Raw genomic sequence first — 71,771 nt, 5'->3', positions numbered from 1 at the left:
GCCAGGCTTCGATTATTAATGAAAAGGATCCCTAGAAGGAGAATAGGACAGCTTGTTACCAGCCTTGAATTGACTTTTTTTTCTTAATTAAATATTTGTATGTATATTTTGTTTCAAGCTGGGGCCTTTAGTAGCTTTTGAAATGAATGGTGTTGTCACTGCAGTATTTGGAGGAGCAGGTGAGCCCCCCCGAAAAAAAAGTAAAACCAACCACTAAATATTCACCTAAAAGTGAAAGTATCCTGTAAATACATTCTTACCGGCCACCCGAAAGTGAAAGGGATCTGGATAGGACCAGGCGGCACTCCGCTGAACGAGTTGAAGGAGTCCAGCACCGGCGTCCGGGTGCTGCCAAAGATGCAGTCCCCCGGCGAGACCACCGCCTGGTAGTTCTTCAGGCACACACTGAAGTAAGTCCTGCAGCTGGGCTTGCACGGCAGCCCGTTGGCCAACAGACCCTTGTGGTTCTTAAAGTCGTGGAGTTGCAGCTCAAAAGCACCCGAGGCAAACACCTACAAAAGACAAAAAATATGTATTTTATGGTAATTGCTCAAAAAAAAAAATGGATGTTGTGCCTTTTTTTTTTTTTCTTGGTTCTGCTTCATACCTGTGTCATGGTGCTGAAGGCAAGGCTGAAGGTGAACCAAGCTGCCATCCTTCTGCAGCCCAAGTGACACCCACAAAGCAATCCCAATCTCCAAAGAAGCAATTCAATAAAAGTAGAAGAAAAAAAGGGGGTGTTATAATCCTTCCAAATGCCCACTCTTAGCTCCTCTCCTCCAGAAAACGTTATCCAAATGTGACGGGACCAATATCCAAGAAGCGCGGTGGCGACCCCCCTCCTCCTCCTCCCGTCGCCTCTCCTCACATCGCACCGTACTCCATTAAACGTGCACGTCAGCGGCGTGTGCGCGCCCCCCCCCCACTCGTACGTGCGTGCGTGTTTCGATGGGGTGCAAAAAGTTGTGCGTCCACACAGCCCGCCGCGCGTTCACTCTCGTCCGCCTTCAATGGGAGCGCACGGCGCGCGCCCTCCCTCATTTATAGACTTGCGCGCGGCGGCTCATTACGTAAACTGCCAATCGCGGACGACGCGCGACACGCCCACTCGCCCACCGCACACTCCTCCTCCTCCTCCTCCTCCTCCTCGTCGTCGTCCTCCTCCTCTCTCCCCTCGCAACCCGACAACAAAATATCCAGATTTAATACGTGCACGCGCACGCACGCACGCACTCAGTCGTACACACCGCGCCATTATGAGCAAGCATGCAGCAACATCTGTTAACTTATTTTTGGCGCACACTTGCGCGTTATGGGCAAAGACAATGAATGGATGATGACAGGAGAAACTCTGCCTTATTGGATGCTTAATTAGTCCAAGTATTGAGTCACGTGTCACGTCTCTCTTTTCATATTAATTTAGTCCTAAATGTTAATTGTGTGCGTGTGTGTGTGTGTGTGTGTGTGTGTGTGTGTATATATATATATATATATATATATATATATATATATATATGCATTTACACCTCTAACAAATAGAAATTAAATGTTTTTGTTCCGCTCATATTTTTGTATTCTTGTTAATGTATGACGAGTAATAACTGTGATTAATACATTTGAAGCCCAAACCAAAATCTGAATTAATTAATTAATTTATTAGCACTCTGCTTTTGGGCTTCAAACGAGTTTCTACCAGCCTTTAAGACTAGTTTGCATTCATAATAATAAATAAGGGACCATCTCGTTAACAGTTCTTCCTTCCACCCATTCATAATCATATCTTTTTTTTTTCTTTTTTCCTCCCCTCTGATGGATGTCGCGTGGGCACCTTGACACGCATCCAAGCTTGACACACTTTAGCGTCAACGTGCCTCCCCTATACCCACCCCTCTTCTCCTCTCCTGTCCTCTGCCCTCGAGTCCTCTCCACTCCCCATTGTTGAGGCGCGTGTCCCTCCTCTCGCCTTCATGCGGGAGCGCAGTGTGCGGGCACATCACTATTCAGCTGTATGCAAATGAACGCACACACACACACATACGCACTGGCTTGTAGATGTCCTTTTCAACCATGAAATGTGTACCCCCATATTCATTATTATGGATGACATAGTCATATATTGGCACTATGATTCATAGAGCTGTCATTAAGAGACAGTTACAAGTAAAAAAAAAAATAAAATAAAAAAATAAAAATAAATATATATATATATATATATAAAATGTAAAAAAAAATCTATCCATTTTATTTTATTTTATTATTTGCCTTTATTTCTTTACAAGGTCATGGTATCGGCGTAAAAGCAACATACACATTGGCGTGTCGTCTGTTGTGACCCGAGTGAAAATGGAGAGCGCTTATTGTGTTTATACGAGGAGCAGCAGCGGCGGCAAACTTGCATGCTATTGACACACCTGTTGCGTCCCCAGCGAGTCTCCGCAATACAATGGCTTATGCGTGCACGCACCTCAGGCTCTCCCCTTTCTAAATATATCTATTGACACAAAACGCCATCAGCTGCAAATTCTCTTGCGTGTTGTCTTTAAAAACAAATTAATCATTGCCACCCGGCGAGGTGCCATATTGTCGTCGAGCAAGCTGTGATTTCTCGGCCATAATGGACCCTGATGGCAAATAGCGGCAACCTTATCTATCTATTTTATTTATTTAATTTTTTTACAACAGTAACTCCCGTCCACCTGCTGTAAAAGAGCTGTGAAAGGTGTGACGGGATCGTCGACCTTCAGTAGCTGATAAGACTCTTTACTTTAAGGGAAAGTGAGTGGCGTGTGAGCCATATGTTGTCTTTTGCTCATCATTTGACTGTTATCATGTGCGATGGCGACCAAACATGATGCACTGCACTCATCACGTTAGGAAGAGATAGAATTTATACAAAATCTCCCACCTTGCTTCTCAGTTTTTCTTTCTTGCACTCGTGGCCCACGATGAGGCGTTCTAAATGGACGATCCCGAGGGAAGATACTTTTTTGGATGTAGTTATGCTTGCCGACTGCACGTGGCTTTATAAATAAAGTTGGATTGTGGCATTTGTACTGGATAACTGCTAGTGTGAATGAAAGTTCTTATATTTAAAAAAAAAAAAAAAAAATCAGGAAAATGAAAATTGTGATAATACTGCATAGAAAAACGCACATTTTTGAAGATTTTTTTTTCTCTAAATCACGGCTTTTCCCCCGCGACTAACAGGATTTCATATGTTGTATATTGTTTATAAAGGAATATTTATTTTATTTATTTAGTTATGTTTCTGATTTCCTTTCACCGTCTTCTTTAAACATGCTTCTAAAACTCAAATATTTATGGTGTCTAAAATTGAAGCAAAGCCGAGAGTGGGCCAAGGGGGAAGCCGAGCTGCTGTCATCGGATGCTCTCTGCATTCTTATTTATAACATGCCTCACTTAAACGCATCGTATTGTTACGTGAAACCGGAGCCTCGCTAGGACCAGCTGCCGCCGTGCGCCTCTCAGCCATGCTATTCTCACCCGCGCTGTGAGAGCGCGGGATGGGGACCGTGCCTAGATTAAGATGTCTTTGCTTTCTGATGGGCGAGAGCGGGGGGGGGGGGGGGGGGTTTGTGCGGAGGCCGAGCAGGTTTAGGGTTCACGCGCAGGTCTCGGGCGTTAAAGCTTTGATGTGTGGCTGTCGCGGCGTGTTTGCGGGTCAGTGTGGGATTGAGCGTTTTCCGGCGCTTTTGCTTTGATTCTAACAGCGAGATCTTCATCCTGACTCGCGTCATCGCCGTTGTGCCAACTTCGCCGCCATGGCAACCGGTGTGTAAACCAGCCCCATCGGCATTCCGGATTATTGTTGTCGGGAATGTATTGAATGTCGCCACAGCCTTGACACTGAAGCATCTCATTCGGATTGACTTATGGAAGACCGATGTAATAGAATACATGGCTCCCTTAAGTGGGCGACAGGCCGTTGGACAATCTGAGCGGTTTTCTTCCCTTCTAATTGAAGTCTGTAAAGACCAGATTTTTTGGGATGTCTGGTCTGTGAAGTTGTACATCTATCACAGCAGAACGCACGGAAAAGTCTCAAGGAATCTTGTGTAAAATTGAACACAAAGTCAGCCATTTTGATCTATTTTTGGCACATTCCAGAGTTTGTCATTTGTGAAACTCCCTACAGGATAATTTGCCCGAATGAACCCCAATCAAAAAGAGGTATCCGAGACCACTGATTCCCAAAAAGTGTTCCGTGCCACGGTAAAATGATTAAAGTCATTCACGACCAGCCGAGTAAAAAAAAAAAAAAAAAAAAAAAGAATTGATCTTTGACGTCTTTAGCCGTCAATGGCAGTGAATGAGTTAAATATAAATGGAATGGAACTCATTGACTACCATTGACGGCTAAAGACGTCAAAGATCCTTTTTTTTTTTTTTTACTTGGCTGGTAGTGACTGAGTTAACAAAACGTCATATTTATCTGATCTGGCTATGCTCGCTAACGGGCCACCTGCTGCTTTGACGACTTGTTTGCTCTCCTCTCTCTCGCGTTTGGGAGCAGGCCTCCGTATCATAAAAGCTGTAATGATGGCGATTTAAGCAGCAAGGTCAATATGCTGATGCACATTGGCGCTGACGTGAGCGTTCGGACCAAAATTAGGGCTGGGGATTTATGAGCTGCTCTTCGAAGGGCGAGCGCAAGTGAACAACTGAAGATGGTGTCCTTTCATACTAAATATTAGTATCAAGTTCTCTCATTCCAGTTTTGATATTTTGTTTTTTTCTGGCGTGTACAGTTCCCTCAAATCTCTTCCCACTAATGTTTCCCCCCCCCACACCCCTCATGTTCTGTTTTGGAACTTTGCCTTCTCCTCTTGCACTTTTGCGCTGTTTACTCCAAACACGTAACGCCACTGACCGGGTCTTCTGTCGGGCACACGGGCGATGCGAACATGCTCATCGAGCACTCTGCCAAGGCGGAGGTGACATCCTCGCAGTCGAAGATGTAATTTGCTGTTTACTTTATGCGCTAAAACATACTATGATTAGGCTTTCTTTTGTCCTGTGTTAGCATTTTGCTAACAGTCCACAGACGCCTATTGTGTTGCGTTAGTGTTAGTTACAGTTTTGCTGCACTCGAAAATATTCATACAGCTCATCAGATTGTGTTTTATAACAGAGAATAGTTTCATTATAATTTGCACATTGCTGCTGCTAGCATTAGCAAGTCTATTGCCTGTTGCCTTCTGTAGTGTGTGTGACTCGAGATGAAAAAGCAAACAGGCAACTTATTGCTGATTGGCTGTACAATGAAGCAATCAGATAGTTCTGTGGGCGAGACAATCTGCTTCTGCATGCAGGGCCACGAGCACAGCAGAGCGAGAGAGAAAAAGAGAGAGAGAGAGATGTGTGCTGAAGTGAGCCAAAATATACCAGCGTGTAATTTATCGATGCCAATAATCGGCGAAATGCCAAATATCGGCCCCGGCCCGGTTGAAAATTGGTCTATCACTATTTAGCATGTTAGACATAGTCCAGTTGTATTTATTTACCGTAGTTGTTATAAAATAAATAACCCAACTGTCGGTGGATCCTTACTGGCATGGTAGTACAATTTTAGGGTTTCTTTTGTGTTGGCGTTTTAGCCCACTAAGGCCCACAACATGCAAATCCCGTACTCTTGGCGCAAATGCTTTTTTTTTTTTTTTGCAAGAGAGAGTGAAGTAGTGGTCCCAAATCCTCTCTGGCACAATGAGATTAGTGTCAGTCGGTGGCGTTAATCCCGACCGTCTCCCAGCAGCGGCGCCATTAGCCGAGTATAAAACACCGCAGGGACGCCGGAGGGGCGAGGGCCACGACGACTTAGCCTAATAGTGGATTAATCACACAAGGAGGCGACGTCTTTTTCTGCATAATACGCCAAAGCCAAACAAATGCGCATACAATAGCATCAGACGCTAAACGCGTGGCTCGGTTAGTTAAGAAAATGCTGCTTTTAATCAGGTCCAATTTGACCTAAAAATGAGTTTGAACAGAAGCCCAGGGTGGTTTTGCTCCGTCGCTAATTTGCCTTGAACCCGCTTGCACTTTATTAATGCGAATCCTCAATTCTGTCCGTCATCATTCGGGCGGACCAAGCTTTGAGGAAACGCATATTTCACACCTCCGGTCGTTTAGTTCATGGACTTGAACCGTCCCCCTGCACATTGCGCCCCGTGGCTCGTCAGGCGGCTGCCAGAGCGATTCCCCTGGCTCGCTTGTCCTCTCACCATCCCCTCCCTTCCCTCCGACGTTGGTACAATCCCGACAAAAAAAAGTCTGGCGGTTTGTTTGCTTGGGAAAGGAGAATATCCTCTGAGGTCAAGTCAAACAGGATGTGTTCGAGTGAGGTCCGTCGCTCCGATTGGCTTTTTGCGCCAACGCTCTCGGCAGGGCCGGCGGACTCGCGCGTGCACGCGGACACGCGCACATCTGGGATGCTGTACGTCACCACTGCAAACTCGCCGAATCGCTTGACGGGCTACCCTGTTGGTGTTTGTCTTCGGCAACCAGTTTGTGATTGAAGCCGGCGGGCTTGTTTGCGTGTCGGGGGAAAATGTCCAGCACGAGAAGCAATAAACACAAACGAAGGGGGCGAAAGGGCGCCACTCTGCGCGGCTCTGAGAGGAATCGAATTTTTTTTCTTCACTAAGGATATACAAATGGCACGTTCAGTGGTTAAGTCAATTCTAAATAGGAAAATAAATAATTTGATGAATTTTATAAATTTAAACAAGAACAAAGGGGGTGGCAAAAATATACATTGATTTGTTGAAAAAATGGAAAATATTTAAATAGCTAAACTAATAAATTTGATTGATAGCTGTGTGAATTATTCAGTAAAAAAATATGTTAATAAAAAAAATCGAAATTAAATTAGCTGTAAAAGAAAAAAATGTTAAGCTTATTGTGGTCATCATTTATGCCCCCCCCCACTCCAGATTTCAATTGGGTAGAAATGTCTATAAATAAAAAAAAAAAAAGAAAATCTGAAAATGAAATCAGGCTTCAAGGAAATCATTTCAAAACCAAATCGCTTCACAGAGTTTACGGCTAGCGCGTCGATTTGCGCCTGACCTCTGGAGTGGAGCTCACCCGAGTGTTTCTGGAGAAACAACGTCGTCGTCGCCGCCGGGCTGGAGCCGAGAACACTGCGTCCCGTGACTGCAAAATAGTGGTCACGTGTCACGCAACCGGCGATGCGCTAACTTGCCGATCACATGCGCTGATTTGATTAGCTGCCACCGCTTGGCTTGTCCCATCGAAGAACCACCTTTGCGACAACATTGTCGCACGATTGTCGCTTTGTTGGGGAGTTTAGCGGCAAAGCGTCATGACTGCGTTATCGTTGAGCCGCTTTTGTTTCCTACGCTGGCGGCCCGCATTGACTTTGCTCTGCTTAATAAATGACGTCGCTCTTCAATGTTATGTGGGCTTGATGACCGTGAAGAGTGGGAGTCTCGTCGTTCCCCCTCCTCCCCAAATGTTCTCCTCATACACAAAGGACACAGTGCATTGGGTCATCCTAATAGAAGGCCAATGGCGGGCAAATTGAATCAATTAGGAAGTCAGGGTCAGCGGAAATGACCTTCGGGATCCCAAACCTCCACCACTTGTGATCTGTAACGTCACGGCCTGTTTATGTGCCAATTTAGGGTTCGACCTCTGCAGCGTGAGGCCATCGTGCTCACCATCGTGCTCACCAGTCGTCCACCGTGCCGACCTTCACACGCACAAGCCAATTTGTGAACGCCACCTTTTGTGTGTGTGTGTGGGGGGGGGGGGGGGGGGAAATGAACTGCAATCCTGTTTTTTTGGGGCTCCACGTCTTCAATGGCGTAACGACAACAAAAGCCACACGAGTGGTGATATTTGTGCGTTTATCTGCCGAGATGGTCCTGAGGTATTTTGGGATGGCTGCTGTTTTTTCCTCCATAAATTCCAGGTTCCGGCTGTTTTTCCTTCTCCTTGTTCCCAGCCTGTGAATGCACGGCCGCTTCCTCTCCCTGCTTCCTATTCTGAGCCTCTGATTGCGTGGAGGAGAAGGCGGGGGGGGGGGGGGAGGCGTGGGGCTGCTAAACAAGATAGCGTATGTGATTAGTGTGTGTGTGTGTGTGTGTGTGTGTGAGTGGGAATGTTGTCATTTGTATCTTTCCCCCTTTTTCCGAGCAAAGAAAGCTCATGTGTTGGAGCGTCTCTGGTGTCGGGCGTGGAGGATGTAACCATTAAGGAGATCAGAGTGTCAACTGTTCCCCAAGTGCTGCTTTCCCCCTTTCCAGCTGGTGATGGGAGGTGTGTGTGTTTGTTTGTCACACGTGCGTTGTGCGTGCGTATGTGTGTGTTAACTTCATCTCCTCTCTGCACCGGGCAGACAGATGGATCTCGGGGTCGTCCAAATTTTCTAAATGGACAAATTTGCACAACCTGATTCTGTGATGATTTAGCAGGACATTATTCAAAAGAAAAAATTAAAATTTGCCAAGAAGTTTGCAAAGCTTCTGACACCAGCGAAGGTTTGTCGACAATCTTGCATAAGGGAAGTGCGAATTTCCCCTTCATTTTTGGAGATTCTGAAAAGCTAGCTTTGTGCTAAGCTATGCTAGCTTGTCGCTCGTAGTGGTGTGACAGTACATGTGCTATATTCAGATGAATTTTTAATATTCTTCGAATCTGACTTTCTAAAATAGAAAATGGAATAAGGCAAAAAAACAAACAAAAAAATGCTCCTCTATTTCCATTTCGAACAGACTCCGGTCCATGATTCACATTTTGGGTGCGGTGTCAATATTGCGCAAGTTTACGACTCATCTATACGATGACGTTTGACGATGTTAAATGTCCCAAACACGCAAACGCCGCTATTGCTTTGAGTCTGAGCGCAGTGTTGATACAACATGAGTCAAATGCTTTTGTTTAGTTGTAAACCTGAAAGCCAGCTGCTGGGAGAAGTGCAATGTGAATATATACGTTTTGGCCCCATCAAACCAAACATTTTTTTTCTTTTTTTTTGTATATTTTGCCTTTAATCCAAAACAGAAATGTTTCCACTCATTCATGCTTGGACCTTGGCTCTTGATTGCCGCGTGTTTAACTTAAACACTTTGGACTTATCTGGCCGCTCGCCGTTTGGCTCCAAAAACCGGCAGGATTTCTGGTCCTCATCTGCGGCCGTTTCTTTTTCTTCTTCTTCCGTCGTCGCACATGACTATTATGAAATAAATCTTTCCTGCAAATACCTCAAACATGCTGGCCCCATGTTCACTTTGTTAACATGTGGGCCGAGCATGTCGAGTTTCACTTTGTCGGCCACAGTTAAGATCTAAATAGCGAGAAAAGGTCGCGATGTGAAGATGGACAATTTAAAGCCGGCGAAAGATGACTGCCAACTCTCGTGTTTTTGTGTTTGATGATCAACGCTACATTTGTTGAATTGTAGTGTTTGTGTGTGTGTGTCCTTTGGGCGTGTGGGTGACTGCTCAGTGTTGATGTCAAAACACACCGCACACTCGGTGAGCCCGCTTCTCTGTTTACGGCACAACAAGCCTCCTCAAGCACACAAAAAAAAAAAAAAAAAAAATGAAATCCTCTCGACTATTTTCAGCCTCATGACCGCCCTGCAAGTGTTGAGTCGGACCACCTATCTCGTCACACGTCGTCAACTTCAGATACATTTCTTCAGCAGGCCACCCGCTGGCCTGTCAAATAAAAATCCAAAAATCGTTTTAGTCACGACAGACGAGGACAGAGTCTGACTTTGGATTGGTTTTATTTGAAAGCCAATCGCCGATCCCCCAAAATGAAGGAAATTGGCCGATTTATCAAACCAATATCCCACTCTCACTTCCAGAACAGTACCCCATAATTATTGAATAATCAGAAATCTGAATTGTGTCTCGTCGTTCCCACTTTTATGATCACCGAGCAATGACTTATCTGCACTTGTCAATCGAAAGCCTCTGAGCTGCCCTCCCATGCGTCTCTCATCTGTTTTTTCTCACCGACCCCATGGAGGCTGTTCGGAACGATAGATTGAAAGTGTCGCATTTGCTGCGGATTATGAAAAATATCTCTCTCTCTCTGCGCGAGACTTGCGAGATATCCCCTCTATCCCGGCTCCCGATCTGTCTGGAATTCCGAGCCGACGGCTCTGAACGATGAGGGCTTGTCTTATCTGTGTTTCGAAGGGGATATATTTCAGAGTGCGGCAAACAACGCAGCCCGTGCGCGCGCGTTTGTGTGTGCGTGTGGGCCGGCAGAGCGACGGCGTCCCGGATAAATACGCGACCCACCGGGATGGAGTTTTCTTTTTTTTTTTTTTTCGTGGGGATAGGAGGAATTTGTCTTTTCCGGGCGTCGCACATCAATATGGCAGATGTTTCCTAGAGGGCGGACGATGAAGCCTTCTCAGACACAATCCCAAAGAACCTTAATTGCTGTTTGTTTTGTCTCCTCAACCTCAGCCACCCCTCTTCCCTACTCTACGCTTTGTCCTGCGTCAAACATCTGAGGCGCATTTTCAAGAACAAAAAGGAACTCGTATTTCGGCCGTCCGCCACCCCCCACCCCCTCCACCCGCCGCCGCCTGCCTCTCTGTAGCTTTTATCCATCCACCATTTGATCTGCACGCTCATCCACAATCCAAAATGAAACTGGTAACGACGACGGGCTATTCTCATCGCTTCCCCGCCTGGCCTGGCTATTGGCTGCTGATAGGATATCAAGCGCACCTAAGTGTTTCCCTTTCCTTCCCCTACGCTCTGTGTTTTCTTTTCTTGTTCTCACTGGCCTGGGCCTCTCTATCACGACCCCCGCACATGCTCCGTGTCACGTCCTGTCGATGGGACAGTGGCCCGGGCTACCCTGGAAGGCGGAATCTTGGAGAAACATTTCGAGGGGAGGGAATTATTATTTATTTATTTTTTTTTAATTATGGGATGCTGCGAGATTGTTTTGCAACCATTACGTACACATTACTATTGGATTGCTTTTCGCACCCATACACACCAAGATATTTTCAAAGAATCTGGGGTGTTTTTCCATATATATATTTTTTAAAGTAGTTACAATTATTTATTTATTTATTTATTTACATATTTATTTATTTATTTACATATTTATTTATTTATGTACATATTTATTTATTTATTTACATATTTATTTATTTATGTACATATTTATTTATTTATTTACATATTTATTTATTTATTTATTTACATATTTATTTATTTATTTATTTATTGCCAAATTCTTCAAAACTCTTGCAAGAGCAGGCAATAGAAGCACAAACGGGCAAGATATTGAAGCTTTTATTTTTGAAAATGCTCCGGGCCTTTTGTGTGAAAAGTGACTCCTTAAATGTACCGTCATTTTGTGGTGTGGCATGAGTGGCGGTATGCATGGTGAGCAGCCAGCGAGGTTTTGTCAACTGGAATGCGTGTTTAATAGATAAACATGGAATAGTGAAAATGTCTATGTGAGTGAAGAGCGGGTCAATTAACCACTGCGTATAGGTCGTTTCTAAATTTGATTTATATTTTCACAATGTCTGGAGCAGTGACCCGCAATCGCGAGGTTCTTCCAGTACTTGGCGAAAAGGACAAGCTCCATCCTGAACAGAAAAATGACCTCATGCAAAAGTGACTCAACATTTGTCACAAAGTGATACGCTTGGACGCCTTACGGGATGTCACTCGAATTTGCCCCCCCCCCCCGCTTGAGCTCGCCCTGTGCTAAAAATCAGGCGGTTGGCCAGCGCTTCGCCCTCTCGCCGTGGCAGCGGTGATTCATGGGATTGAGCGGAGTGTGGGAGGGGAAGTGGGGTGGAAAAGGTTGAGGAAGAGAGGCAGGAAGTTGGTGGGGGTGGGTGAAGGTGTGTGTGTGTGTGTGGGGGGGGGGGGCTAAAGCTGGTCTATCAACAAGGCCTGATAATGGCAATGCACAGGAAACCACTGAGAAGCATTTTCCACAATTCCGCACTGGAGCAGTGGCACGGCGCAGCCTAACGCACAACCAGCGGTGGGCAAACCTTTTTGATTTGTGGGCCACAATGGGTTCTAAAATTTGACAGAGGGGCCGGAAATGGAGCAGATGGATTGGTGACCTCACCTTATCGGAGAAAAAAAAAAAATTTGTATCGAGAGAAAAACACGCTTTAATTTGAAATGAAAATGAACAAAAGCATGACAACAAAATATCTGTCTTGGAGTGCGCCTCCTAGTGGGGACATATCAGAATTACAGGGAAAATAAAACATGAACAAAGTTTAGTCATTCCATTTTTTTCAAGTTCGGCGGGCCGGATTCAAAACATCTAACGGGCCGCACGTGGCCCCCGGGCCGCAGTTTGCCAATGACTGCTCTAATCCCACATGAACTGGGCCTCCTGCACCCCTCGCAGAGCATCCCAAATTCCAATCCGTGCTTTACGTTGATCTTTTATCAGCAAGTATGGCTTGGCTGCACCTGTTCCAGCGAGGCACCCTGCCAACTCCCATCCTCCGCTCTGAAAAAAAAAAAAAAACAACAACAAAGCCCCCCAATTATATATCAAGTTGCGACATTTCTCTGAAACGTCTTCATCAATTGTCTTATTCCCGCCACATTTAAAAAATCTCGCCATTTTCAGGACGTCCTGTAGCGCACCCGCCCCTCCCTCCCTTTGCCTCCCTCCCACCCCCAGAAAAAATATAAACACACACAAACAGACACAAACACGCTCTCACAGCCTCCAGCCCAAACCCCCCCCCCCAATCCTTCTCTGTCACAGCTCCTTATCTTCAACGTCCAGGCTGCCGTGTTTGTCTACGTGTTCGTGACAGTATGTGTGTTCCTGTGTGTGGAATAGGTGTGAAGTACGCTCACCGAGGTTGCCTTTCAAGTTCCAATCACACACACCCTCGCTGCCGGCGATTTGGGCGCAGTCGTCCGAGTGTCAGAACTGCACACGTTTATGCTTTCGTGCACACTCACGGCCAACAATGAGGCACTCTAAAGCGGAAACGCCAGCAGACTATTTGAGTGGGTCACAACCGGAGGCCCAACTATCCAAGGCTTGGCCCGCCGCGGCGTAAAAGCCCTTCCTCATCCTCGGCGCTCGGTTGCGTCACGTTTGAGCTGGTCGGCAGATGCTTTCTCTCAAGTTGCTGTCACCCGAAGGGGCGGAACGGGATGGCGGCCGAATCGCCGGCCCATTTTGTGCGGGTTTCCAAGGAATTCCGACATGAAGTCGAGCTGTTTGTCGACAAGTTTGATGTGATTTTTGGCGGCCCCCGAGACGGAAAAGAGCAACGATGTTTGCCACACGTCGTGCGTTTACGTTTTCATGTACACAAAAGTCGTGTCGTTTGCGCTTTTATTTGTGCCTCGTCGGCGTTCCCGATTGTTTGTCGGCATTTCTCGTCCTGACTATTATGGGATGCAGCTTGCTGCTGAGCCACTTCCCGTGCATTGGCCTCATCCTGGCCCCCGGGATCATCGCTGAGATCACAAGTTTGTTTACGGTGCGAGGGCCAAGGTGAGCTATTTTTAGCGGAAAACGCCAAGACAGCGACTCATCCTTGACGATCGTTTTGTTCGATATTAAAACTACGTTTTCGTAATATTACAGCTGTTTTTGCAAAATTATTTTTCCGTCAAATTTCATATTTCGACGATTTCAGAGTGTAATTTGCTCATTTTTTTCTATCAAAGCAAAGTCAGTCAGAGCTTTTGAGGTGATTTCCATTTTTAAATTCTCACATTTTTCTGAAGTTCAAACTGGCTTCTCAGAATAGCTTTTGTTTTCGTAAAAAAAAAAAACTACGGCTTAAAAAACCTTGTCTTTATTTAAATGATGACTCCCTTCTTGCACTTTTGTGACTTACAACTCACACTGTATCATTTGTTTTCAAATATTTTGGTCCCTCTCCCATCTTTGGGGGGGTGAGTAATGTCAAGCATATGCCGCCCTTGAGTATCTACAAAAACATGTAAATTGATACGGCACTCAATTGAAACTTACTTAAGAAAAAAATACCTGAAACATCTAAATCGTTTGAAATTAGGGAGTTTAAAAAAAAAAAAAAAAATGTTCTTACTCTTACTTTATGGCCCTCTGACCGCCATTTTAATTTATTTTTTTTTACAGCTGACGACATTCCAAATGACCGATTCCATATTTTACCAAATGAAGTGTAGCCGACGAGAACGCCCGCGTTTATAAAAAAAAAAAAAAAAAAAAAAAAAAAAATCCAGCTGGCCAAGATTATTTTGCGAGGACTCACTCTACTGTTTAGAATCTATAAAAGTCATACGTCAATGTAAAACTTCCTGAAATTGAAAACAGCGTTACAGCCGGCTGCGTAAAAATTGTGCGTTCTGCGAGGAACAAAAACATTGTAAGTTTTTATGCAAACGTTCCAAGTTCACGAGGACCCGTAAAAGGGTTATTGAGCACCAAGTGGGGGTATAACATTACCTTGGGAGGAGGCCATTAAAACAGTATAATAGCTTCGTTTTAAAGTTGTCAAGGAATTATGACCTAATGCACTCCAGAAGTTGGATGGGCCTCGAGACGTGACTCTTTTAATGCTTTCAGAGAGTATCGCAATCTTTTGCTCTGCTTCTTTTTTTCCCCCAAAACAATTGAGAATTTGTCATTGAAAAGACAGAAGCATTTCATTATTACTGTAATTATAACTTGGTAAGATTTTTTTAAGTGGCACTATTGTGGAAAATTGGCTTGACAAACGGTTGCTCTCTCTCTATTTTTTTTTTTTTTAATCTGCTTTTTTCTGAGCGTTCCTTCAGAATTCTGTCAAATTATAATTTAGCAAATTTAACCGCCTCTCCAATGAGTTTCTCCGGACATGATTGGCAACGAGGCTCACGATATTGTAGTATAAAAGCCAAAAGGTTAGCCGAGGTGCAGTATTAGCACAGATTAGCATTAGCCGGGCCGACCGATATTTGGCATATTGCCGATTATCGGCATCTGCCTTTTTTTTTTTTTTTTTTTTTTTTTTACTTTCAAGACCGATAAATTAAAAGCTGGTGTATTTTGGCTTGCTGCAGTTCATCTCTCTCTCCCTCTCTCTCTCTGCTGTGCTGGTGACCCTGCCTGCAGAAGCAGATTGTTCCTTGAGCAGTGGGTATCAGCCAATCAGCACTAAGCTGCCTGTTTGCTTTTTTACCTCGAGTCACACGCACTACGGGAGAAGTCCCGCGAGCAGAGGAAAGTAAGGCAGCAGACTTTAATAGAAAACTTTTTGCTGTCGTGAATTTTAAAGAGATGTTTGTTCTCATTGCACTACAAGACGATGCAAATGAGCCTGGGGAGCTTCGTGCACTTTTTGTTAGAGTTTTAAAACTAAGTTGTCTATATTCGAAGATCTAAAAAAGCGGAGCCAACGATTGGCCACGCTCCCTCCCCCCGCCGCCACCTCACTAATCAGCATTATGGCGGGTTGCCACGGCAACAAATGAGCCCAGAGGCACCTCTTACCTTCACTCTCTGTCTTTACGTGCATCGCTCCCTCCCCGCCGAAGCCTGGGAGCGGAATTCTGGGAACATTTTTCCATGTGAAACGGCGAGGGTCAGCGCTGGGGTGTGACGCCACGGCATTGTTCCCGCTGCGAGGAGAGGAACCGTGCACCGTGAGGGCAATTCCTGTCCGCCTCGAAAAAACAGCCACTTTCTCACACCGCTTTCCTTCCTCCACCAGACAGCTCAAAACAATCCCAGAGTGTTTGTTGGGTACGAGGTGCGCCGGCGTACATGCGAGCTCGCGCGAGAGCGTCGGGAGACTCGAGGAAGCCGGTTTGGGTTTTTTTGCGGGACACCACAAATAAATAAAAAAATAAATAAATAAAATTCAAAATAATTGATGCGCTTTTCTCAGACTGCTAGACTTATTTTAAAAAATGATTTTACACCTCTCAAATTTTTCACCACAGACAATTAAGCCTCCTTTTCGGCATTTTGGCACGAAAGACACGTCCAATGTGATGCTTGGCTCACTCCGCGATCAACTTTGTTACAAAAACAGTCGCATATTCTCGTTCCGCCCATGCTCCCGCTTGAAAATTCAAATTGCTCCTCGAGGAAAAGAACCAACGAATCCCGATCAAGAGTTGATTTGTGGTGGTAATAATTGGTTTGATTTTTCCAAAATCCCATTTTAGCATAAATTGACCCGTGAGCGCTAACAGCTTCATTGACGCCTGGGGCGTCCCTTTTCTCAACAACACAATTTATTTATTTATTTATTATTTTTTTTAGATTTGAGCGTTTGTCTTTGATTAGAGTCCTTTGTCACTAAAGAGTTCCAAATGTGGATGTGTGCTACATGGAGCCTCTTCTTGACTTGATCGTTGTCTTGTCTGACAGAGCGACTTGGTTATTGACTCCCTCCATTGCCCTGTTTAGACCTTGCTTCATCTAAAATTGTCCAAATTGTCTTTCAATCTCTAAACAGTAAAAAGTCTCCAATTTCGGTTGTAGTCTTCCTTGAAAGGCGACTGATCGGTTTTTTTTTCTCTCTTTTCTTTCCCAAAACTAAAACATGTGCAAACGTCTGCTTTTACTTTAGAAAACAATGATCAACAATTTGGTCTGTTTTGGGGCATATTAAGGGACAAATTGCTAACTGAATCGTAACTGTTTATGCATTTCCTGCGCTGAAATAATGTCCTGTTCTAAAATAATGGGGTGGAAATGATTACACATTAATCGACAATTCAAATAATTTTTTAGTGTCGGCCCTAGTAGATAAATAAATCTCTCTTTCTCTCTCTATTTTTACGCATTGTGACATCTTTCCAGCTGCGCCGTACGTAAGGATAAGTCACGCAACTAAGTGTAAGATTTCCCGCTCAAAAGAGGAAACAAGATAGGAAGGATGAGCCCTCCAAATCCCCCCTCGTACGTAAAAGTGGGGGACATTCCTATTTTAGTGCTTTCCTTTTAAATCTTAAACGCTTGTGTTGAGTGTTTCTGTCCAAAATGGAAACTGGGAGCACGAAGGAGGAGGCGACCAAACGCTCTCGAGAGTTTCCTGCCGTGTGTGCGTGCGTGCGCTGTCCTCCGTCCTCCTTGGCCCTCCCCGAAAGCTCGCGACCCCCCCCCCCCCTTCGTCTGAGGATGCGTGTGCTTGCGTGGGCTGGATGTCTGGGAAAGCCTCTGACACAGCTGAGCCTAATATAGTGTGCATGCATGTGTGTGTGTGTGCGTGTGTGTGTGTGTGTGTGTGTGTGTGGTGCGAAGGAAGCACCTGCCCCGTGCGACCGTCAGCCGCGTTGCGTTTCATCTGACCCCTCTCACATCAGGTGGCTTCCCGTCTTGCGTCACACGCCGCCGCCATTGGCGGACCGAATCTCCGCCCCTTTCCAAAGCCTTTCGGCTCTGGCTAACTCCCCCCCCCCCCCCTTTTAGCTTCTCGCCCCCCCCCACGCACCGATTTTGACACCTAATCAATTCTTTTTAAGAACGCGGCAACACCAGAACTTCTATGGCAATCTTTAACGAGCACCCCTGGCCTCGGTCGTCACTTCCTTCCTCTACGTCGCAGATGCAACTTCCATCTGTCATCACCTGGTAAACAGGAAGCTTCCTTCTGTCTTCTTTCCATACTTCCCCGCCCGCTGTCTGTCTTGTTAGCAAACTTCTAAAGCTCAACAACATTCCGGCACATGTTCATTATTATTATTATTTTTTTTTTCAATCATTTCCCCCTCATCGGAAATCACAATACAGTGAATCCGCGTTTATGACGAGGCATTCATGTTCCGTTCTGTTGTTGGAACACAATTCAGCAGGCGTGGGCAAACTACGGCCCGGGGGCCACATGCGGCCCGTTAAACGTTTTAATCTGGCCCGCCAAACTTGAAAAAAAATTCAATGAATAAACCTTGTTAATGTTTTACTTTCTAAACCAATCAAAAAGTTTGCACACCCCCCGCTCTACAGCATTGGTGTCAAACCCCGGCCCTCGGGCCAAATTTGGCCCGCAGTGTAATTATATTTGGCCCGCGAGGCGATACCAAATGACTACTATACCATTTTGCATTCTATAATGCACATTTCATTTCTGTGTCAACGAGCACAATAGCTGAAGGTCGGATCACTCCACTTGTGTGTAAAAGGTCACCTGCGTGTCGTCGGCATCCGTTGAAGTCACCTCGGACTTTCAAATGAGTTCTCACAAACAATCCGGCCTGTTTTTTTTTTTTTTTCTTCTTTTCAGCCTTCCAGCTCGCGACGGGTTTTGAACTTGTTTGTTTACCAGCGGGGGGGCCTTTTTCCTTGATCCCTTCAAAAGAGGCCCACTGTATTCTGTGATCCCAGCAGCTGCCGAGTCCTTAAGGACACGCTACGATGGTGGATGAGTGCCGCAAGAAGCAGACAACCCCCCCCCCCCCCAATCCCCCCTCTCGTCATCTTCCACCCAGCAGACACAATTATTTGCACGTGTGTTTTCCATCGCCTAATGATGTCATCCTTTATTGATCAACATGATGCGATTAGGCTCCTGTTTTGGGAATCGAGTCCATTTAACACATCATCATAGGAGGCTAGCATGCTGGCGCAAACGCGGCGTCCTTCAGCGGGGGATGAAAAAAGCCGGGGAGAGGATGAAATTCTAAGGACAATTTTAAAATGAAGTAATGTCTCTGAATAATTAATTGATAATTAATAATAATTGAATTTGATGACCGATTAGTAGATCGCTGTCACTATTGCATGGAAAATAACTTAAAGGGCCACTGCTCTAGCGCATAACGTCAACAGTCTTTGTGGCATTTCCAAAGCTGCGCCGACGTCGCCGTGTGACCACCGCCATGGTCGCACGGACGTGGATAAAAAGAGGAGCGGATGAGAAAGTCAACAGTCATCATCATTGATGTGAAATAGCTTTTTTAATATGCCGTCCATGTCGGGACAAGGACAAACTCCCCCTTTTTCTGCTTCAGAATCTATTAAAAAAAAAAAATTGCATCATGCCCTATTTTGTCAAAAACAATTTTCCGTCTGTCCCGCCCTGCTAAATTTTACCGACTGTTGTTCTCTGAGAGCGTCAGCAACTTGACAAATGAGCCCATCGGATGTCCACCTTTATGAGTGGTCGTAATAACGCACCTTCATACAATATGGCTGAACGGGGGGGATTCAATTACTTTGTACTTTGGCGTGCGAAACAGGCGAACCTCAACCTCGGCCTCAGGCGAGTGCTGTTGTACAGATTGAGGAAAAAAAAAACAAAAACCCTCAAACCCTTTAAAGATGACTGCGGATTTAGGAAGACGTTGGATTTGTGCAAGTTATTGCATTTATTTGGAACACATTTTGCGTGTTTCTAATAGAACTTGAGGTATCAACATGGACCAATCAGAAGATTTTTTTTGGTCAATTCTGCCTGAAATCAAGTGTCTCGACATTTAAGCATTTCATCGTGCTCTTTTCTGAAAGGCGGTCTACGTATGTCATCCATTTGGTTCACATTTTGTGCACCCAAATGCTAGCTTTATTTATTTGTTTTGTCTGACATCAATTTCTATCCAGTGGTGCCCTGATTTTTTTTTTTTTGCAATTTACTACCATCCACGTCTTTGAGAATCTTTAAATCAACGTGAGACATTTTGGGGGGTGAAATACTAATTCCGAAGCGTCCCACCTGTTGCCTCATTGGGGAGCTGGACAGACCGGTTAAAAGTCACCTGTTCACCGCGGCTAGCTTTGTCGTCATGGTTACACCGACAACAATACCGTGCGTACCGCTTCGTTGACCCTCGCTGACCTCCTCCGCCTCCTCCTCCTTGTCTCATTTGTTTGCACTTTCGATGTAGGGGAACGACACACACTCAAAGGCCGCTTTATTAGGTACACCTGCACCCATCTAATTGCTCATAATTGGTGTTGATGTTGCTGTTTCTCTTCAGGAACAATGAAAATACTCATCAAATATCATTATTACTTTGTATTCAAATGAACTGAAATGTAATCAATCCATGCATCCAGGACAAGACGATTACGAAAATTGGAGAGAAGGCTAGCTTTTAGTGAAAATAAAATCTCAAGCGCACCAGTAAGTAATGCTAATATTTTTTTCTTGAAAACTGGCAACCAATAATAATAATTGATATTATTATTATTATTATTATTATTATTTTGTCATAGAATCTAAAAAAAATATTTATTTATTAGTTTATTATTTATTGGTTCAGGTGATCCTAATATTCTGGCCCAGTCGCGCCAACTTGCCAGGCCGAGAGAATGAGCGGAGTCCTTTTATCTCATCTCGGCTCATTGGTCGCAGACGTGCAAATATTACCTACGCCGTGGCCAACTTGAAAAAAAAAAAAGAAAGGCTGTAATTTTTCTTTTTTATTTATTCATTTATTTATTGGTTCGGTGTCCATTTTGTCGGTTGCATTATGAAGGTGAAGGTCTACTGGCAGGTGTTTACGGCGAACCCCCACCACCACCTTGTGATGTCGACGAAACAAAATAATGAAGGTAATAGACTTGAAGGTCATTTTGGCGCAATTTCCTTCTCTCTTGGGGGGGGGGGTTACGGTTCGATGCCATTTGTTTGCTAAATGCCTTGTGCCCTTAATGGGCTCTGGAAGTGAACTCTTTAGATCTGAAAACAGCTTAAAAAAAAAAAAAAGAGGGATAATTTAAAGCACTGTTGCCGTGATGACGATGATGATGATGATGATGATGATAATTGCCTTTCTCTGTGGCTTTGGGTCACATTTCAACTTGCGATTACGGGCGTTCAATCGGACCCTTTGGATTATGAATCGAGTTGTTTCAGAGGGTCCGTTTTGTATGTAACAAGTGACCCCCCCCCCACCCACTCCCCTCATCGGAGTGGGGGTGGGGATGAGTGGGAGCTTTTTCGGTTCCCAGGGTTATTTTCTCCCTGAGGCACAAGTGTGACATTGGCCAGAGTTTGATTCGGTGGGAGTCAGGCAGCCACTCCATCATATGGTGGAACACATGGCCTCACACACACACACACACAACAGCAGCCATCTGGGCGAGGTTCTCCGATCAATTAGGTCCAATTTGCCTCACGCCACTCAAGAATGGGAGTCACGTTGGAGTGTATTCATATTGCTGATAATATGCCTCTTTGAAATGTTCAAAGACACTTAATGGGCGCTGTCTCAAAAAAAAAAAAAAAGAAAAGATGTAGGGGGTATGTTTACGTCACGTCATATAGCAAGGTAAACATAAGATTACATGAGAAAAATCTCACCAAACAAAAATGTCACAAAAAGGTGGCTGTATATTCACGGGATGGGCTCCAGCTCGCCCGCCACCACAACCAGGACAAATGCGATAGAAAATGGACGGAGGGAAGGCACAGATTGAATTAAGTTTCACATGACTCGTAAAAAAATTCCAACGGCTGGCAGTAAATTCTCCAATAAAAGATCGATTCTCAAATAAACCAAAATGTCCATCCGAGCCATCGTCGTGTTCGCGGTAGCTGGGCGAGCTACCGAGACGTCCCACATGCCCGAGCATCATGGAGTCGTTCAGAACATTCGGGAAGTGGAATTCTTTTTGTGAGATTAAAGGCAGATGCAACTGGCGAGTGTGATCTATCACATATATGATCGTGTCATTTGAAGATGAGCAGAGGAACTGCTTTGCGTAGAAAGCTCTTTGAAATGTTTTCATGATCGAGTGTTTGGCTTTTCTATTTGTAAGTTGTTCTTTCGCTGTTTTATGTGAACATTTTGGATCGTAAAACGGATTTATTTATTTATTTTTTTTACACTTGCTTTCAAAAATCCATACATCTCCTGGCATTTTGAGGCCACCCCCAAATGTTTAAGATGTTTAAAAAAATAATTTAAAAAAATAAAAGAAAAAAGAAAAAAAAAATCCTACCCTAACTTTCGGACAGTGTTTCAATGTCACCTCAAGCGGTAACTTTGCTTGATTGTGTAGCTTCTGCCACCTAGTGGAAGAGCATGCAATTGCGCTGACAGTCACTATACATTGCAAGCATAGATAGATGACTAAAGAAATTCTAATTATTTCTGACTTAAAGCAAAATGTGTGTGTGTGTGTGTGTATATTAAAAAATTTGACTTGGTATTAAATATTTTTTTCCTCCCCGAGAGGAATCACCAAGTGCAATCGTCAGGCATGCTAACAAGGACTCGGTTTTTAATTGGTTTTACTTTTGTGAGCATACCTGTTTCCTATTGGTGCTCAGTTGCTGGAATTCCCTTGTTGGGGGTTTCACCCACGTACGAGCCCTGGTATTCATCGGAAATGGCTGCTTCAAATCAAATCCTTTCCACCGCGGGCTCTTGATACTTGCATGCCGGCTGGTGTGATTGACATGTCCAACACGGAAACTCATTTTAAAAGTGCACATTGCAGTTTTGACTGACATTTTCCACACGCTGCCGATGAACGAGACACGCGGTCATGCTCCTTATCTCTTCATCCTGCATGCGGGATCTTGTTGGGACTGCGTGCCATCTGCGGTATGTTTTGTCGCGTGGTTGAACTTAACTCAAGCAAACCCAAGCGCACTTAAACCACATGACAACTTTTTTTTTTTTTTTGATGATCATTCATTGATAATGCCCCAGTCTCCGAGTCTCCACGAATCCGTAACTCCCTTCTTCATTCTGACTCCTAAATGTGAAGGAGGTTTTTTCCCGACATTCCAGTGGCGGGAAGAATGACAGCTCGCCTGGTGATTGTCTCAATTTTGGTTTTGAGCAGAGAAGAAAAACACACACACACACACACACACACACACGCACGGCCAAAGAGCAATCAGGGAGGAACTATCAGCGTGCAAAATTCTCATGAGATGAGTTCAGAAAGAAGGGCTGAAATAAAGCATACCTTATTTTTGGGGAAGCGACGCATGAGTCGGTTTGCCTTAACGTCGTCATTATTAATATCCATTCAACATTTTAATCAATGTACTTTTCGACGTCAATATCCGTCAATGGCAATGAACGAGTTAAAACGCCGCCTCTGCGAGCGCCTTCAACGAAAACATCGAAGGTGTCGTTAGCATCTTGGGCTCGCCATCGACTGTCAAACTGCCAAATATTTACAGGCCGTGTCGCGGGTCCAGATGGTCGTTCGGGTTCTGGCGTGTTTACAGAGAACAGTCCAAATAGTTTACATGTTGCCTTATCGAATTATCGCACGCACGTTTTGCTACAACAAGCTGCCAGTCGCGTTCTTGTGTGTGCATTGTTGCTCTTATCTGCTTGACAACATGACCCCCCCCCCCCTCCCACACACACACACACACAAACACACACACGGCCTCCCACTCTCCGCCGGGGACAAACAGAGCAAGGCACAATGTGAATTAAAACAAGTTTTGTGATTACTGAAAGCTGACGTTTGTATATATACGACATCTGCGCGCGCGCGTGTGTGTGTTGTACGCCAACCCCCCCCCCCCAAGTAGCGAGTAGAAAGCTTGTTGACGGTGAGGACAAATTGCCAAGTCATTGAGTGCCTTGTTATTTTTTGCGTAAACATTGCTTCAGGGGCTCCAATGGTGAAAACACAGTCGGAACAACTGAAGGCAAGCTGGAATGACTAAGTTTGTAAATTCGACAAAAAAAAAAAAAGAAGCCGAGACAATTTGCTCTACGTTTTGACGGGCAACGTTTAACACCGACTCCAGGTTCTGTTCAATTTCTGGGTCATGGGTCCGACAAGCTTTTTAGTGTGTCCCATTCTGATGACTTTCATTCTCCTGAATGAGTTTATCGCGTTTATCTCTTGGCGTGGCAGTTTTTTACTCGACAATGTCCCAAATCCCACGAGGCCACCTTCACGTGACAAGAGAGCTTGGCCAGGAACTGTGGGATGCTCATGGCATTTGGAGCCGGCACGTCGTCACGGTTGGAGCAACCGCATGTTGTCCTGCCTCTTCTCGCCGCCAACATCTTTGGAAAACGTTCTGGCTCCCATTGAAATGGAAAACTTGCGGTTTGGGTTGTAAATGTATCGTCGGTAGGTGAGTTGGTTCGCCGTGAAAGCCTGTCATGGCTTCATGCCGCTGTCGTTTATTTATTTATTGAATTTTTTTTTTTACACATTTCTCCAAGGTGAATTTAGTGAGCTCACCGATGCCTCTCTCCTCGGCCGGAAACTTTTTTTAAATTTTTTTTATTTCAAGTGGTTCTCCTTCTGTTGAAGCCATTAAGGGAGGGGGGTGGGGGGCTAGTGGGCACAATGGGGTGGCCGCACATGCAGACAATAATGACGGAGTGGACTTCCATGGACCTTTCCCAGCCTTCTTGAAGTGCTTCACATTGTAAAAAAAAAAAAAAAAAAAAAAAGCAGAATCACACATGGAACTCTTTTTGAGATGTTCAGGTGTTTTTTTTTTTTTTTTCCGACATCGTTTGATCCTGCAGACTTGAGGAATTACGTGCCTTTGAGGGTTAATATTCTTCCGCGAAGGAAATCGTTCTAAACGTTTGCCTCTCCTTCCCCGAGGACCTTTTAAACCCCACTTTTTTTTTTTTCTTCCATCATACACCCACCATGATGTTTAGAAGCGGGGGTACCTGTGTCCGACCCCGACCGAGAAGGTGAAACGTGACACGTGTTAGGCGACGCGTCCACTCGGCCGCTTGGCTAGCTTAAGTGACACGCCGAGTCAAATGAAATGAAATGAAAACGCGGCACATTTCAGTGTGTGCGTGTTTGTGTGTTTTGCAAGTTTGACTCTCAAGAGATCCACATTGTTCCACTTGAGCGTTGCCTTGGCAGCCGAGATGTTCTTTGTTGCTTCCTCAAGGTCATTTAATAGCATCCCCTCTGGAAATGAAACATTACGACACGACTTTTGCTTACGCAAAGGAATAATTAAATTGTATAAGTGTGACACGGCATGAAATGTCAAACTAAAGCGATTTAATTCAATTTATCGATGTGTTATACAAAACATTTTACGAACGATGATGCTAAGTCACGCGTGCGTGCGTGCATGACACAGATCCCAGTTTTTATTTTATTTTTTTCTTTATTGTCCATGTTTGGTGTTCATGATGCCGGTGGCGCCCTTCTTACGCTAACGGATGCACCTGCTCGTGCAAAGTGTTTGCAAAACACCTGCTCGTAATAATAGTAAGAAATTGCTGCGTTTGTGTTGTGCTTACCCCCGGGGATGGGCGTGCCGCCTACACATTTGTACAAACGTACTTACTGTAAACTAGAGTTGTTTTTTTTTTGTTTTTTTTTATTTAATTCCATACTTTTTAAGGGCTGTTTTGCCAAATCGCTGCCCAAGCCTACTGCTGATACATTTACAGTTTCTACCTCCAAAAATAAAATAAATAAATATATACATTAAAAAAAAATGATTAATTAATTAATTAATTAATTAAAAAAAAAAAAATAATAATTTTTTATTCGATACAGCTAATTTACCTCATGAAGCCCGGCGGTACCTCGGTTTATTTTGGTTGAATTTATTCCGGGACCATGCTCTTAACTCAATTTGCGCACATTCCAAATGAGTTTTCCCTGTTGAAATAAATTCATTAATCTGTTGTAGCTCTGTAACATGTGTATGAAATCATTCATTCGTGTTCTTAAAAATAATCTGAATTTAGTACAACGTGGGACCTCATGGTGAGGTCACGGCAAAAGTCCCGAACGACACGGGTCGCTTTTTCACTCGCCACGATTCGCCCACCGTGGCTGCATTTCGAGCGTCTGAGTGTGGAAGTGAACTTTATTTGGCGGCTCGCCGTATGATTTACAGCTAGAGTTGTTCTCTCGTTGGCTCTGGCCGGCCTTTTGGAACAGGCGGGGGGGGGGGGGACGTGTTTCGGGTGGCAGCGCTCATTCGGGCCATTGTTTGTGCAGACGTAATGACAGAGGAGGCCACAATGGACGTCAGAACGGCAACTGTGTGCCAACGTGCACGTCAAGTGCACGTTCACGGGGTCGGCGCCGGGTCGCTGAATACGACGACGACAGCTCATTAAAATCCAAATTAGTTATTTAAACACGGTGAACACTCACTTTTGCCGGGCCGAGACAAATAAATAAATTGCAAATGTCTAATTCACATTCTTTGCCGTCCCGCGGCCCATGTGAGGAGAAGCGGAACAGATTTTGGAAGTCTTGCGGGTTTTTTTTCAATTTTAGCGGGCCGGATTAAAAGGTTTAATGGGCCGCATGTGGCCCCCGGGCCGTAGTTTGCCCACACCTGTCAGTCACAGGCTGCCATGTCAAGGCTGAGTAATGCACACTTTTTATTTATTTTTTTTTTTCACGTATAAATACACAATAAACACAGAGGTGACTATGTCGGCACACGCTAATTGAGCATGAGTTACGAGGCCCCCCCCCCCCCCGATAAGGCGGTCCCTTGTTGGTCGCTGCCCTCGCCGCTGTTTGCTTTGCTAATGTCCTCCTCGCTAGCCAGCCCAGGCCGCGTTCATCACCATACGTCTGCCACACATCACCTCGTACGGTTCACGTCCGAATCAATTAGCGCCACCGGATAATTCACAGGACGGGGGCAAAAGTTCAGGAGCTGTCGTGTTTGCCGTCGTGCGCACTTGCAGGACACTTCACTCGGTGCGTTGTAATCACATTCAACGCGGAAGCCGTATAAAAATGAAACGGTTTTTTTTTTCAGCAGTCATTGTTCTGTTTAATTCGATGTTGACAGTTGTATCCGTAATATTTCTTGAGTTGCTTTTCATTTGAGGGAAATTTTGGAAACATTCTATTTTTTTTGCATTTACCAACTGTGATATTAAAACGTATCAAACGGAGATTTTTGGCTATTCTCTTATCGTTTCGGCTCTTGACTTAACACTTCAAACAAGGAATGCATGATAAATCCCTTTAAATCCTGCTTTGGTGAATCAAGCATTTTTCTTTTAAGTGAATGGCTCGCAGATGTTGCCGTGTTGAGGCACATCCGCAAACTTGGTGCCCATTTGGCTATTTTCACGCCGGTAGATAAAAGTGGACGCGTTATTGTACGATTAGAGCGAACCATTAAGGAGCCCCGTCCGAAACCCTCCCGCACTAACCCCCATTTCAGACCAGTCATCAGCCGTCTGGTCCCTCTGGCGAGCATCACGTACGAGGCGGACTTCTGGTCCCCATTAGTGACCCCCCCCCCCTCTGCCCCAACGTGGCCCCCTCCAGTACAGTATCTGCGTGTCCTGTGGATAAAAGTGCCTCGTGAGTTCCGTTTCACATTAGTTTGGTTCTGGTATCTGAACAGCGCAGCGTGTTTGTGCTTAACGATTGAAATGTTCCTCTCCTCCTTTGATGGTTCTGATAGAGCTTTTCTGTGACTATTTTGGGCCAAAGGGGGTCTTAACCAGTTCGCTGAGTCAGGGAGGCAGTCAAGGACAATGTTGGCTCCTCTGAATTTGTTTGGGGGGAGCAGTTGCTTGCGTCTTTTGACATTGAACTCATTTAATACCATTGACGGCTAAAGACGTCAAAGATTCACTTTTTTTTTTTTTTAAACTCAGCTGGTAGTAAATGAGTTCATGTTCATTGCGTGTGTTCGCATTCTTTAAGTCCACCCATTGAAAGAAATGACAAATGGGGTCCAATCACCAATTTACCCAATACAGTATGCTCGCATATTACATTTCAATTTGTGGTTGAATAAATTGCAACTGAGCGAAGGAATACCAATTTCGGCTTTTCTGCTGACAACTTGGCCAGTATGGAAGAATGTGCCTATTCTGATGCCGCACTTGCATAACAACAGTATCCGTTGGTCAAAATCCTGCCGTAGCCAATCACAGACCTCAACGCCGTCTCGCTTCCCAAGTCTGCTGAGTGATGGTGGCCATGGCAACAGCCGGGCTCCCCCGAAACCAAGCAGCCCCCTGCTGCGCTCAGTTTGATGGCATCCAAACTGGTGGCGGAGTAATTATTGCGGAATGGCATGAGATGTGGTGGGGGAGGGGGGGGGGGGCTAAGGTGTGACATAATGTGCGAAGTTGAGCAGGTGGTGGGTGGGCACCCCCCCGAAACCACTCTACTGCTTGGCCTCCGCAACAAAAGCACCCCGCTTCTAGGATGCGCGGCAAGGGATTTGTTTCCTTGTCGTTGGGATGAAAATAAACAGCGGTAGACGAAGTCCTTGGCGCTCTCTGTACTTAACTCGTTTACTGCCATTGACGGATAAAGACGTCAAAGATTCATTCTTTTTTTTAACTCGGCCGGTAGTGATTGGGACAGATACTTTTTATTGCGCCGTTTTGTCATTCGCAGAAGTTGGAAAAAAAGCAACTAGCCTTTTTTTCAAATAATAAATGGCGTATAACAAAGTGTGACTTTCCACGGCTGTAAAATAAGCAAGTATTCTCCCTAATGGAGCTTGACCGGCAGGTTTAGTCACGATTAATACTTGATGCCAAGTACGAAAGTGATCGGGAACACTCCCAGAATGCCTCTCCTGACAAAGAAGCTCCAATAAAAGTATGCATGAAGGATGCATGTTTGCAGCGAGTGGAAGCGCGCGCGTGTAACTCAGTCGCTTTTATCGGTGTGTGTCCAGATGAAATCGGGCGGATGTCGAATGAAAGGAGGGAGCTGTCACGTTGCACTTGTACATCCGTCAGCGGCGGCGTCGGGTATCCGGCGGCGGCGGCGGCCAGCTGGGTAACATCAGACGAGTGAAGCCAACCGGGCGTGTGTGCGGTGTGGAAAATTGGGTGAGAAAACCTTTTTTCTTTTGGGGATGGTATAAATTAAACACATTTTATTTTAGTAGAATTCATTTTAAGGTAAAATATATTGAGCAAATAAATAATGAAAAAATACTAATAATAATAATACATACATTATACATAGGAAAAAAGTGCTTGTATTTCACATGAAAATTCAATAATAATTGTAGAAAATATAAATGACTGAACGCAAATCTATTGTCTTAAAAAAAAAAAATACAACTGAATTTAACATCATTTGCTGGATTAAAAAAAACAAATTAAACCGCTGTATTATGTGACATTTAATTCAGTGATTCGTTCACTTACCACTAGAGGGAGCCCACATACAGTACTTGTACCGCCGTTCTAGAAAATTATTATATAATCGTACTATGATTAATAAATATGAATCAATTCATAAATACATTCAAAATACTCAAATTGAGAGTTCACATTTGAAATAACCGAGAATGTAACATAATAAAATGTTTATTCCTGTGGTTGCCAGTGGTTTATAACTGCATTAGGAACATCAGGTGCAAAATCTTGGAAAGAGCTTTTGCTCTGATGCATTGCAGTTTTACTTTAATGATGTTGACTTGAAGTAAAATAACAACCTTGATGGTGCGGCGTAAACAATCACACAAAAAAAAAATAACATCGAACGCTAAACACCTGCTAAATACGGCGTTCACGCCACGTAAATCTAAGTAGGTGAGGCATATGTTTCAGGTTGGGGGGGGTACTCAAAAGCTTTCCTTACATCTTTGGTGCAGTGAATGGAAAATGATAAACACAAAAAAAAACCCAGCCACTTCCCATGCCGTAAATCGCCAGCACGAAGGAAGTATGTTTAAATCATCAGCCGTCGCTCATTCATTGGTGGAAAAGGCATTCCCATGATGCCCTCGAGAATAAACAGCGCTACCGGCCCGGGTCGGACACAATGGTGTGAAATTGTACCCTGGGGTTAGATGTGCAGCCGGCATAGCAACACAACACAACACAGCACGGTGTGCCCTGAAACGTCACGACACTTGCCTGAAATCGGCAAAAAAAAAACACATTGACGCAACATAAAAAGTAATTTTTTAAATGTAACTATTTTTTTAAAATAAAAATAGTTTGCACCCGTCTCACACTCTACAATAGGTGCATTATTTTCAGTTTTTTAATGTCTGTGTTTTTGACGGGTGCCTTTAAGGGGCGGGGCCTGGTTTGTTGCAGGCCAACTGGGCCCTTTTATCAAGCAGCTGTCATGATTTCATCTACTTTAATTTGCAAGTAGAAGCATCTGCGCCCAATCTCCTCCTGCCCAGTCAGGGGTCTCTGTTTGACTAGCAAAACATAGCGGATAATCAAAGCCCTTTGCTAACTCCGAATACCACCAGGGAAGGAGCTCGCGATCGTTCCAGGCTTCAAACTAGTGATTTGTTGCTGTTGGAGCTGTCGGCAGGAAGCAGGCCTCCTGCTGTTCGCTGGATCGGGATGTCGAGGCTGCTCAGCATCTCCGTGCCATCCAAAGCTTTCCCGATGAAGAAAGCTAATTAGTCCGGGTCAGCAAGGGATGGGCGCGGAGCTTAATGTGGGCTTTGAGTTGGTTTTGAGAACACTCCTGATGAGCCGAGCCAACATCCCGCATTTAATTGAAGCAACATGCGCGAGGATATGATGTAGCCCTCAGAAGGGACACATTGATAAACACATTCCATATATGCGAGCAATAAACGGAACCGGGAGCGCTTTTATGGGATCCCCGCAGCCCCGCAATACAAATACTGGCGAGGCCAATGCTTGTCGGGGCCGACTTAATGAATATTCACACTTGGGCTGCAAGGCTGAGCAAGCAGCTGGAGACGGAGAGCCCGACGTGGAGGCGTCCCTTACGATTGCTCGCCAAACACCCCCCACTTGTTGCCAGAAGCGGTTTACGCCTGCTCTGGTCAAGCTGGACGTTGTGCAAGAATTGAAATGTGTCATTTATTTTTATTGTGTGCTTTTAAAGGATAGACATTATGAAATCGCCTCCACATCCCACCTGCTGTTGCGCCATAATAGTGGAAGGGAGAAAAGTTGCGAGGGAAGCCAACGAAGGCGTTGATGGATGATGTGATGCATTTGTGTGATCACATGAGCGTCGATGCACGAATCGGTGTGAGTGAGTCATTTACATGGCAACCACCTCCACCCATGATTTGGCAGCAATCTGATAGGATGAAAATTATTTGTAGTTTTAATGTTATTATACATGCATGCATTCAAGGTGACTCGAATAGCATCCCTGTGGGACTCCATTGCACCAAATTTTAAAAATGTGATGTGTGTCTAATTAATTCTCTATATTGCCTGATAATCCCTCGTGGATAACAAACTTCTCCTACAATAATATCGGCGAAAAACTATTTTATTTGTCAATTGGGGCTTTAATTGCTCTGTGGAAAACTCGCTGCTGTGCTTTATCTGTCCACTTGGGCCATAAAACATCTGTTTCAGTCCTTTCATAATAGACTTCAGTCTGCGTTTTATCACAGTTATAAACCAAAGCCATCCAATAAACAATTGCCATATGCTCTTTTTTCATATGAAATGTTTGCTTGTTTGTTTTGTACCACTTCTTAATCGAGCTTTTATAGCGGGCCATAAGGCAGCCTCAGGTGTCAAATGACATGTTTCAGCAAAGATCATCATCATGTCCTGACCGAGGCTCTTTTTAAGACCACTGCTTGTTGTTTACGGGCGCCCGTGTGGCATCTTACGAAGGGGGACCCTCTGCCCCCAGCGCCAAATAAAGCACTAAATATTCCAACCTCGTTTGATCCCGCAAGACGGAAGACTCTTTGATCGTGATCCCAGAGCTCGCTGGGGACACATGTGGGACAGAGACCAGGGGTGTGAGTTCTTTCATGGGCTGGGGAGAGATCAAAAGGTTGACGGGCGCGTAATTGCAAAATATAAGATGTATTTTTAAAGTATAAGGGGTGATGGACAGAATGCCCCCGGCATCCGTGTTTTCTTTTAAAAACATGTTTTACTCCATAAACAAATACAGTTGTGCTCAACCTCTGGCTAGCCAATGCCATGGCTACTGGACGTCCATTTTTGCTGGATATTAATAGATGCTTCAATCCAAATACATTTTTATTATTCAAAAATATTAGGAAAATCATCTAAATTTATCGACAAAATTTACACCAATATTTAAAAAAAGAACATCTTTTAAAAATATTTTTTAAAAAACCCAAAATATTAGGATATTTCATAACAAATAATTAATATAAGGAGAAAAAAATGCACTTAAAAAAACTTGAAAAAAAATATTTGAAAGAATCAAGAAACATGAGAAGATATGAAACGTTAGCGTAAATGACCGACCATGTTTGGGGAAATGTCGGACGTGCACGTGATGTTGTGCATTTTGCAAACCTACCGCTTGGTAACTCCGTTGACACTCATGTGAGGAACTCTTGGAAAACGCTCGTGAAACACGTGGCACCAGCTATTTTTGTATTCATCTCTCTTTGATTCACATTTCTCAATTCCTTCAACGCCAACCCTCACTGTTCCCCCCCCCTCACCATTTATAGTTCCCTCCTGCCGCTTGACAGGGTGTGTATGTTGTTTTTATCGCCGTGACATGATGCCTCTTCCCGGGACACGTCCCTGATGGCTCCCCCTGGGTGCTAACCCCCCCTGCACCTGTAACCCCCCCCCCTCCCCCCACTTTACATGAGCCACAAATGCTAACGAACATTCCCAAACATTTAACACACCGTAAAAAGAGAAACGGCTACCTCCCATTTTTTTCTTTTTTTTTTTTTTTGGGAGGTTACGCCGCGGTTCATGTTTATTCAGGTCCATCCTTCCTGGCGCTTGGGTTGTCACGCGGTCAAAAACGTTAACCCTCGGACAAGTGTCGAGACGGCGAGGTCATCAGCGGGAACACCCAGGTGCCAAAGTTGTCGACACGAGACACAAACACAGACGCAACGAACTGCAGGCGCGCCGTTAAACTGTCCGCCGTTTTACGTCCTGTCAAGCTCGTCAGTAAACGGGTGCAACCATTCGCTTTTCTTTCATCAGACCCCCGAAAACGTTTCATTTTGCAAAGATGAGTCAAACATGCGCAATCATTGGAGCGGGAACTGCTTGAGTTTGCGCTACTGCAGACTTCCGGGTTACGGATATTGGAATTTCCGTTGCGAGGAATCGTTACCCTGATATAATTGTAGAATTTTTTTCCCCGTTTTTTTTATATAGATGTGAGGGTGTGTGTGTGCAGGAGGCCATTTGGGACGGCGGTGGCGGACGAAGGCGCAACGGCGGGTCTTAAAGGGGGAAAACGACACCGCGCTAATCTGCCTCGCCTTTCAAGCGCCTCCTCTGTTCTCTATTGACGGACAACGCTCGCTTTTTGTTCGCTTCCCTCGCCACCTTTTATGCGTCTCCCGCTCAAACGTGCGCGGTGTCCATTTCTTTCCATGACTTCTTCTCCCGCCATTCGGAATTTTGTGAGTTTTACATTTCTCGGACACTTGAGGGTGCTAGCGAGTTTGTTCTCAAGCTGTATGCAACATTTTTAATTGGTTATGAATGCATAAAATACAAACGGATCATGATGAAAATGACCATATTTGGACATACAAATATTTCTATTTTATTATTGCAATTTAATTTTTTTTTTTTTATTTGACTTGAATGCACACTCGAGTTGCACGCGCTATAAATTCCGTGCTCTTGGGAAATGATTTTTCTGGCGCTTTCTTTTCAGCTCCATCCATCTCTCGCCCCTTCTCCTCTTCCTCACTGCCATCCTCTCTCTCTCTCTCTCTCTCTCTCCCCCGCCTCCCCCGCTCGCTCTTCGGCCCACTCCAACTCCCACACGCCGCTCATCTACCTCTCACCTACATCCTCCTCTCTTCTTTTGCCTCTCTTTACCAAACGCGCACTCGCTCGCGCGCTTCTCTTCTCACCCCTCAACCCTCCAATCATTGTTACCATGCCAACGTCCCGAGCAACAGTCCTTTTTAAGACTTCGCATATTAAATAAAAAGATAACGCAAAAATGAGAGAAATTAGGGGAATATTTGGCACGATTCCTTCTGGCGAGTCTGAGTCTATTTTATTTTACCAGACACTGTTTATTGAGTCATCAGGCAGCGATTTGCTTTTGGGGGATGGCACAAGTCAAAACATTATTATTATATGTGCGCAATTTAAGAAGAATCAAAACAATAATGATCAAAATATTACAAAATAATTAGTCAAAATATTTAGAAAACACATATATAGAAATAAGAGGAATTTGAGTGCGACCGAGTTTAAACTAGGGATGGCTGAGTACCAATAACAGCCATTGATATTTAAAAAAAAAAAAAAAAAATATATATGATGTTGACTAAATCATCCTTGGCAATAATTGGTTTAACACATCAGCAAAGTTCACAATCATCTGTCAATGTGTTAATAGCATTTTTGTGTATCAAATGTCCTAGTGATATCGGTACCCGGTATCGATGATCGATCGATTATTCGATTATTGGTATCGTTTGAAGACAAGTGGTATGAAATCACACCCATCCTAAAATTTGCGACCCTCACACTCAGCATGTTTTCTTGAATTGTCCCTTAGTTTCAATCACTCTAATTTGTACTTTAGTAGACACACACACACAGAGACACACACACACACACACGCGCGCATGGGTCAGGGCAGCGGAGTGGTTCCCATTTACACACGACTGTAAATGACCCAACACTTCTCAATCAATTATTCATAATCTCAAATTAATTATGAAACGATCAGTAATCCAACACCAGTCCATTCAGCGGCCGTTGCCTAGCAACCACGACTCCTATTAAACGCCACCATTGTTGCTCGTAACTAGAGTGCTCATTTCTTTCCCCGCCATTGGATGAGAGCGGGCCGTGGGTGAAGAGGACGGTCGGAGAGTAAACAACACGTGCGTCCATATCATACGGAGGACGCGCGTAAACAAGTGCGGCTGTTTAATAATGCAGCGGCGCGCCGGCTGGTGGCGGCGGTCAGTTGTAGTGGGCCGCTAATGGCCCGCGCCAGCCAGTCATGTTAGAGACGCGTAAAATAGCAATTTGGGCGGAAAAATATAGGATAAAAAAAAAAATCAACACTAGAAATTCTTATAATTCTTTGTTTTGAGTTCCTTCTTTTGGGAAAAAAAAAAAAAAAAAAAACACTGAAGGGAGGTCCAGTGTGACAGTCGTTGGGGAGGTTCCGCCGTACAACTTCCTCCACCTTATTTTATCTCAGGACATAAACAGCGTCGCCGTCCGTAAATATAGAAACTGTCGCAGAATATCCTGCGTTGCCGAGAACATCCTGCCTCTGGTGAGAAAAACCATGTTGTTCTCCTGAAAGTGGCCAACACACTTTGTGAGCGTGTGTGTGTGTGTGTGTGTGTGTGGGGGGGGGGGGTGTCCACGTAGGATCGCGGTGAGTGAGGAATTTTTTGGAGGAATTGTTCACTCACTGAACTCTGCCTAGGTGGGGGGGGGTTCATGATCTTTCCGCTCGCGTCCATCCCTCCAACCTTCCCCGGCAGAGTTCCCCCCCCCCCCCCCCCCCCCTTGCTTTGACGAACCTCACCAAATTAGGCCCATGGCGACAAATCCACCGCCCGAAGGCCACCGGGCGTAGATTTCGGGGCTCTGTGATTGTTGCTTTTCGGATTCTTTGTGTTTCTTTGGCACATCCCACTTTTTTCTCGGACCTCAATTGCAGCTGTACAAACGGATGACGCGCGGAGGGGATGTCGGACGCATCCGAGCCTGCCGTGTGCCGAGAGATCATGAAAATAATCAGCGTGGCCTGAGCAAACAGCGTGCAGGTGTGCCAGATGAGATGGGGGGGACGCCACCTTGTAAGGACCAAGTAGCAGCAGCAGGTTGCCTTGGGAACCCTTTGCTCACCCACCGCACCAAATACCACCCCCTCTTTTTTTAATCTGTGACAACACCCCCCTCCCCTTGCCCCCCCCCCTTCTTTTCTTGATATACACGCACAATGCATGCGTGTGCACACTCACGCATGCACGGACATCGGGCCTATAAAGATAAGCGTGCTATTATATCCATCACTGAGCCCCCGTAAAGCTCTTTTCAGTCAGTTTTGATTGAAATAAAATCATTCATAAGTACGGCACTTGATATCAAAATATGTTTTTTCATAAAATATTTTTTTTCCATGCATCAGGTGCGTAAAAGTACCCGTAGCCTTCATTTCAGCATCATCAAAGGCTCTTTTAACAACCCCCAACACCCTTAGGCCTCTTTCAGTGCACCCCCCCCCCCCCCTTTGTTTTACTTATGTATACATAATATAAATGACATTCAGTCTCCGTGCCGAGTGCACCTCATTCCTTTTTTTTTTTTTTTTTTTCTTAAGAGGAACAATGTAAGCTTGTGATGTCAAATGTATTCTTTATGCTTGGCTGCAGTTTGACAAATATGATAGCAAACCAAAAGTACGACAATAGCCGCGGGTATATGTGTTCCAAAATAAATTGTGTAAGCATAATAACAAAAAAAAAAAGGAAAAGAGCCTACCGGACACACTTTTGCACACCGGCGCCAACTTAGTGGTTGCGCTTTCCGGCTAAGCGCCATGGGCGACTGGCCAAGGCCGCTAGCTGTTAGCCACTAGCTGCTAACACCAGTTGCGGCTAGCAGTCTGCCAGTAGTCGGCTAGATAAATTGTTACACATTTTACAAGGTAACCGGAAGTTTTGGCATTTTGGGTTGAGTCCCCCTTTAGAATATTTACAGGGGACACATTTGGAACTACAGAGTCAGTCCTAGTTTGACCTTCCCAGGTGTGTGGGCAGTGTTCGCACACGTGTGTTCGTGTTTCTTCTTTACCACAAGTAACCCTGATACACCAGGGTGTGCGAGTGTGTCTTCTGAAGGATAAATTAGAGGCTTTTAAACTCGAAGGACTCTTTTAGAATGCACTACAGTCCAAGTTTGAAAGTACCCAAATGTGTGTGTAAGTGTGTGTGTGTGTGAGAGAGTCTGCATATTTAGACAGTTATGACCACGCTGTGCATGGCATGTAGAATCCTTTTACTATGCTTCCCTCTAGTGGTCATCAGCGGAAATGTGCTTTAAATAAAAAAATTCTAATCAAATAATTATAATTTTTTTTTGGTCATCTTGTTTGCCTCTCTAATGGCAAAGTTCCCATTTGGAATGTGAAACAAATAAGTAAAAGCGTGACCACTTTCTGAGTCATTGGACCACCAGTGTGTTACATTGTGTGATTTGGGCGTGTTTATGCCATTTATAAATGTGTCCATCACACAGGAGGTTGTTAATGGCTTCCTTTTCCCTCTCCCACCAGGTCGAGGAGGGCAGAGGGCTCCAGACCTCTGACACTCCCACCACACTGACCCACCCACCTTCCACTCCCTGGTCACGTTCCCGGAAGAAGGCCTTCGAAGGTACCATGAGGTGGAATATCCTGGTGACCCAACATGGACTTCACAATCAGAATGAGGTAGTGCATCAGATAAAAAGGAAACAAAAAAAAAATGACGCAATGCATGAAAAATGTCGACCACTTGGATCCATATGATTTGCTCATTTAACACTAGAGGGCAGTGCAGCCTTTAAACTGAACTCGATTTCTATTACTTTGCCTGTTCTGGGTTCAAACGTACCGTCATCTTGCTTATGTTGTGTGCGTTTAGTCAACTGAATGAAAAGTAACATTTCTCTCAGTTTTATTTCGGCTAATTCCTCTTCCTCCTGCGATTTAGTGTCATTTTGACAAGTGGCAATGATTTTAACGTTACAGCCAAGTGAAGGTTATATATATCCGTCGCATTATCAGTCGAAGCATATCGCCTTAAAGGTGCGCGCACACATCTCACTCGACCAAAAGAATGTAAATGTGACATTTTAGCATGAATAAGCCTCCGCCGTCTGGACAAATGTTGGCATTTTTCTTAATAAAAAATGCGCCGTTGAAGGGAAAAAAGTCAAAAGGAATGTATGTAGTCGGGCTTTGTTTTGTCTTGTATTTTTTGAGGGTGTGTGTTTCAAGTGTGTCAGTGGCTCCATTATGGTCTTGTTACGTCAACATCTGCACCCCTGAGCCTCAAGACCCTCCACAGTCGGGCAGATTGACACTTAACGGAGAGAAGTCATGCGGAAAAAGCACCGCTGGTTTGCCTTTCAAAAGCCAATGTTTGCTCCGGACTAAATGAAGACTTCCATCGACTCGACACTGCATCGATTGACGGTGCCGGGGGCGTCGCGAAGGTAACGTCCCTTCCCTGTAGTTTAAAGGTCACCGTCCCCCATCAGACCCGTTCTCTCGCTCTCCAGCAGATTGAGAATCGCCTTTCCATTCCGAGAGGCATTGATTGAGCTGAGCCCCATCATCTCCGCACGTAATATTCTTCCTTGATTTGACAATTAGGGGTCTTTTCACACTCAATAGCTTTCAGGCCGAGCGTTAAATGACCAACTGTTTGCAAGATGGCGCTCATGTCGAGGGGCCAGAAAATGATACGTTTGTAGAGTGCTTCCCTTTTCCCAGGATCCACCCTGCAGCAAACTATAAGGCGCACCCGCATAAAATCCGCGGCAACTCTTGGAAAAAAAAAAAGAGAGGGGGAGGGAGAGAGAGAGAGAGATTTACTGTACTTTCTGAACTCTAGCGCGCCCCTAGTGGTTGAAGAAGAATCCACAGAAAAGCCGCACTGTTGTATTAGCCGCATGGTTAAAAATCTAAAAAAAACACGCAAGACGGAACTGCGTCATCCCAGATTTGTGGGCGGGGCTTCATATGCTGCTTTCCATTTTAACTGGACCGTAACAGCTTTGAAACGTAAGTCGATTCAAATATCCTGGACGAGATACGATGCATCCAGTGAGGAATAAAAAAAAAAAGCAAAGCGCAAATGAGTTCTCACCAAAAGCGAACGTTTTCAAACAATCGGCGTCAAATTGCACCCTCATGGTTTGTCCCTCTTGTGTGCTAAAATATAAAAAAGGAGAGGCCATGGCGACATCCTCATTAGAGTCTCCATCCTGCTCTGGCCATTAACGTGACTGACGCGGTGCGACACTGGCCTGGCCACTAATGAAATGTCAATTCAGTCCGCCATCCATCCTGATCAAATGTTAATTGAGGGAGTGATGGATCGGAGCTACGTGGTTCGCCTCTTCTTGTCAACCCGTTCTTTCTTTCTTCTTCTCATGTCCGAAATAAAAATAGAGAAGAGGAACAATTGGATTTTAGGGACTTTGAGTGTTCGGATTATCACCACAAAAATGACAAAAGCCTCGCTGCATAAGAGCTACGTTTTATTTTAACGCGGCGGAGATAAAAGAATTATTGAGCAAGGGTTATCCTGAAGAGTTTAAGAATGCCCGACAGGTAAAAAGGTTGTCGGCTCGAGTGACGAGGCTGAAGCCGGAAATCGAGGGCGTTATGTCGAATGTTATCAGCCGCTCAACTAGACGAGAGAGAAATACCCAAACGAGGGAGAGATGACGAAGAAGCGGGCTGCTTTCGGATCCGAGTCGCAAGCCGAGACGAACAGATGCTGCTGGCCAAAAAATGAAAAGGCGGTCTTCCAGAAGAAGCATGCGAGGAGGATGACCTACGAGAGCGGAGGTAGAAGCGCACCGGTGGACTTTGGTTCACGCAGATAAAAAATAATCTGCCGGCCAGCCAGCACCGAACGACGCTGTGCAATTCGAAAACGATGAAAATCTGGTGCCCGTTTTTAAGGAGATAAACCGAGTTCTGCCGACTGTAAAAGAATCAACTCGTAAGCCGTAACCGACTTTTACGATGACTCATGACGAGCACCGTCGATGAAAAATATCTGCATGTACACTGGAGGCCATTATTGGTCCTCATTCTTTTTTTTTTTTTTGACTATCATAGCTAATGAGATGTCGCGGCTACATAGAGGGTGCGGCTGGGTTGGGTAAAAGTAAAAAAAAAAAAAAAAAAAAAAACTAGAACTCAAGAAAAAATATTTGTATTTATTTGCATGAGTAATGGAGTGTGCAGGCTCCCACTTTGGCTTCTAGACCCCGGAGCGTTTATTTATTTTTTCTCGAGCACGCGCCACGGACCATTAAAACCAGCATATTACTCATCGCTATCTGAAATGCAACGCGTCAGTTTTACTACTTTCCGATGGAAGGTCATTTACGTTGCACATTCAGTCCACCAAACTCATTTTAGGCAATATCGAAACGTTTTTGGTTTTGATGACTTCTCGTTTCTGTCTTTGTCAAAACACTGCTGGTATTTACCTGTCAGGCCGTCCATATTTGGACGCCGCGCGGCTGGAATCACATGAGCCGCGCCTTATTTGTTTATATTTGACTGCAAATCCTGGCCCAGGAATAGAAACCCGCTTCAAAATTGAGACGATAATCCCGCAGCGCAGAAGATGTGGGTCGAAAGAAGCCGATCTGTCTTTGTGTTCCCCGCAAAGTACCTGTCCAAAGGGACCTTTTAGGTTTCCAAGAATAGACCATCATCGCCCCTCCTCTGCGTTCTTTCCTTCTCTGGCCTCCAGGGAGTTTTATCTTCCACGACGGGTAATAATTGCTTCGGAGAGTTTTTGGTTGCGGCGCTTTAAAGTGAATTCTTCATTTGGGAGGCAAATATTTGTGTCTTCCCCCGGAGGGATGTTTGTGCCGTCGCTGCAAAAGCTCCGACGATGCCATTCTCCGTCGCCTCACGCTGCTTAGGGGGGCGCCTGTAGACCTTTGCGCGTGTCCTGATCCACAACGGAAGCTCCGAAGGTGTTTTTTTTTGTTTCTCGTTTCCGATCGGATTACACATAATGGCTGACTTACGGGGATGGATCCGTTTTTTTTTTTTGTACCTTCTTAATACCAATGACGGATAAAGACGTCAAAAATCCATTTTTTTTCATTTGGCAGGTAAATGATGGCCGATCCGTGAAAATAAATTGATAAAACCACGATGCATCCTCTTGCAAAACAGGATTTTTTTTTTCTGCTGCTGTTTTGTACTCGGCATTCAATGGGGGGGGGTGAACATTTTAGGTGGCGTCGGTTGACAGCATTTGATCAAAAACTATGCGGAAAGCTCTTCAAGCCCCTCGGGGAGCGTTTGTGGCATCTCGCGCCGAGGCTGTTGTCGCTCGCTTTCCTTGTTTGTGTTTAAGGGTTTCCTTTTTACAAAGAAAAACTCTTGAGGGTGCGTTTCATTGCCGCCTCATTATCGTCGGCCTTCATCAAAAAGCGCAAACTGTGTTTTTCTCTCCCGCACCTTCCCCTGCTTGAACGCAATCCAAAATCAAAAGTCCACTTTGGTGCTATTCCCTTCCTTTTTTTTTTTATCCTGCCGTCAACATGACATTTCTCCAAAGCGATTCTGAGCGGACCCTGAGAGGACATTACATTTCTTGGATTTACATAACGATGAATCGCAGCGCTGTTATTTTGCACACCTGCAAAGGAGGGAAAAAGATCATCGTCAGGTGAACCGAAAGCTGCGTCAAGCATCATTAATTTGTTGTGACAGTCGCTTGTTGGGCTTTGGGGAGGAAACGCGCTTTGATGCGAAGACCCGGCCTGAGCTGCGAGACGTCTCATGATGCCGGGGGTTTGTTCAAGCCGCCAATCAAATGGCGCGACCTACTTTATAGCGACGCCGGCGGCGCTCTCAACAAAGCGCAACTTTTTCCGCTCCTTCGTTTTGCGCCTTCATCATAGTCAGCCACTCACCTTTGCGGGGGAAAAAGAAAATTGAGATCCAATCCCTCGGGTGAGTATAGTGATCAGGAAGTGTCAGATGCTCATGGCACTGAACGACGTAAGCATGGCGGGGGGTCTTTTTCTAGACGTTCTGGTTGATCATTCCGGCCCACATCGACGTGGAAAACTCGTAGTTTGCCAGCTCTGTAACTTTTCTCACTCACCTCGCAAGACCTTCCTTCCTGACAGAATGACCCGTTGCCATGGAAACAACACGGCACATAAATATTTCAGCCCGTAATTGTACGTTGGCCTTCACATTCTTACGTGCGCCTTGTTTCTATGATTTTTTAAATTTTTTTTTTTGGGGACCTTCCTCGCGTTGCGCGGCTCTCGTAACGGGAGAGTGCAGGTGGACCGAATGTTGCGGCCACATAATTAAATAAAAAAGAAATGTTTTTTGGGGCTTCTTTGTGTAGAAAGCCCAGGCAGACGCAATTGCTGTGGTGCTTGAAGCTGATGGATGTGTCAAAGCGCAACAATACACACACACAGATTCAGAGCAGGGTCGTCCAGGAAGCCTACAGGATACAGTGCGTTGTTCGACCTCCGTACCATTTCCATATAGATTGCCTGTCCATCATTTCCATTTTGACACTGCAGGCGAAGCTCAGGGATCTTAACCTATAGATGCGGAACCGGCTCCTAGCTCCATTTTCAAACTGCATGGAACACATCTCATTTGCCAAAGATATTTTGATGCAAGCTATCCCGAAATGAATAAAAAACCCCGAGTGTTGTTTTTGCCCCGCCTTGTTTTTTAGGGATACATTTGATTTGTCATGGCATTAGTTATCCTTGTTGATTAATGAAACGCGTTTTAAGGCCACAAACTGCTGTCTTTAAATCAGGGGTGGGCAAACTTTTTCCGACCAAAGAAGCCCATTAAGAATCCAACGTTGACCCCGCAGCACCCCAATTACAGCGTACATTAATCCCATCACTCTGCCGGCTCAAACATGCACATGCACACTCAAATCAATCATGCTTTTATTCGCACTCACTTAAAGAAGCGGCGAGCTGCTTGTCAGTGTCTAGCTGACTCTCGCTGATCGAGACTTTGCGCATATTCTTTTTTTTTTATTTATTTTTTTTATTTTAGATAGTTTTCAAAACAAAAATGTTGAAATTTTATAGATGAATATATTTTTAATAATATTTTTTTTTAAACTCATTCACTGCCATTGATGGATATAGAAGCCATTTTATATCATTTTTATTTTATTTTATTTTATTATGTCCGCCAGGACATAATATGCTGTAGCTTTTTGTTCCCGCCCCCCCTAAATAGTCATATAAAAGTCGCTTTTTTTTTTTTTTTGCCGCACCTGCTGCACATGCAGAAGGCGACGGCGGGGGGAAAAAAAAAAAACCTGAGAGCTGGAGGGCTACAACGACTCCATTGTGAGAGTTGGCGTTGGCCGTCGCTCAGCTCATTTGTCTTCTCGAAGGAGCGTCAAAGGTCGCCTATTGTCTGCTCATCTTCAGCCTCGTTTCCGTAGCGCCACCGCTCATTAACAATGGCCTTGATAAGCGCTAATTCATGACCCGTGTCACCACAATTAAATGTTTGTGCAGATCTGTTAAGCTCTGATAAGCGCCCGCTTCTTAAGACCTGCTGGAAATGATGTCCACTTTGGTCCACTTGGATTTAGTTTTTTTTTTTTGTCATAGTCTCGTTGTCGTCATTGAAAAAAAGGGGCGTTAACAAAATATTTTCATCGTCGTCATTGTTGCTGCCAACCCGGGTAAAATGAAAGTCATTTTTGACTTCCTTATACGTCGATGGCTGCATCCCATTTATCGCATTACGGAACAATTGCAATCTGCGTCCGTTTCATATCGCAAAAAAAAAAACCCGCCGGCGGACTTTGACACGATTCTGGGTGTGATTAGCGTTGGCGGTTGGAGCGCGAAGGATCAAGGAGGAACTGAGGGGGGCGGCCCTCCTCCTCCAGTCCCTCAACCCCTACGGAAACACGAGTGTTGAGGGGCTGATAAGATGTTTTCTCCCACACAATCTTCCATCTTATCTCACTTATATTCCCCGCCATCCTCTCTGCCTTGCTTTGGTCTTCATCACCTCGCGGTCATTTCTTTGGGGACATGGAATCATAAGTGAAGGGAAGCAGTCACACAATTGTCACCATCGAGCACACTGCCCTTTACGAATCATTGCGGGAAAAAAAAGAGGTGCGAAAAGGTAACAATTACAACAAAGAAAACACTTTTTTGGGGGGGCAAAGCTTTGGAAATGAAACTTTTGGGAATGAACGAAAGAGAAAATGCCGCGTATTCGTCTCAGCAACGAAGAATGGTGTTGGCGTGCGGGGGGTGCGCCCAGTGAGATGCTGAAGAAAAATTCCGATGGCGAATGATCTCTTTAAGATTCATCACCGCCCTCTCAAACGAGAAAAACGACACTGAGGAAAATCGGGCTCAATAATTACTACCTTCCTACATCCCTACATCTTTTTTTTTTTTTTTTTTACTTTACTTACAAGTTCATATTCAATTTTAACAATTAATAAAAACAATCCCATGAGCAATTTAACTTCATGTTTTATTAAAACCTCCAAAACAAGTCGCACTCGCAACATCAGGTTAGAGAAAATACCGTATGCCGAAAAGTCCTCCGTTTAACATTTGTGCCAAGTGCATTTCGTATTCCGTACGACGGATTTTTTCTTTCATTGGACTTCATCGGGAGACAATGCCGAAACATTTGAGGGCAATTGCTATGCAAGGCAGCCTGCATGCAGATAAATATCGTGTGGAACTTTATGTTTCTTTAATGAGAATCCCTTAGTGAGCTTTGTGTGCGTGCACGTTTGTGGGCGTGTGTGCGTGTGTGTGTGTGTGTGCGTGCATGAATGAGAGCTGGGAGGCACACGAGGCAACGCGAGGTCAAAATAATAGAAGTAGAAAGAGAAGAAATGTGACTGATGGAGACAAAATGTCAATTAACAACCTATGATGAGGCAAGCTTGCACACACACACACACCCCGAATGCATTGGAGTGGTATTTTGCGCACTCACCTTTATGAGTCTTTACGACAGGCTTGCAGCCGCTTTATTATAAAGAAGTGCTCAGGGGTAAGAATACACGCGATAATTCAATCTCTCCTTTATGAATTAAACATCCGGCGGGCATCACAAGCGGCTCGCGCTGACAATGAAATGATTTGCATGACGCTTTCAACCGCGACAGCGTGCGCATATTTGTTACCTTTTAAACAGCTTTAAATTGCGCCGCGTTTCACACGAACAGCCCGGCGTGGAAATGAAAAATGCATTATTATGATGAGGATGATTTTATTTTTATGTTTTTATGTCCACAGGGCAGACAAACAGGAAGAAGTGGCGGTGCAGCGGAGTACCTGCGGGAGGTCAATATCGTATACCTGACTTGGCATCACAACACGGCCAGTTGTGTCCTACTCGTCTAAGCCCGGAGGCTTTTTGGCCGCCGCTTCTTCAAAGTGCTCCTGGCTGTCCTCCTGCACTCCAACGGTACGCCTTTAAAACTTTTTACACCGACAGTAGACAGCGCCAAAGACATAAAAATACAGAGTTGGGCGCTCGCGGTCTCTCAAGCTGCCGGCGAGCGGTTGTCACTGAGCTAGCCAAGGCCGGGAGATCGCGTGACGACGAAAAACGCAAGACAAGGCCAAAATGCTCCGGAGATGTGGGGGAGAAAATGTCAAAAGTTCACTGATTTATTTTTAATGCGCTGTCAAAGTTAGACAAACTGAAAACTTTCTGTGCATCGCACACACGGATGAGAGCCGAATAAAATCAGGTCTGCCTGCCTGCCTGGCAGCGCTCACGCGCGCAGACAGCTAGTTAGCTAGCGAGCTACCCGCTAACCCGCCAGAACGTCAACTGGCTGAGGCGACAATAAATATAAAAATATTCAAATTTCACCCAAATAGAAAAAAAACGGAGCAATTGGCCATGAATCTAGCGACGAGGCGTCTAAAACACAGGTCCTAATCCTGTTCCTCGAGGTCGGCTGTCCCGTCTCCTCAATTCAAATGATCACGATCGTTATCCGGCTTCGGCAGACCTTGCTGATTATCTGATCATTTGAATCAAAAATGTTGCCGCAAGGAGAGATGGGGAAACAAACAGGACAGCAGACCCTCGAGGAACAGGATCGAAGATCCCTGCTGTAGAGTAGCTTTTTCTTGAATTGCCCTGCATTAATGTCAGCATGGAAGTGTGTGAATGTCACAACTCAAACAAAATTCACAATCCTGGAAAAAAAAAAATAAATAAATAAATAAAAAAGCGGATTGGTCATTTGTTGCTAGGCAGATTCCATGAAGCCTTTGTTTCAAGTACCACGCATGTCGATCGTAGTTGCCGAATTTCTACTCTGTCTTAATTATGAAATCGGGGCTTCCTGTTTATGTTTTTCTGTACAACGTTGTACGAAAATGGGAATGCAGGAGTAACACATACGAGCCTCAGGTGAGCATTTTCGACAATTCAACCGAGGTCATTGTGACGCGCCTGCCAGCCCGTCGTGAGAGTGCACTTTCAATCAGCTTGTGGATCTCCAGCCTGATAAGAAAGCTGAGGCAACAATTGCTTCTGACAGCTTGAGCCAGTGGATAAAGTGTTTTTTTTTTTTTTCCCTCTCCCTCCATCAGCTCAAAACCAGGATTTTCAAGACTCTGGTAAAAGAAGAAGGTTTTGCAGGGTGAATAATAAGGCCGTTTCCATTAGCTGCATTTCTTGCTAAAATATTTGGAATCTAAAAGTACATGTTGATATTTTTGCAGCAGCACGTGCACGTTTAGCGCGACAGTCACCCGTCCGTTTCCCAAACGTGAAGCAACTTGGACGTGCCAAATTGATCCCACTCGCATGATCAAGCCAAGCGCTCAATAATGGTTGTGAAGTGTGACGCAAAATGAGACATGATGATAAAAGACGCGGCGCGATCCGTCCGACGCCTGCGGTCGTCATGTCACTTTTAGGGCTTTTTCCGCTGAAATATCACTTTAATCTACCGTCCAGCTGGGAGGAATTATTATTATTTACTGTTCCTAGTAAAGGAGGGGGGGGAGGCGGGGGGGTGTCTGGTGTCTTGTGTGTGTGTGTGTGTGTGTGTGTTGTGTCTTTCACTTGCCTTCAGTCTGTGCCAGGTAGCTGCTAAGACGTGACGTATTTAATGCTCTTATGGGTCATTAGGAGGCAACGCACGTTCGCCTCGTTGCCGGGTTGATGTGGGGGGGTGGGCGGGGGGGGGGCAGTAAGACTGCCCTCACCCCCAAAACTCATCTTAAATGGAAAGCTTTCGGAGGTGACCACATTTGCATCAGCACCTCATTGCAAATGAGAGCCAATAGATTCATTCTTCCATTTTCCAAACTGTGCTACGATGCAAGAAAAATACTCTTGCTGTCCCTTACCGAATAGGTTGCATACACCTCTGCACTGTCGGTAAAAAAAAAATAAATAAATAAATTATGTACGGAAGCAATTCCATTCCCAAACAAAGCTTTCCATCTAATCCCACTCTGTGCATCAATTCTTCATCGCAAGGTCTCTGCATTCGCCAACGTGAAGGTGCGCGATGGAGGTCAAGAGGCCTCCTACCTGTACAGAGGCCTGATTTGTAATGAAACACCATGGTCAAGCGTGTGCGCGCGCGTGTGTGTGTGCGCGTGTGTGTGTGTGTGAATGCATCCGAATGAAAAGCGGCAACGCATAAAGACAAAAACAGGCTCGTCTGCGTAAATGTCGCTTTTTTTTTTTTTAAGGTGGAAGGTTGCTTCTATGCAGCACGCCTTTGTATCGCTCATGCTCCCACGCTGTTAGCCTCGATTAGCGGGAGCACAAGGCAAACTGGAGAGCCTGGGAGGGAAGGAAACTTAAAAGCTGTTCAGGCAGGATAAGAAATAATCATGACGGCGAATGTTTCGTGACTTCTTTCTTCATAATATGTGTTCTTCTCGTTAATGCGGAGAAGGGATTGGCAAAAATGGCGACGGGTGAACTAAGCGGGTGTTCGCTGTACATCCTACAGTCAAAGATCCCACCATATCATCCCGAAATTAAACGCCATGATTCTTAAGAAAGCCCCGACCGCGCCTTGAACCTCGTCACATTTGCAATTAGTCGTTAAGAAATTGTTGCAGTCACCGCAAAGCCTTCAAATCAATACGATGCGGCACTTTGCGGAAAATGTCAAGCGATAATTAGCAACGGGATGAATGTCAGCGTAATCAATGAACGATAAGTTGCATAAATCTTTGTGCGGCGTGAATAAAAATACAACCCCGCCCACCCGCCGTGTGAGGGAAAAAAATGACATCGTGGAGAGTCCATGCCGTTATTTTTTTGTATCGTGTCGACATTTTGTTTATTCACCGTACGTCACGCTGACGGAAATATTGACAAGTGGATTAAGTCGAGTAACTCGGCACTAAAGGCCAAGCGACCGTCGCTGCGGTCACTTGGGTGGGAAATGTCGTCTCGATCGGTGTTTTCTGCCAATAAAGATGACATTTTTTTTCGGATTATAAAGCACAACCCGCAGCAACTATTTTTGGGGGAATGACACACAAAAAAAAAAAAAAAACGATATGCAAGCCGCAACAGAATAAAAGACGCAGTTTTCTACGTCGAGGAAAATGAGTCATTTACTGCATGTACAGAAAAGAGAGAAAGAAAAATCTGGTTTTATTTAGTGCATTTTCTGAACCATAGAGCGCCCCTAGTGGTGAAAGAAAAATCCTCCGAAAAACCACTCCCTTGTATTAGCCGCATGCTTCAAAATATATGAAAAAAGTAGCGGCTTATAGTCTGGAAAATCCGGTAATTAAAACTGAACAGACACAAGAGAAAAATCTAGATTTGATTAGCCTATTTTCTGAACTATAGAGCGCCCCTAGTGGTGAAATAAAAATCCGCAGAAAAGTGACACAATTTTATTAGCCGCATGCTGCAAAATCTAGGAAAAAAGTAGCGACTCATAGTCTGGAAAATCCGGTAATCATCCCGTTAAATTGCACTCCCCCCTTCACGTTAGCCGCTCACTCCCGTTGTTCTCGGATGATTGGCAATTTACAAAAAAAGGCAAGCAAACCACTGAGATCATTAAAAACAACAACAATTCAGCGCGCACCTGCCTTACAGCTTGTCATTTGTTTCAATTATCAAAAACACAATTATCGCTTTGATTGCGCTGGGTAGAGGGGGGGGGGCGAAAATGCGGCTAGCTGTGCGAATGCATTTGTGCCAAATTAGCAGCCGCACGATGGTGGTCGAGGTGTTAATTAGCGGAGAAAGATCGAAATGCTGCCGCTTCGGCTGCTCGCAGGGAGCCGCTTCATTAGTGGGCCGCATGACGAATCTTTACCTGAATTTCCGTGTGTGCGTGCGCCTTCGTCGTCTGGCAGACTCAACCCGGGATCCAATCTTTTACTTTCAGCTCTCGGCGGAATCCCTCTTCGATGGCGGCGAGCGCCCCGTCGTGCGCAAAGGCCATTTAGGAAAAAAAGTGCTGAGTGCATGGAGCGAGAATGAAAAATGAGCTCATCACCCAAAACCTCTCCGGGGCGTCAGCGAGCGCTCAATTTACAACGGCAGAAGGTGTTTGGCAGCGGCGTTCTCGGCGGGGATGGCACCTTCGCCGCCATTAAATAGCGCCGTTTAGCACCATTTGGTAATTGAACATTAATAGGAGGCTTGAAGACCAGCGGGCGCGGTTGTTGCCGTTCAACCGTTGATCCCAACAGAACTTTGTGGTCAACTGAGAATGAGATTTGCAAAAAATCTCAAGAACATTAAAAAATGAGTCTTCCTGGTCTTCGTCACTTCCAGATTAAGATTTGTCACCAAAGACTACTTTGCGCTATGCTAAATTGTACTCGACTGACTGTCGAGGTATTTAGTCGGAATTATTGATTTTGAATGACGTCCACTCCAAGTGGGCCGAGGCCAAAAGGGTTTTATTTGCCGAAACGATCCGAGCGAGCGTCGCATTGTGGCGACATCCGTGCGGGCGCGTTATTTTTAGCCCAAAGCTAACACAGCGCCGTGTTTGACCGTGTTCGCGCTTTCCGAGGCGACCGAGGGTCAGAATAACTTTCCGATGTAATCTGCAGACTCTCTCCCATCGCTGTTTGCTTTTCTCTCGTCAAACTCGGCCGACGCACTTTATATTAATGCAGCGCATTTTTTTCTTTTTCTTTTTTTTTATTCCACGTCTTTGCTTTTGATTTGACCAGATCATGTTTGCTGCTCTTCTCGTTCCGCGGACTGCGCAATGTGTGTGTGTGTGTGTGTGTGTGTGTGTGTGTCCTCGGAAGAAGTCAACTTGGCCGAGAGATTGCGAGCATCAATGACTCTTTGTGTCCCTCCTGGGAACTGTGCAGTGATGTGATTCGATTTTTTTTTCTTCTTTTTTTAACTTGTTTGAACGTAGATAATCGTCCGTCCTTGTGGCTATTTCACTCACTCAATTGCGCTAAATGTAAATTATTGACTCCTTCTATTGATTAGCCAAGTTAACCAATGAGGGGGGGGACTTCTAAATCTGCAACTCATCTTTTGACCTTCACCCTGCGAAGGAAGATTTTTGGCCTGTTTTACTGCCGCTTCTCTTGGCGGTGCGCCGTGATATTTTTCATCGACAGATATTTCCCTTGGCTCATTAAAGGTTGCGAAACACCGGTTTAAAGAATCAAGCCCCGTTTTTGCACTCGCTACACGACCGTGAGAGCACACTATTTTATTTGCGCTCGATTTTATGACTTCGATGATGTTTTTCTTTTTAATCACGGCCGTGCGTTATCGGACTTTGTGCTTCGGACAGAGACGGACGCAAGCATTAGCCATGCCAATTAGGCTTCCATTGAGATTTAAGAGAGGAAGCTTCCCGCTCATGATCACGTGGTGCAAGTATACATTATCGATGATATCTTAGGACTTCTGCGCAGCTTTCTGTGTACTAAGTAAAAAAAAAGAAAATATCGTAACGTACTCTGGGGATGAGATTTTCCACAAATGGACTCATTAGTTTGTCTTGTTCTCCGACTTGTATTTGTCTTTTAGTTTAGGATCAACTGCAACACAAAAGCAAGCACCCCAAAAAAAAAAAATCCATTTTCATTTTCTTAAGCTTCCAAACAATTCTCTCTCTGGCTCATTCGCGCTCTCAGGAGCCAGGCCAGCTCGAGAAGCGATCGGGCAGAGAGGCAGTGTCCACCTGGGTGCCTGCCAGAGTGCTGTTGGCCTTTTTCGCCTACAATTGCAATTCCATTTGAAGCATCTGATTGTTGCAGCTATGCCCTGTGTGTGTGTGTGCGCGTGCGAAGGGCTCCTGTGGAATGGGTCGCTGAAAGCTGGCTGAAGTCCGTCTGATTTTACGGTCGGCGGACCACGGAATTGCTGGTCGTGAGCACCTTTTACGTGCGGCCAGAAAAGGACACAACAGCAACACTTTGTTGGGTGTGTTTGATGTAGAAAAAGTTCCCAAGTCGGTATTACCGCTTTTCCACTTGTAAATACAGATACAGTGCCGGTTGGAGTTCAAGCCGTGTCGAACCAGAACCCATATGGGCGACGTAAACTACCGTTACGGTTAAATGGCTGGAAATGACAAACGTGAACTCGTCGGACTCAGTTTTCTAGCTTACAGGTGGGAAAATCAGGGTTTGACTATCGCTTTCATTTATTTTATTTTGGCGATTTTACATTAAGTATGAGATATTATGAAAAAAAAAAATAGCTTCACCAAAAATAGTAGTAGAAAACATGCGATTAATCGCAATTAATTATGGAATTTTTGCAATTAATTAGTTACGAAAATCGCTTGACAGCACTAATATATATATATATATTTATCTATATATATATATATTTAAATATATATATATATATTAAAAAAAATAACATAAATTAACAAACATATATATATATATATATATATATATAAATAAATAAATATATATTTAAATATATATATATATATATATATATATATATTAGTATATTTTGTCTTTCTTCAAGCTGAAGCAATGCGTGATCCCCACAAACTTTTTGGACACGCTCCATTTGAAATGTACTCGTTACCCCATGCCGTAGAAGACGCCCAAGATGAAGCAGGCGGGAGGGAGATCAGAGCGTGTCTGGGCGAAAATGAGAGCTGAGAGTTAGAAGTGGGCGGGACGAGTACGAAAGTTGAAAGAGAAATGATCACACTCGCAGGGAATATTCATGTTAGCTCATAGTCGGTCATGCTCCGCTGCTAGCGCTGCGGCTGCTGCTTGGGATGATGATGGGGGGGGGGGGGGGGGGGAGTCATCATGTTTCGCTCTCTGTCCTTTTTCATGGACAGCTCACTCGGAAAGCGTTCTTCCTCCTCCTCCTCCTCGCTGTTGTTCCTCACGCTTGCCACCGCTATTTACAACCAAGAGATCATTGCACCCCCCCCCCAAACCCACCGCACGCTTCTAAAGGTCTCCGACCCCCCAAGCCACTTGCTCATCGTTAGCGCTCATGTCTTCCTTTGATTCAAAGGCCAAACAGTCGCGGCGTTGTCTTCCGCATATCGACCGCCATCTCGCGGAAGGTCACTCAGCGTTGTTCAGCCGCTATTTATCTCCGTCGCAACATGATCCAGCGCCCGGCTTTTTGTTGACTGCCACAAAAAGGCATTGATATAAAGCTGCCTCGAGATTTGCTTTCGCCAAAAACTGGATTGTTGAGCATCTCCGACAAAAACACCGTTGAGTGACTCACTGGCCTCCCCCATTCGCACCCCCCCACTCCTCCTCCCACCCTCACAAGCGTCTTCGTCGTGTCGCTTCCGGAGGGGATTGTTGTTAGCTTGCCTGTATGTACACATGGTGGAGTGAGCTGCGCGTGTGCCTAAGCTCGTGTTGAGCAAACCCGCCCACACTCGGTGAGTCAGTGCTCGTTGTCGTTCTCCGAACGCCGCATGCATCTCAATGACTGAGTTGCGTGGAATCCACAAGAAACACACTTGCAGATTTATTTATTTATTTATTTTTTTGGGGGTGAGAAAGGCCCTTCCCTTTGCCCTTTATTTCTCGTTACATTTCAACATGTCTTTTTTGTTTTTTATGTACACGTTGCCTACACACGCACACACACACACATCCACTCATTGCACAAAAGCAGGTTGTCAAAACGGCACAACACAAAGCAAGTGGTCAATGGCTGTGAGGTGAAAGTAGGATTGAGCAAACCGTTGTACTCAAGGGCCATATTTGATCATTAAAACGGACGCACAGGTCTCATTCTTCCATGAAGTGGAAAAAAAAAAAATTATGAGTAATAGTAATATCAAATTGTAGTTTATTTTACTGTTCAAATAATAATCAATTCTTAATTTCATAAATAGACTGTGGGCTCCCTTTTATTTTTTTATTTTTATTATTGACAGTGAATGAATTAAGCAATAATTGAATGAGAAAATAAATTAAAAAAAATAAATAAAAAAGTCTTAAACAATTTTTTTTGGGGGGGCGGGGGCATTTTTTTGTCACATTTTGTCACTCATTATTTTTTGATAATTGATTAATTTGGCCACTTAGTTTTTTTTCCTTGGACGTGGTGGTTCATCCTCTGATGATGTCCGATTCATTTTTTTTTTTTTAAGTTTCATGGACTCTTCGAAATTGAATTGCCCTGTGGGCGAAATTCAAAAATGGCGCAGGCCGTATGCGGCCACCACTCGGTTAAACGCGTACAATATATGAACCGGCAACTCAAAGTGCACCTCAAGGTTCTGAAATCAACTGTCGCCAAGTTTACACCGGGGAGCGTTCAAACCAGCACGTTGCTTCCAAGCGTTCCCTGGTGGACGCCGCTGACTTCTTGAGCGGATCGTTTCCTATCGGCCTATTATTGAAATGAATGTGTGCTTGTGCTATTTTAGGGCCACGCTCCGGAGAGTACACAATCCCTTGGAGGAGAAGGAGGGGGGAAAAAAAAAAAAAAAAGAGGCCATTACACGGAGCTAATTGTGCTCCATAAATGTCAGCGATGACGGATGCAAGGGAGCTAAGCAGAATGTCATCTTTTGTGCTCTCGCGGTTTGAACTTGCAATTAAAAATAAAGTCACATGGCTAATTAATCAGATTATTATTATTTTTTTTTTAAATATACGTTTTTCTTTTTTTTCGCCACTTTTTGCTTGTCTCTTGAATAGAAGGATGCGGGTTAACTTGCCTGCCCCCGTTTACAGCATGATCAATTTTAATTTAAGCTTTTAAAAAAAATAAATAAATAAATCTCCCCCCCCCCCACACCCAAAAAAAAAAAAATCGATCACTCATGCTATGGGCGTCTGCTGGCAGAACACGCCAAATTGATCGCCCACTCAATCTGACGCTGTCAGAGCGCGTACACGTTTCTGCCTGATTTATGACCTCCACAGACTGCCAAACTTGCTTCTTGGCTTCAAGTATTATTTTTTTTTTTTTCTGATACACAACTTTTTGGAGACAACTGGAAACATTTCGTGGTCAAAATCTGGAGATGTGCCAAATCTCGGAAGAGGAAAAAAAAAAATTGTTTCAAATATATTGCAGATTTGTAAACTTTTTTTTATTTTTTATACATGTTAGCGGCTAGTCCGATTTTAGAATTGCCATTTTTACAGAACAACAAAAAAAAATAAACTGCTTGAAGCAAGCACACCTTGGCTGTTATTCGTAGACCTTCGCAAGCGAGAGAGCGAGGACAGGTGGCACGGAATACTTTGAAAAAATGTGTTTTGAGTTCCAGTGCAGAAAAAAGGGGAGTGAAAAATTCAATGGTCTTGCTTACACGGCAGATTTAGTGCGTCTAAATCATAGCCCTTGTGCGAGAACTGGAATATGTCAAAGTTGGTTTATCTCATAGGTGTCAAACTCAAGGCCCGGGGGCCTGATCTGGCCCACGTCCTCATTTTATGTGGTCCGCAAAGGGCAAATCATTTACTTGACTTTTAGCAACATTGAGATATGAGATATTGCACTCATTTGATTCGAGTAATGTGGTTGAGAGGGCACAGAATAGTTGTTGGGCTAATTATTTTATTTGTTTATTTTTTTTATCCGAGACGCTTGGCAACTCACGCCACAGCCACGGGCCGTTGAACAAGGTATCAAAACAGAAAACGAAGCACATTTGTAGGCAAACATCTGGCGGTTGCACGACCTTTGACACAAGGGCCGACTTGCTACGAGATGTTTAATGCGTTCGAAATGATGCTGTTGTCAGTCCGGGTGTTTCTTGGAAGTTCTTTTCGGATCCAGGACGGCTCAAATGACAGCAAAGATGTGCTTGGTGGTTCTTCAAGTTTTCGCGCTGATTCTCGAAGACAACCAGTTCAACGGAGGATAACCTCAATATGATGCAAATGAGGCCACCTTTGAGGAAAAACATCCATTCCTCGAGACGCGCATTACAGCCTGCCCCCCCTTTCTTGTGGCTGTGCTAATTCTGGCTGACGGGGAATCTTCAGGGAAAAGAAAATGAGGGTGGCGGGGGAAAACTGTACAGCCACCAAAGAACAGTCCTCTAAATATGCAATCTTCGGGCCGCTCTTGTCTCTTCCCCCGGCAGATACGAGCATCGGCTAAATGTGTCCGGGTTTGGAAAGGTAGGCGATGAGCGCCACCACCACCCCCACGTAGACGCCGGTGCCGATCGTGATGGAGAGGGCGGCCAGGAACAGAGCACGTCGGGAGGCGATGTTCGCCAGCGGGAAGTCGCCTTTGTGCACGGCCTTGGTGGTCTGGAAGAAAGAGCCCAAAAAAAAAAAAAAAAAGGTTTTAATATTGACGCAAGCGGGCTGTTGATTCAGCACGAGTGTTGATGAGAGTTGGAGGACGCGACTCTTGACAGATGAAGCCAGAAGAAGCTCGTTGGCGGCAATTAGTCGGGAAATGTCAAGGACTGCGGGTTGTGCTAATAGACGACGTCAGATGATAAATGGCAAATTTAACATCGTTTGAAAACGCAGCGACAGGCATTGACAACCTCGCGTTACGGGCAAGCCAGGAATAACAAGTTGACAAATGTGAAAAATGAGCCGTTTGACCGCTAACAAAGCGCAAACAAACAAACAAACAATGTAGAACAGCCGTATCCGTCTCCTTTTCACGGTGTCCCAAATCGTAGTTGTGGTTTCTCTCCGAGTTCTCTTCTGACTTTGAAAATGCAATAAAAAACTAAAACTAAACATAATACCAAGAAACAACCACATAGCTTCGCCTTTAAGTCCGCTAGCTTATTGCTAACACATAATGAATGAATTTAGACAGAGCAGAAAACATATATTCTTTATCCTCCGCAAAAAACAAACAAAAAAATGATATACAAGCCACACCAGGCTATCAGCCTCCGTAGTTTTCTATGTTGTCCAGAACAATTTTGTACTGTGAATGCACATCAAGGTACATAAACAGATTGTTAAAAAGTGCCTTTTAACGCGACAACAAACCCAAAAGAAATTTTTTTTTTAAAAATCAAGATTTATTTTGTGTATTTTCTGAACTCTAGAGCGCCCCTGGTGGTGAAAGAAAAATCCACAGAAAAGCCGCACCCTGATATTAGTCACGTGCTTCATAATCTAAAAAAAAAGTAGCGGTTTATAGTCCGGCAAATATTATTAGTATAAATAAATATTCTTATTAGTTATATTATTGCAGCTTCGTGAGCAGTTGTGACCGTCGTCGTCTTCGTTTAAATCAGTCTGGAGATGTTTTATTGCAGAGAGGATGATGTACTTACTCTTTGAAATGAATGATCTCATTTATTTTCATCTCTTGTCGTTAGGCTAATGTAAGACAACTTAATGGGGGGGGGTGCGTAAGTGCGGGGTGTTCATTTGCATAATCACGAGCGAGATCTCTGCGACTCGCAACACTCATCAGCGTCTCCAAACAACACACAGTCACAACATTAGTGGCAATAATGGCAGTCACTTCCACTCGATAATCAAATGCTCGACGCCGCATTTCCACCATTAAGGTTTACATATTCTGGCTTTGCGTTTTTTTTTTAAATTTTATTTTGCGCTCCGTGTTCGGCGACCTTCCGATGAGACAAAGACGGTCATCGATCTGCCGTTTGCAAATCTCATTTACGCTCGCTAACTTGTCTTTTTTTTTTTGTCCTCGCCGAGAATGTTTGGAGGGTGTGAGCTGGATGCGGAACGCACTCAAGGCCAACGTGCGGCAAATGATCGGAATGAAATGTTGCAATTGCGTTGACGACGTTCTAAGTCGACGGGGTTCTTGCGGCGGCATTTGGACAATGCTCTCGTTCAGAAAAATCCTTGAAACTTGGACAGTGGTGGCCGGCAACATGGCGACAAGGTGGACTAATCAACCATCTTGGATTGCACATCCTTTAGGACAGGTGTGGGCAAACTATGGACTGGGGGCCACATGTGGCCCGTTAAATGTTATAATCCGGCCCGCAAAAAAATTTCTAAATACTCATGTGTCAAACACAGATATTTTGTTGTCATGCTTTTTTTCATTTTCATTTCAAATTAAATGTATTTTTTTTTCTCTGATCTGGTGAGGTTACCAAAACCCTTCGTCCATTTGCTCCTGGTCCGGGCCCTCTGTCAAATTTTCGAACCCATTGTGGCCCACCAATCCAAAAGTTTGCCCACCCCGGCTTTAGAACCATTAAGGTTCTTCAAAATGAACCGGCTTCTTGCTTTGGCAACCCGTCAGGATTGGGAGAAATCAGCGGTGTGGCGACATGTTCTCGTTCTGACTTTGACCTTTATTTCTTTTACTGTGATCTTTCAAACCCAATAAGTAAGTTTCATTCTTTAAGAATCCCCACGAGGTTTGGAGATGACTAGAAAGTTGGTCGAAAGATGTCTTGTCATTTTTGGAGGGAAGATAAATCAGCGGGATTCTTGCTCTGACGGAGTAAGAATATCTCGAGCTGTGTATTCGAATGCAGAATTCATGAGTTTTCTTTTTGGCCGAAGAATGAGGAGCAGCCAAGTGTGTTATCAAGCTGTAAAAATGAAGTCGACTCCTCTGGACTGCACCTCGGCGTCGAGGGAGAGTCCATATTCTAAAACACAGCCGTCACTTCCACATAATTAGCCGGGAAGGATGGAATTAGCCGCTGACAAGATAACTCACGGAGTGCCTTCATCTCGCCGCCGACTTCCACTTCAATGCACTGACTCTTTATGAAAATTCACAGCTCCTTTTAATGTCAAGACACACGCTGCCTTTAAAATATTGATTGAGCAAATGAGCGACGGGTATTGATTAGGACCCGTGGTGAATCTGCTCTTTGTCAGATGAAAGAAATGAGCACTGCCCGTGTAAAGTATTCATGTAAACTATTCTCTGTATTTTACACTTTTTTGTTTTTTTGTTTTGACATGGGGAAAAAATCGAATCGATTGAAAATCATCAATGGTAAATAATTGCCGACATAGGACCTAATTTTTTATATTATTATTATTTATTTTGTTATTATTTATTTTATTATTATTATTTTTTATTTTTTTATTTATTCAATATATTTGCTATTATTATTATTTATTATTATTATTTTAGATATTTATTATTATTATTATTAAATTATTATTTTTTTACTTTTTTTTATTATTATTGTCTTTTTTTGTACATTAGCTTCATTCGTTGCTTGGATTTTCCCTTTCTGGTGTTTCACGATGTCTCATGTTCCAGCCTCGGGATTCACAAGGCCACATACATGAGTGTGTGCCGTGCAGAATAATAATTATATCTTCGATTTATGTAGCGCCTTTCAAAGGACACCATGGCGCCCAACAAACACACGACCGTAGCTTTGAGAGTGATTGTTATTTTTTCATACTTGACCGTGTGATTGCACGCCACACCGAGCGTTGATGGTGATTGATTTCAGTCCGCCACCGTGTGATTATGTCGCATAAAGATTTGAATATGTCCCAAAATAAAACATTAACAAGGTTTATTCATTGAATTTTTTTCAAGTTTAGCGGGCCGGATTAAAACGTTGAACGGGCCGCATTTGGCCCCCAGGCCGTAGTTTGCCCACACCTTTTTCAAGGGGTGGGGCCGATTTGAACACGGTAGTCCAAATAATGCGTTTTGAACGGCGATTTGTGCTTCTTACCCCTTGCGAGAAGTAAAATGCCGCGATTCCTAGAGGCCAGAAGCAGCAGAGCATCGAGAAGATGGCCAAGCCCAGGTGGTCCCGCGGAGGCACCACGATGAAATTGTCCTCGCTCTCGCTGTCACTAGAGCAGTCTGTCTGTACAGGACACACACAAAAAATAAAATGTCAAAATGCTTTGAAATTTGCGATCATGAAAAACTGGACTTTGGGAAACCTTTTGCTGACTTTTACAACTTCCTGTTTTCCCTTCACAGGCACTTTCTCGTGGACGAGGATCAGCGTCAACTAGGACCGAGCCCACCTGGTACCTTGACTTCCCGCGACTGCCAGTGAGCTACTCTTTTTATTTGCTGTGTTTTATATCCTTCACGAGTTCTGGTCTACTCAGGAATATTAATTTATTTTTTGATCCACCGAGATTTCCCTCGTCCATATTCTGCCAGGCAAATATGATGTTCTAGTCGATAAAATCTAGTCGATAAAATCGGCAACCATTGAAGAAATGAGGAGCGCTATATACAGGTTTTGAGTTGACGGTGTCAGCTTCGGGGGCAAAGTTCAAGTTGTCGACAACACACAATTGCGTCAAAGCCGAGAAAGCCAAGCAGCTTGGTTCAATCAAGTCGCGGCCTCCGCCAGTCGTCATAGTAACGAAAGCCACTCCTGCCAGCTCGCGGGCGGAGCGGTGGCTCATGTGAGACGGGAAGGCCCTCTCAAAATCGGCGAATTCCCGTGACGCTCGAAAACGAAATTGAAATCGTTCGGTATTGTGTATCGTACACGTCAAAGGTAGCGCTGTCGTTTCATGAACGAGAAACCTGTTGGTTGCTCCGTTTGAAACTTAAACAGCACGTTTTACTCGCTTATCCTCGTTGGCTCGCTGCGACGGCGCCGTCGGCTGAATAGACGCCGGCTCGAGTCATTGTTTCCGCTTTTGTTTGCTGCTCCTTTGTGCCGTTCGCTAACAAGTGTGCTCATCAGCTCGCACACTTTTCGAGGTTGCGATCGCTGACCAGACACTCGATCCTTGTAAGAATGGCGCCGTGGCAACTCCAAGTTGGAGTGGGAGCGGAAAGAATATGCCTTCCGACAACGGAATTCATGGACTTTTTGTCGGGCGCCGTTAGTTTTGGGAGATGGAGTTGCGAACGACAAAAGACGTCACGCTCGGATGTACACTTTGAATGAAGCTCTCTCTGAATTTTTTTTTTTTTTTGTGGGCCCTCCGCATATATCAATACACATTTGCCAAGACGTGTTGCGTAATGAAAAGACATCAGAGATTAAGGCCACATTAAGCCGCAGCCTGCGCACATCATCCCGTTTGAAGGATGATCCAGCACAAGGGGGCGAACATGAGAAATAAATGAGAAAAAAAAACAAAAACAGGTTTAATGATGAATTTTTATACCAGAAAGAGAATTCAAAACCACGACGGAGTGTGGCATCCTTAAGATTTCTTTCTTTTGAGCAATATGAGGCAACGTCATCCCTTTATCACCATTCATCATGCCATGTTTTCTGCGCTCCGTCTAATAAATGTGCATATTTATTTCATGTCCTCTCGCCACGGAGGGATTTGTCTTTGAGATAAAAAAGCAAGCGCAACAATTGTGACGCAGATGCTCTAATTGGTTCGGAGGACATTTTGCCTCCAAGGCTTAAAAACGAATCAACGGATATTTCCGTCCAATCGCCACACTGACTTTTCAGTTGTCATGCAGGTTAATGGCGCCGTGAACTTCATCTTGCCGGGGAGTTTCAGATGCTTTTTTTTTTTTTTTGTCGCATTTTGCATTGAGAGGAATAAACCAAGTGAGTCGCCGCCCAACGCTTGGTATTCAAAGCTTATCGTCCTCAACGTCTTTGCGTCGCCCGTCCATACTTGGTGGGAGTGAAGCAATTACATTGTAATAGCACGGCCCGCTTCCTTGATTGATGTCGGGATTAGCGCGTGGGCGGTCAAGTTTTGCCCACCTGCCCCACTAATGGTCGCGTAAACGCCGGATTAATGGACTCCCCAAAATAGATCTTAGGAAACAGTAATAAGCGTGTTATTACTAAAAGGTGATTGGAGAACAAAACTGAACAAAATTGCAACCCTGTCGAGGTAAACCAACATGTACGGGAACTTAGCCTCAATGATGAGAACAAAAAAAAATGAGGCATGCTGGGATATTTGTGATGTTGCGTTCCATAAACCGGCATAAAGATTTGGACTGCAATTGCATTATCGGAGGCATCTCGCGAATGTTTGCGGAGCTCTGGGCACAACTGGCCACTGATCCCTCCGCCAAGCCTTCCCGTGGGCCAATTACCAGCGGCTGCAAAAGAACAACCCTTCCATTCAAAGTCTGCCTCTTAAGTGGAGCCAGGCCAGATGTTTAACCGGCGAGCGAGCGCAGCGATAGTTCTACGCAGGCGGCTGACGGCTGTGCTCAGATGAATCACTCAGGGCGTAAATCCTGTCAACGTGAGGCAATTGCCTGACAGGTAACAAAGAGCTAATGGATGCTTTCTCCGGAGACAGTTGTGCATAAGAGGTTGGCCGGTTTTTGGTTTTTCAGTTTTACATATCCATTGTATGTCATGGTGGCACTTGAGCACATCTGCCATCGAGGTGGAAAAAGCAAACGGGCAGCTTAGTGCTGATTTACTGCTACCCACTGCACAAGGAACCAATCAGATGGTGCTGTGGGTCGGACAATCTCCTTCTGCAGGCAGGGCCACCAGCACAGCAGAGAGAGAGAGAGAGAGAGAGAGAGGTGTGCTGCAGCGAACCAAAATTAACCAGTTTATAATGTATTGGCCTTGAAAGTTAAAAAAAAAAAAGGCTCATGCCAAATATCGGCAATCGGCAATCGGTCTATCACTAGTTCGGTTCTGTAGTTGTTGGGTGGAGCGCCACCAAAAAAAAAAAAAAAAAAAGTGCCTGCAGGCATCGCGGTGTAAATGAAAAGACACAGAAAAATCGGAATGCAATTAAAGCGCGCCACAGAAACAAGCACCGGCTTTTAAATTGTCTTATAACTCAAAAAGCCGGCGTTAGAAATTACACAAATGAATTGCATCGCACGCGCCGGAGTCGAAACGAAAGAAACTAACGACTTGGCCGCCAACAGGAATTCAATTTTGTGGCTGAATGAAAGAGCAACGTTAATGAGAAATTGCCATGCAGGATGATTTAGCCATTGATTAAATATGCAGCCGAGTCGAAATTTGAGCATAACCTGCGTGCGGCTCGTCCTCGCGAGAACTGACGCCGTTGAGTCATCACAGCTCCACAAATGGCGTCGCATGTTCCGCTTATGCATCACACCCACCGGCCGACATCCACGCATTGGCCTTGTGCGTCGCCCCACCTGCTCCAGATGGTTCATTTATGTCCATGCAGGAGCCCAAGGCCCCAGAGGTGAGCCGGGTGCTTGTCTTAAGACTTAATAATTCGAAGGCGCTGTGACAGGCCACTTCCCAAAGGGGAGTGGCTTCACCGCACTGCTAATAAAAGTCCTTGAGACGGGACATACGAGCTCGGTCTTGATGTACGAGGCACGCTTGCACATTCATTGCCACCCGTATTGGGAAAATTCTCACCGGTGCGGAGGAATTTAAAGGCCAGGAAGTGGAACTGCCTCGGGATTTAGGTAGACTCAGTCAACAAAAACACAATCAGCCATGAACGATTTCAGCACGAGTCGCCACGACGAGCACACAAATTATTCCCTCCCCACCCACAAGAACCGTCGACAGTTCGTTTGAAGTGCATGAGGAGTTACCAAGTTTGGCTTCCAAAAATGTGGACTTCATAGCGTTAATAGCGCCCCACCGTGAGTCGCTTTTAACCCTTTCTCTACCGGCCGAGTACAAAAAAATTTATCTTTGACGTCTTTAGCCGTCAATAGCAGAAAATGAGTTCATGATAAGCACCGGCGGAACATTGTGGTCCGGAAACACGGGGGAAAAAAGTACAAATAATCTTGCTTCTCCTGGTTATCTTGCCAAATAATAAATGACAAGTTTGCGTCTTGAAAATGAAAGCGAGCATGATACCAGTGAGTTGCTATTAAGAAAAAAAACATATTAGTGAAACCTGCTGTGTTCACATTTTTATGTACGATGCAATCAACACGCCGCGCTGCGCACAGTCAAAAACACAAAATGGCAACAACAAACACATCTTGTTGAGAGATCATAGCGCAGCCCAAATGACTGAGCCGAGCGAGTAAGTGTAATTTGCCAAAATGTGATTAGACGCTGCCTATCGCCCGTAATGGGGAGGATATAATTAGCGGCATTCGGTGGCGTAAAAAAAACAAAAGCAAAGGCCTGCGGGGAATTTTGCTCTCCGCTGATTGCAAAAGCAACCGTATCGGCTTTTGAATTAAACATTTCGCCGCGCGGCACATGATTTGTTGCACGCGGCCGTCTGGGAGGGAGTTGATAGCACCGATGATTGTCCAGCCAGTCCAAATCTGATCAATGGGTGATGATGACAATAAATGCAAATGAGACGGCTGCAGGAGTGATTTTTTTTTTTTTCCATAAATCATGTTTGCAGTCAAACTCAACACATTTTGGCCAATGGTCTCTCTTCATTTTTCATTTGATCAATTTAGTATTTAATACTCATTCACTGCCAATGACGGATATAGTCGTCAAGAATGACATTCGTTTTAGCTAAAAAAAAACAAACAAACTCAGGAGCCTCATAGAAAGTTAGCAAATGACTGAACCGGGATGGATGTCGATTATAACAGGATGCTTGTAAACGGACCGAGAATCTCTGATTCCTGTCATCGTCTCGGATATCAACAGTTGCCGGCACATGGATCAGAACCACTTCATCTGTGGATGAAACCAATCCTTGTTCCATCAATTTATTGCCATGACAACCAAAGCGAGTTTCCATCATCAGTCTGACATCGACAGCCATTTCCCCACCATATGTGTCTTGGCTTAAAATCTGGCCTGTCGCCATGACAACAAGCAGGCATTGCTGAGGTTTTAAAGTGGAATAATTTGAGGGCAGGGGTGAGCCAATTTCAGACTTGTGCTCTCTTTTTGTGCCGAGTTCGTCTTTTGCTATCCTCTCGTCGCAACTTCACCTATTTGCTGTTTTTTTTTTTTTTGCTTTCTGGAAAGACCTAAGATTCCACAAGATAGAATTTCATCGAGCTCCTGTATGTTCACGATGACTGCCTGGTCAGTAAATCGCCAGCCAGAGAGCATCAAGCAGAGTTACGCTCCATATTTTTTATTTTTTTTAGATTTCGTGGTTAAGACTAATGGTTGTGTTTTTTTTTATTTTTTATTTATTTATTCCACCGTATCCTATTTCAAGGCAAACGTCTGCTCGCTCGGATTAACTGCGGTCGTATATTTTGACACAAGGCCATTACATTCCCGGAGTCACCAAGGGACACTTCTGTTTTTTATTGGCGGGTGAGACGCGGCGTGCGTCGGGATAAATATCATCCGTTAGCGGAGGACAGCCAGTGGTCAAATCAATCGCTCACGCCGGCGCTTACGATCGCATTGAAATGATGCGATCGTTATTGTCGTTTACTGCTAAATGAGAGAAAGGATACCTGTGGAAGATTTCATGACGATTTATGACTCCGCCGCCGCCGGCCCTTCGGAGGGCCAACAATATGTGTGCACTGAACTGAGGCGTGACCACATTTTAGATTTAATGAAGGCATAAGCGCCTTTTTTTTTTCCTCCCCTCGTGAATATGGATAGCCCTTGCCGAGCGATTGCCAAACTCAGCTTTATTGATTTTTACACATGGTTTTCTCTAAAAACGACATTGAAGAAATCGGAAACGAATGTGTATTGAAATTGCGCCTGAGCGGCATGACCACATGCTCGCCGCATCGCGCAAATACCAAATACTCTGATAAATGCAGATTTCATGCATCGGGGTGGCGGAACAGATGGCCGTCAAATCCAAATGCGGCTCCGGCGCTGTTTTGTATTCAGGTGAAACTGGCGGATAATTTGAATGGAGGGGAGGCGTGAGGATCAAGCGGGCAAGCGGGCGCACACTCGGGGCGTGAAGCTCCAGTCGATAACAAGCTTGTCGAACCGCAATCTTTGATCGCTTTATTATGCTGACGTTGCCATTAAACGCGTTTCCACGCATTTGTTAGCAGCTTTTAATTGGTTGTCGACTATTTGCCGCTCGGGGTGAAACGATGGACTCATCACATCGAAGTATTTGAATTTTTTTCCTAGATTTTGAAGCATGCGGCTAATATCTTGGTGCGACTTTTTTGTGGATTTTTATTTCACCACTAGGGGCGCTCTATAGTTCAGAAAATAAGCTAAATAAATATCTCTTTTTTTCTCTCTCATGGGTCTGTTCTGTTTTCATTAGCTGCTTTGATTTTGACGATATTCTCTCCGTTTTTGTTTTTTTTTCCCCCCATATCAGCATGATTGTCGCTTTGCAGGACAACCGGTCAAACTGGCAACCCAATCCCCACGTGGCGATCCCCTAAATCCTTTGGAGTGTTTTTGCACACATCGGCTGTGCCAAAACAGTTTGGCCGATGCGGCGTTTTCACTTCATAACCCGATGGCTGAAATTTATCGTGTTGGGAATTTACAGCTGTGGGAAATGGATAACAAGATCCGTACAGTAGATCTGGCGGGATTTGTGGTGAGGAAGAATTCTTGTTCATACTAAAATGGTGCCTGATTACTCGCGCTAAGGGAATATCAGCAATTTGCAGATAAAACTTGACTGATCAGATCAATATCTTAAAATGTGGATTCAAAAAGGATTTGCCCGGTTTACGTTGCGCCAGAATTCACAAATGTGGATCAGATGTCAATTTTGTCTCAGTTCCGTTCTGGGGCTGCTTTGCTACATCCCGCATTCAAAGCGTGGATATCGTTATTTTTTTCGAAGCTGTTGGTCACGGCCTTACCTCATACTCGACGTACTCTTCCTCCTCCACCTCGTACGACACCGTCTGGATTTTGACATGCTCCCCATCCTCCGGCACCTTCGCCTGCGGTTCCTCCGAGCCGGCCGCGTCCCCTCCGGTGGAGTTGGACGTCTCCTTGGCCTTCTTCTCCGTGAAGGTGGTCTCGCAGCACTCGCTTTTGTATTCCTTGGCCTTGATGCTGCCATTGTCCTCCTTGTACAAGATGAAGTTGGGCCTGTAGAAGGCCTCCACGGCCAAATGTAGCGAAGTGGCGTCCAAGAGCTGCTGCGACTTCATCTTGCCGTTGCTATTGTAGCCCACCCCGCCGCTCACCACGTTGCTCGGCTTCCCGCCGCCGCCGCCGCCGTCGCCGCCGCTTTCCCCACTAAAATAGTTGAGAATGTTCTCCTGGTACTGGTTGTTGGGGATGTCTCCTCCGTAACCGTTGACCATGTGCTTGCTATTTTTGTCCAACAAAGGATTCTGGAGCTCGCTCAGGTTCTCCATCGCAACAAATGGGCAAAAGGCTTTTAATGATCGGCGATTCCTTGACGTGCACTCGAGACGTTAGCGGCATTCAGCACTCGGGGGATCTGCAGGGGAAAGAGACGGTAATGGAGAGGAAGGAGGAGTCTTTAGAGTTTGTCTCAAGTCGACCTTTCGGAGAGTTCGGGTTGTCGTGATGGACGAACTTGACAGGTCGCGATTGCCGTTGCGATGTCAAACAGTTTTTTTTTTTTTTTGTTTTTTTTTAACTATCATGAACATTTTAGCAGTCGTGCTGAGTGGTAGTTGTCACTTTTTCTCCGTTTCATTGTTAACCTCCATGATGATTACGAGCACATTATTGTTTCGATTGGGATGCATTGCTGAAGAGAAAAAAAAAGAAAAAAATCTTGTTTAATTGGTTCGAATAGTGCTTGGGAATTGCCGTTCATGCTACGTGTTGTCTTTATTATGTCAGATGCTGCGAGCCCTTTCATTTTCATTCTGGACGCTCGCCACGACGGTCAGGTTGCTGCCAGCGGGTTAACGATCCTCAGTCGGATGACAAACATGGCGTCGAAAACACGCTGACGCGCTCCAAACATCAAAACATGTTTCCACGCAGCCGTCCCGATCGACCCCTTTGACCCTCAGCCTTCCCATTCTGAAACGTGACCTTTGACCTTCATCTGATGAATGCGCGTCGGAAATAGAAATGCAGATGAATTCACGGGGGGTCTCGACCCCAATCGTGTGGCGCTGCGGGGTTTTTTTTCGACGTGCTTAATGAGTCAACAAGAGAACAAACAACTCTCGTCAGTGTTACTGCCTGTGACTAATGTTTGGGAGCAAATAAGTCTTATTAGTCGGCAATCATTTACGGTACACTTTTCTTAGACAGTTTCACCAACAAGCAAGAAAGAGAAATCGCATTTGCATGACGCAATTGATTTCTGTAGAAACAGGAAGTCGACATACATGATTTACCCGTCACGGGCCACATGAAGTGAGGTCGCGGGCCAGTTCTGGCTCCCGGGCCTTGAGTTTGACACCAGCGCACTATAGAATGTTTTTTTTTTTTTTTTTTTTTTTGAAGGATTGTGTAGGCATCAGAAAGATCCTAGACCAAGTAGACCATTTTTCCAGATAGTGGTAGTTGAATCGTATAAATTGATTATAGCGAGTAGTAGCAGTTCAAAAAAAATAATAAAAAAAAAACCACTGTGGGGTAATTAATACTCTATGAAGTATTTTGGTGCAGAATAATCGCAAGCAACATTCGTCTTTCCTTTTCCCCTCCTCACCTCCATGAATAAAACACAATTCCCACGCTTGCAGTTTCCCTGAAAAACAGCCGCAACCAACCAAATAAGCTCTCAGGACTCCTCCCCGTTGCTCTTCCCTCCTGACTTTGCAGTTCGAGCGCTCTCACAGGTCCGCAGATAGCTCCGGGGATGCACACTCATGCAATTCTCCGCGAAAAGTGGATGCCATGATGCGCCAGTAGCGAAATAAAAATGGATCCCGTCCGTCCTTGCTGTCCGCTTGGGATTGTGCCGCTTCACCGGTCCAAAACGGCCGCTGACCCCGGCATGGAAGCTCACGATCTTGTTTTATACGCTCAACTACTCCAAATCGGGCCTGAACAAGAATTTTCTCTTTTTTTTTTTCATATTTTTTTTAATTAATTAATTAATTTATTTATTTTACAAAAAGTTAGGTATATGCTTCCTTCTGTTTTTGTAATAATTCCTTCAAAATTCCTTGTTAGTGCGTGCAAAACTGCCATGATTTGTATTTCATTCCTCCTGCGGCCCGTTTAGGTCTTAAATTATGTTCTAAAGGCATTTCATCCGAAAACTAGATGGTTTTGCCACAAAACGGATTGCACCCATGTTGTAAGCATGGATTCATCCATTCAGTCGTAATGACGACGCCACATGACCCCGTGACCCCGTCGTTATATTGATGAAAATCCACTAAATTATTAATGATCCCGAATAGACGCATGAATTAATCATAGCCCTCTGCCAAATTAGAAATACGAGCTTGTTGTCACATCCAGTAATCTGTGGTTTGAACATTGCCGTGTAATTAAACTTCTTCGAAGCGGGACTGATTCATGCAAAACTGGAGCGATAGGAACGTGAAAAATAGTTTTAATAAAGGGAAGATTCATGATCAAAACATTACTGTAAATGCAAAATATTATAGAAAGATAAATGAGGTCGGGGGGCGAAACTGACGGACTTGGTTTTGAAAATTGTTGTGAAATTCATTTTTGAACAGTGCTGTCCTTTCATCTCTCCTCGTCACGCTGACATTTTCCCAAAAGGTTCAGCAAACGTGCCCCACCCTCTCAAATTAATTGTCACCAATGCCGTGCCAGCAAACTGACTGCGGATGTTTTTTTCCTTTGCATTTACTCGTGAGCGTTTTGAGCCTGCGACTGTGAGTAAACAGACTAGGGTGGGTGGATGTGTTACGGGCGGAATAACAAACGGCTTCCAAAGCGAGCGCAACTGCAAGAATGCATCGGCACGGTGACTCTCCACTTGGAGGCATTGGAATAAAAATCCCAAAATTTTGTGGACCAAAATTGGCCCTTTGCTAAATATTGATTTCATTTAAGTAGTAGTAGTAGTATTCAGTAGTGTGTGTGTGTGTGTGTGTGTGTGTACAGCATTGCTTCAACTTCTAAATTTAAATAATCTCTCATCAGTTCTCTCTTTTTGTGACACTCTTTCTAGTAGATTTAAAGTGACAATTTTTTTTTTAGCTCATCCAAAAGAGACCCAATGCTGCCACCTGCTGGTCTTAGTTAGCATTTTTTTTTTCTCAATTTAATAGTTATAATAATTTGCGTCAAGGATCGAGCCGAGACGCGCTTACGCGATGTGTCACTGCACTTGAGTCCCATCAGACTCTCAGTCAGCTCCCTGCTGTCTGCCTTCGTCAGCCAACCGCCAATCATTTCTCACCCTATGACCCCCCCCCCCCTCCCACCCCCAGCCCAGTCGAGTATTATCAGCAGGGGGGGGTTCCCTGCGGCTGGCATGACGCCGCACACCTGAATACCAATGCGCCTTATCTGTCGGCCATGTTTATCAAGCCACTCCATCGCGCTCGACGCCGGCAAATTCATCTCTCTGTGATTTAATTTTGAATGCGACGACGGCCGGCGCGCCGCATAATGAAAGCCGACGTCTGCTGGTTATTGATGGCCGTGTGCCAGGCCTCTGGGTGGAGGATGCAAATTCCGGGCGCATTCGTCATCCGAGCACACGGAAGTGCCATCAGTCGATGGCGGAAGTGAGACCTCCTCCCCCCCAACCAAAAAAAAAAAAAACGTCAATTAACAGTTCACGAGCCAAAAATTCACTTACTCATTTTGTTTTAAAAACCTGTATCAGTCGAAGAAACTCAAAGCCCTGGCTAATAGGAAAGTAATAATTGGTGTCAAGGAAGTATGTTGAAGTAATGGATCTCGCCTGAGCTACAAACATGTTTTTATATTACAGAGGAGCCAAGTTTAGCCCGGGTTGTTATTGGAAGTCCATTTTTACAAGTCACGTTCACAAGACGAGTTTAAAATGCGACACAAGTGTTATGAAATCATATTTTGCGCTCGATTTATTGTTTTGAACGACAGCGCGACTCATTTTGTTTTTGTCTCTTGAATATTTGTCCCGTTCAATAAGCGGCTGCAAGTGCATCAGTTACGCCGTTTCCCCGAGGGCTCATCCCTGATCACCTGCAAATAGCCGCGTTTTATTATATCGCAACCTTTGGAAACGCTCGCAATCCATTTTTGGGAATGAAACCACGTCGTCGCCAGCCCCCCCCCCTGCACCTTGATAGAACAAAAGACCACCGCCTGCATGCAAGCCCTCCCGTCGGATGATTTGAAGTGTCCCTTGATGTGTAAATCCTCTGGTGGAAATGGAAATGTTGAATAATTCAGCGGGAGCTCGCTGTCAATATAACAGGCTGCCTTCCGCCAGCCGGCCGCCGTCGAGGCTGACCTGTCGTCACGGCCGATTGATTGAGGCAACACAATGGACAGCGTGTTTTGTCGACTCTCATTATGTCTGACGTTTGTTTTGGGGCCTTTGTAGAATGCCGACTCGACGGTCGACCGGGCCACGTCGTTTATACCCGTTAGACCGGTTGCCGGGGGCCCCAATGTTCACCCCGCCCGTTGCGAACCGTGGGGGTGGGTGGAAATAGGCGCAAAAAAGTGCACTCGAAAATAAAGTAAAAACAATGCTTGTGATTTCTCTCGTCGATGCCGCACTTTGTCACCAAGTCACCGAATTGCACTCGGTCAGTCGGTGTCGCAGATCTGTGCGTGTGGCGCATGCAGCAGAGCCGTCAGATAGTTATGACTAGACCTGAAAATTTCACTTCACAAAGTCCGCTGTTGTGCTCGCTTTTTTGAGTGCCTCGTTGTTGGCCCTGCGTGCATGTCACAGGGTCAAGAGAGCAAGGAGAGGGGATTTTTTTTTTTATGGGGGGGGGTTAAACGTCAATTTTGTCATCCACCGTGCGGTTGTGTTTCTCGTTGTCCCTCTGTCAACTGGCAGAAATAAATAATCTCCCGACTCTGACCAAAACAAGCCAGTGCAACCCAATAGCAGACATATTTTGATCTCCTTGTCACCCGATTCAGCATCTCCGTCTTTTGCTTTCTTCTTCTTTCTCGCCCCCCCCCCCCCACACACACACACAAAAGAAGTGTGAATGCGATGCGCAGGTGGAAGTTGTGGACGAGCAACCAGTACATTCTCCCCATCATCATGATGGATACATTGCATGCATTTGCAAAAATGAACACCCCCCCCCCCAAAAAAAATGATCTAACCGACTCAAATATCAAACGACCTACCTGTGAGTTCTCATCAGCAATCCAAATCCGATCCCCGGCTCATGCATCACGCTGTCGTCTGGAGACGGCCGCATATTCTGCGAGTTTCCCACGCGGACGAACGGGCGACGTGTCCCGCCGAGCTGGTGTGCGTGCGCCCCGGCGGCGGAGCAGCAGTTGGAGCGGCAGTTGCGCTCCCCTCCTCCGCGTAAAGCTCTCTGCCGTGCGCCAACAAAGCTCGCTCGCCTCTCCCCCATCAAACACTTTTGTTTTCCCGCCTTCTTTAAAATCGCGCCCTGTTAAAACATCTGGAAGAGAAGACGACGCGTCGGCTCTTTCATTTCCCTCCTTCGGTTGGCAGCCGGTGCAGAGCTGAAGGAGGCGTCCGCCTTCTGCCGTGCGCGCGTTTACTCTAACTCACTCTTTGGATGCGTGGACGAGGTTGACCGTGTGTGTGTGTTGGGGGGGGGGAGTGGGCGGATGCTCCTCCTCTCCTCTCGCTGTATCACAAAGACCTCTGGTCAAAACATGGACAATAATCTGATTTTTTTTTTTTTGCCGGTGAGCTCATCAGAAATAAAATTAGGTACACGTGCGGCACAATTGAAAAACTAAATAAATGAGAGATTCCGTTTCGATTGCAAGGTACTCTGTGTTTATTTTGGAGTTTTTTGCTACATAAGGTAGTCAAAAAATTAGGAACAGCTCTCACACTATGACGCAGTCACCATTCCATAAAAGTTCCTGAGAACGTATTTTTTCGCCCCCAAATCTGCAAGCTTGACGCGCTGTGAGAAATTTGTGTAATTATGCAGCGCACGGGCTTGTTTGGATTGCGATATCT

General features: G+C 44.8%; 2 protein-coding genes and 1 long non-coding RNA gene across 3 annotated transcripts in view; 1 reads left to right on the top strand and 2 right to left on the bottom strand.

Moving 5' to 3' along the window:
• The window catches only part of dll4 (delta-like 4 (Drosophila)), a 10,800-nt gene extending 9,781 nt beyond the window's left edge, over positions 1–1,019 (bottom strand). Inside the window, exons 1-3 of the mRNA XM_088286445.1 lie at positions 608–1,019; positions 261–512; positions 1–31 (exon numbers count right to left, since the gene is read on the bottom strand). The exon at positions 1–31 is cut by the window's left edge and continues 27 nt beyond it. Of these exons, the coding sequence (XP_088142571.1) occupies positions 1–31; positions 261–512; positions 608–655 (331 nt within the window). The 5' untranslated portion in view covers positions 656–1,019. The remainder of the gene's footprint in view (positions 32–260; positions 513–607) is intronic.
• Positions 1–37,262, top strand: part of LOC148316415 (uncharacterized) — a 51,903-nt gene extending 14,641 nt beyond the window's left edge. Inside the window, exons 3-4 of the long non-coding RNA XR_015840176.1 lie at positions 28,553–28,709; positions 37,081–37,262. This is a non-coding gene — a long non-coding RNA (uncharacterized LOC148316415). The remainder of the gene's footprint in view (positions 1–28,552; positions 28,710–37,080) is intronic.
• Positions 37,263–52,525: 15,263 nt separating this feature from the next.
• Positions 52,526–71,352, bottom strand: syndig1l (synapse differentiation inducing 1-like). The gene is made up of 4 exons (XM_088286450.1): positions 70,949–71,352; positions 65,575–66,167; positions 58,637–58,774; positions 52,526–55,268 (listed from the first exon to the last, which is right to left on the bottom strand). Exons 2-4 carry the CDS (start codon positions 66,079–66,081, stop codon positions 55,110–55,112), a joined length of 804 nt encoding a protein of 267 aa, XP_088142576.1. The 5' UTR covers positions 66,082–66,167; positions 70,949–71,352; the 3' UTR covers positions 52,526–55,109.
• Between the last annotated feature and the right edge of the window lie 419 nt (positions 71,353–71,771).

This window comes from Idiotropiscis lumnitzeri, chromosome 21 (assembly GCF_059441095.1).
Source record: "Idiotropiscis lumnitzeri isolate Australia: NSW breed Sydney's pygmy pipehorse chromosome 21, RoL_Ilum_1.0, whole genome shotgun sequence".
NCBI classification, from domain to species: domain Eukaryota; kingdom Metazoa; phylum Chordata; class Actinopteri; order Syngnathiformes; family Syngnathidae; genus Idiotropiscis; species Idiotropiscis lumnitzeri.
Note: the sequence above shows the minus strand (reverse complement) of the source record. Positions and strands in the feature narration are given on the sequence as shown.

What these genes read in the sequence shown, in the direction of transcription:
- syndig1l (XM_088286450.1), bottom strand. Translation starts at nt 66,081, where the DNA reads ATGGAGAACCTGAGCGAGCTCCAGAATCCTTTGTTGGACAAAAATAGC. An exon ending in AAGAGTACGTCGAGTATGAG is followed by an intron (nt 58,775 to 65,574) that starts GTAAGGCCGTGA and finishes TGTCCTGTACAG; the next exon opens with ACAGACTGCTCTAGTGACAG. An exon ending in CATTTTACTTCTCGCAAGGG is followed by an intron (nt 55,269 to 58,636) that starts GTAAGAAGCACA and finishes TCTTTCTTCCAG; the next exon opens with ACCACCAAGGCCGTGCACAA.